Source organism: Tachypleus tridentatus, chromosome 9, assembly GCF_004210375.1.
Source record: "Tachypleus tridentatus isolate NWPU-2018 chromosome 9, ASM421037v1, whole genome shotgun sequence".
Lineage (NCBI taxonomy): Eukaryota > Metazoa > Arthropoda > Merostomata > Xiphosura > Limulidae > Tachypleus > Tachypleus tridentatus.
The window spans coordinates 103,626,514-103,687,461 of NC_134833.1; the positions used below are offsets into that span (position 1 = coordinate 103,626,514).

Below are 60,948 nucleotides of genomic sequence, written 5' to 3' on the forward strand. Positions count from 1 at the left end.
GTAAAAGTGAGGTATTCAAATTCTAAATCACGTAAAAATATACTACATCAAACAAAGTAAGAAAATAAATCTTAAAAGCAAAAATCAATGATAAAAAGTTTAAATGTTTTGTTTGTTGTTAAACGCTGCGCTCACGAAAAGGCTGAAACCTCAAATTTTAGTGTTATTCCTGAATCTTACCCAGCTGGGAGAGAAAATCAAATAGAATAACAAGTGAACGATTCATAACAATCAGAGATTGACTTTCTCGTGAGACAGAATAATAATGTTATTCAGAGTGCTCTAAATATAGCTGTTATATAAATTTAATTACTGTGTACTAACAACCTACCTAATAATTAACTGCTTAAATACTGATTACTATCCTGAAAGTATAATTTTCTTAAGTGTCTAAAATTTACAATTAAAACAAACTAGAACACTTAGTGTTATGATGGAACGCTTTCTGAAATACCTCTTGGTTCAAACTCAAAATAAATATTTTCCAGATCTATTAATTTTTATGAACGATTTGAGTAAGATAAAATGAATGGTTATTGTCAATGTGCAGAAAAGTATACGTTTTCTTTCTTCCAAAGAAAAAGTAAAGACATAATTGTTATTTCTTGATTCTGTAAATCACACGCAATTCGTTTTAATTTCGACTGTACGTCTTTTGAAACCTATAGTAGGCTCAGCACAGACAGCCCATTGTGTAACTATTTATAAATAAACAAATCTACTTTCGATGTCAGATATTTTTAAATTTTTGTTGAATTTCTCAAGCTGTGTCTAGATATGTTATACATTTTATGTTTGGTGTAGAAACACTGGGTTATTTTAAATGAAAATTAAGTTGGAAATCTTGTGTTTTTTTCCACGTTATTGTTATTTATTCTTTCACTGGTACATATTATTTATTTGTTCTTGTTTATATGCGGGGCCTAGTGACTATTTTAACAGACTGTGAATGCAACTGATTGGCTGCACGACTGCATGTAGCTACTACGTCCAGTTATGCTCTATCTGGCAGTCGCATATCTTGACAATGTTTCTACAACATAGTTTGTGTTGCAAAAAGCTACGTCGTAAGGCTCGTTATGTCTAAAACAACACATACACTGTTCCCTCCTTACTTTCCATAACTCATCTAATGGCGGATTTCCAGCGCCTGTTTCAACAGTCTGTTCGTCCATAAATCCCAGTATGTCTTTTCAGCAAGTAGTACGAATTTTCGTTCATTCTACATTTGCTTGAAATATTATAGTTAAGCATATATGTGGTTGAATATGAACAGGCGAGCTGTATCACTTTTCTAGATAGAGATCCTTTATTATATTATATCCTGTTGTCTGGGGAACATGAACGGTTGATCTTTGTGTCTGTGTATACGTTATAAAGCACCTCGCTCTTACCATGACTTGGGTAGAACATGTTACAGATTTCTGTCTGGATGGTCTTGATGTCCTAAGTTGATTCATATTCTCTGTTTTTGCTATGTCGCTAAGTACAAGGAACGTATCCTTATTGAAATCCCAAATAATCTATGTAAACATATCTTCATGATCTAAGTGTTTGAATATTCTACGTTGGAAAAGGCTGTTACGCATATTTTCCATAAACAATCAATTTTCGGTGACTTCACACTATGAACGCATTGTCAAATAGTATTAAAATGTGATATATATTGTTTACCGCGATTTGATATTGGTTGTGGTTGTTACGTGACTTACTAAATTGCATATTAAAAGTAACTTTAATACACCTTTCTCAACCTTTTGTATACAATGAAGAATGTTAGCATTAAATGAATATGTGAAATCTCAGTTGTCTTATATTAAGCGTTCTTGCTTTTCATGTAAAACAAAATTAACAATTTAAAACGACACCAATTCTGCCCCATGAGTGTACCTCATTTAAAAAAGCTGAAACTAATTGAATTCCTTGCTTGTACAAAAGCACGTTTAATTTCTGAACATGTGAGAATTAGTCCCATAAAAATAGATCACGGAGAAATATTTCCATGACACATTATGTTTTCTTATTCAAGAAACTTCATTCTAATTAGTTTGAAAAAAATGTTTTTTTGAGGTAATTGGTTTCATTTATTTCTAAAGTAATTTAGCATGTCTCGAAATGCATGAATAAATTTACTTAAAACATAAAATGTAACGATTCACATATAAACTTGGGAACACTAACCTATCCACGTGTATATATTATCTACTGTCCAAATACTGGTCACAATGAAAATAGTATCAATTCGTAACAGTCAATCTTCAATTGTTTCCCATGCAACTCTTGTGGTACTATAGTATCCTGTTACTTACTTGTTTGAAGATTTGATCTCATTTCAAAAGAGGTGGCGAGACAGCAATTCTCTTATTAACAAAGCTAAAAGGTTAAATTTTTATATACTGCTAACATGTTACTTTTTAGCTTCTTAAGATACCTAATTACCACACTCCTCTCTTCTCCCAAACAAAACGAGTTTAGCAAAACCAGAATATTTGGGGTTTTGCTTAGGGACAAAATGTTTTGGTGTGTTAAAAAATATGTACCTTTCAGAATTCGAACCAGAAGCCCAAAAGATTTCACTACAAGCGCTATTCAAGTCTTTAACCCCCTCCCCTTTCACTGAGGTGACGAAAATAAATTATCTTACCAACTGAAGTAAATATAACATTGTTTATCAATCCATATATCCGGTGTCCATTGTATAAGTCAAAGTGCCTTACCATGTTGAACATGAACTCTTTCTACCATAGCAAAGACGAATCTACTAGGTGCTGGTGGGTCTGTTCTGCTCTGTTATGTGCTGGTGTTCTATTACAAATTCATATCATGAACATCAACTCGATGGCAAGACCTCCTACTTTATTATGACAGGGCACTGTACATCTCAATAAAATCCACGGTGAATTTAGTAATCCAGATTGGATTCGGCTCTGTAAACTGTGTTTATTTAGATGAGAAAAGACTCAGGTAATAAAGGATAAATAATAAATGTTTATTAGGCTTCCTTTTCGCGTCTAAATAAAATCAAAATCGAACGCACCTGTAAGGAGAATCAATGAGGTGCATTATAAAATTAACTTTAAACTATTTTACTTCATATACTAAACGATAACGTGGGTGTTTAAGCCAATGGAGCTAGCATAATCCTCTCGCCCTTTAAAGGTTTTATAATATAATATATCATTGAAAATAAAATTATTGTTTAATAAAGTGAATTACTTTGAGAGAAACTTATAGGTTAAATGTAATACCTTTACTAAACATTTCCTAAATTTCAGTATTCTGAAGATTACTAGTTTTTAAAATATATGTCATTTTGTTATGCAAGTTTTAAGAACTTAGAAGACGTGTCTTAACGATAGACGGAACAATTATTTCACTCGGAATGCTAAAAGTATGATTAAATATAAGAATAATATTACGTGGAATCTAATATTCGATTTTTTACTTTAAACAATTCACTGAAATTAATACGTTAGTGCGTTCGAGCGGACAAACACAGAGGTAGTTTTTATGTAATTTTTGCACATAAATATATAAATACTACGTACTTGTAGCCGTTCCTAATTTTGGGCTGATTGGTTAGTGGGAGGACAGTTAGTCAACTGAAGCCAGAATGTTTGTTTGTTCGAAATTAAGCACAAAACTACACAATGTTCTATTTGTGTTCTGTCCACCACGGAGATCGAAATCCGGTTTGTTGTGTTGTAACTCCGCAGACATTACTGTGCCATTGGGGGGAGGAGTCTCAACCTAAAGAACTGGTTGAATTTTTTTTCCTGTCATCAGTTGGATTCAAATTTAAAGTTTCTAACATTCATTATTCTTAAGCAGTTTAACCTTCTTACTATGATAGACCACTTTATCGATCAATGCCACAGATTTTTCCTATGATGATGGTTTTAAATTACTGGATCCTTTTTAGTTATTATTTTAAAATTATGAATTTTTACCTCTTATCAAGTTTGTTCTTCGATGCGAAAGCGGTATGTCTTTGGATTTACAATGCTAAAATCAGGGGTTTGATTCTCCTCGGTGGACATAGCAGATAGCCTAATGTGGCTTTGCCAGATGAAAAACATGCTTTTGTCAAGCTAGCTTCAATTAATGTTTAATTGAACAACAACATATCATGTTTATTTGAAAATTATTGAAAGACATTATCTATACTTCCATTCTTGATGAAAATAAACATAATCTCTAAAAGGAAACAATTTTTCACTTTATAATCTCCGTAACTGCTCCTCCATCTTTTTTGTCTGAACACTCATCCAGCAAATATTCCAAGACCTTTACAAAGTTAGTTAAATTTTAATCCTTTTTTAACTACCTTGCTTTATCATGTGTTAATACAACAGAGGAAAGATTGTAAAATGTAGGTGTCGTTGTATTTTTCGTTTGCTTTACGTTCTGGACATTCATTTAGGTTTGTCTATATTTTAGTTTCCAATTGCACAAACTACAATTTTAGACTTACACTTCCATAAAGGAAATGTTTTAAGATTAATTTGAAGTAATTTTTAGCATTAGGGCTATGTGCAATTTTTCTATGAAAATCCGAAGCATATTCCTGGTAAATTAAATAGATTTATTCATTCAATTACTTTAGTAGCAAAGTTTAGCTATTTGGGGTGCAGATTGGCCAAACTCGAATGTGTGTGTTACCATGAAATATTCCTTCGCATTTTCAGCCTTGAGCGCTTTATAAGAGTGACAGTGGATAATGAAATGATGATGTGTTCTTTCCTCTGGTAAGTATTTCAAAACTAGGGGTGGCGGCAGATAGCTTTAGACCCTTGCCATAAATAAAAAAAAATACAAATGCAGAATACTTTAGCTGTGTTTCAAGTAGTGTAATTATTTGCACAATTTTTTGTTAATAAAGCTGGTTAACTCTGTTCACGCCTGCTTATAGAATGATAAAAGTCCTAGAAGTTAACTTTTAGCACTTTTCGTTTCTTTAATTTCCAACTATGACAAACGTGAATATACTTTGTTACTTTAAGGCGAATGGTACTTTATGAGACGAGTGGGAAAAATGTCTAGGTTTGTGACTAGTGATATTCAGACATATCCATCAGCCACTTTTAATTTATAACTCCTGACCAACATCTGTCTTTATGTGGCTACTGTTAAGTAAATAGTGGGACTGACTGTTAAAGTTATAACAACCAATTACAAATGAAATTACATTTGAAGGTGCGAAACGTATTCACTGGTATGTTATGACCCAAATCTTAGGCCTAGCGATTTGCAGTCTAGTGCATTAACTACTGCTAAAACCGACCCATTTTATTGGCTAAGAATTTCAAACCAGATAGATAATTAAATTTTGATAGTCTTTTGGTGTAAAGTCTCGCTACTATTTTGATTACGTTTTTTTTTTTTCCTTATTAGGTTATAAGCCTTGCTAATGTATTAAATCTCTACCATGTTTGCGCCCCCTCTCCCAGTGTGACAGTGGTATGTTTGCGGATTAATACTGCTAGAAAACGGGTTTCGATACTCGTGGTGGGCAGAGCACAGATAGACCTTTGTGTAGCTTTGTGCTTAATCATAAAATAAAATATATCCATCATGTTAAGTTTGAAGCTAACATTTTGATAGATAAAGTTTTGAATAAATGGCTGTTTAACCTTAGAATAACACTGATGGAGAAGATGACTATGTAACAATAATTGTTGACCACAGTGTTGACAATATTATAGAGAAATTATTAGTGTACAAAGCGTATAAAAGACCTACCTGTGTTTGCAAGACTAACGAGTGACTTATGTAGGTGCTTGTGAAACTCTTTGCATGGGACAGCTATCACTGCAAGTTTCTAATGCGCTTTTGAAAAGTATTTAGTGTAGAATCAAGCTTTTAATTATTTTGAGTTGAAATTTGTTACACATGTGATAAACTTAAGATATGTTACACGTGCTTCAAATTTCAGCCATGTTAAATAAGGTAGCAGAAATTAATGCATGCAAAATGCTTAGCGATCAAGCCCCAATCAGAAAAGTTACGTTTTATTAATGAATATACTTAGAATTTCTTCATTTGCAAGAAAAACAACATATTCTGAGATTTTTGAAAATATTTACATCTGATTTATATTCGGGTTTAAACTGAACATTGCTTTAAGTTTGCTTTGAATAGTTTTGACGACCCATGTAAGGGCAATACACTTTTAAATAGTACGAAGAATCATAGAAGCACAAATGGTTAAATATACAGCTCGTGACTTTTAACAATACATAACAACAAACCACAACAAGCCAAACGTGACCCTTGTTAGCAAACAACATCTTTAAGTTCGTGACCTTATTATCCGGAGGAGATCTACACTTTACAGAAACAACCAGATCTTTTAAAATATGTGATGGCAATTTTGTTGTTTAGAAAATATATTTAATGTAACAAATTTTGAGAAATACCTTTTAAAATTAGTGTTTTCAAAGTTTAGACACATGTTGTAATACTAAATATTAGAAATTGTAGGACATCTAAATGAAAGTTAAACGTGAAAAAAAACATTAGACTCAAGTGTTGTGTTTAAAAGATTTTTCAAGAGAAGTATTCCAGTTAGTTACAATGTTCAAAGTGTACTGCTATTAAATTACAATATTATGTAAGAAAAGAGGAAGGCTAGTACTAGGCTAACGAACCTTATATATTAGAAAACTTTCTGTGATCATCATAAATGTTGATATCAACAGTCATCGTTTAATTTTAATACGTTATGATTTTATAAACTAAAACAACTGACCAAGGTCCGGCATGGTCAAGCGTGTTAAGGCGTGCGACTCGTAATCCGAGGGTCGCGGGTTCGCATCCGAGTCGCGCCAAACATGCTTGCCCTTTCAGCCGTGGGGGCGTTATAATGTGACGGTCAATCCCACTATTCGTTGGGAAAAGAGTAGCCCAAGAGTTGGCGGTGGTTGGTAATGACTAGCTGCCTTCCCTCTAGTCTTACACTGCTAAATTAGGGACGGCTAGCACAGATAGCCCTCGAGAAGCTTTGTGCGAATTTCAAAAACAAACCAAACAAAACAACTGACCATGTGAATAAAATTAAAGTTTAAAAAATTTTTTTCTAAAATTTCACGCTAATTCCTCTGTAATCATCAACTGAGAAAGATATAATAAATATTTCTGAATGCAATCACTTATTTGAGAATAAACTTAGTATATTTGGATGTTACAAAGAAGAATCTAATAAAACTAACAAGAATAGCTTGTATTGAGCATTTGGTGATATATAACAAAATAATTGTGACACTGACACAAGTGTGAAAATAAACTGCGTTTAATCCCTGTCTTGAGATTACTTTCTATTTCAATTCGATTGAATATGTTGGACCTTTCAAAGGTTTCGTAGTATTAAACTGTTACCAACAGTTTCAATACACTTTTGCAGTAGTGTTCTATGATATCTTCACCTTATAAATAAAAAAAAAAGAAAAGAAAACCATCTTGGTTTTATTATAAATTCTTCATTGAATAGCACTTCATGAAAGAAATTTTTTATAACAAAAGGCTATTTCTGTATCTCCATCGTCTATGGTGCAGCTAACTTCTGTTCAAGCTCATTGAAGTGGTAATACTTCTGCATTTTATGTAAAAATTAAAGAGCTCTTACAACCTAGGGTGTATTTTGTTATTTATTCTATATTTATTACATTTGTAAGAGTCTGGTTATTTTGTTATTTACTCATCTCTTTCTCAGTTCATTAATTTTGCAGTTGTTTAAGCCACTTAAATTAAAATCTATTTTAGAAGATTCGTGATAGATGCATGAATTACTATTGTATGAGTGAGTCAAATCAGCAAAACGTAATACTGTAAATGATTACCGCAGTTTATTTGTTTGTCATCTGTACGACACCTTATGCACACACACACTGGGCTAAACGACCAGGTCAAAGACCCTCTATGATTCTGTCTGTCCGTATCGAACTGTGGATCACAAGGAAAGCAACAAGTCAGCGGCATCTAACGCCTGAAGCAGCCACTTTGATTAAATCGCAGAATTCGTTGTACCTTTATAACTCTCCTATAACATAAAGTGCAAAGCATTTTTTGTTAGCGCTACATCTCGAAATAGAGACATTATAATTCTCAGTCCAATGGTCACCATTAGGACACACTTGGACCACCATAGCTGGTAGCTTAACTAATTACAGGTTAATTCTACGTCTACACAAGAACTGATTTCTTCCATAACCATTAAGATACGCTTGGGCCACCATAGTTGGTAGCTTATCTTGTGTGTGTGGTTTTTTATAACAAAGCCACATCGGGCTATCTGCCATGTCCATCGAGGGGAATCGAACCATTGATCTTAGCGTTGTAAATCCGAAGACTTACTGCTATCCCAGCAGGGGACTTTTTTGACTTCTGCTTTACTTATGCTCTCTTATGAACTACTTTGATCATACATTAATAAAGTTCCATATAAGTAACCAGAAACATATTTACCTTAATTTCAGTGTTCTTCAAACAGCCTTTATGCTAATCAGAATATATATATCCAGTCATCATTAATCACGAGACATCACGATTTCCGCTCTAAACTACTTTGCTTTAGCATAAAGAAATAAATTTGAACAAGAGTTTATTTACCTCTAACAGTAAACCATTCATTTTACATCATTAATACTGTGTTGCTCTTCATGCCATTTTTCTGGCGCGTAATCTTTTCACTTCAATTACTTCTAGTGTTTTACGAGCGTTAAATCAGACCTTTATTTTCTATCTTTCAACCGCCTGACTCCTTCTCTGTGTGATATGTGCTTACACTTTGTCAGTTAACGGAAGCTGTGGAAGGATGTTCTTTATGTAATGAAATATAACAGATTGCATTTTTGCACAAATAATTAATTTTTTTTTCCTTTCTCGTAACAAATACTTTAGTATGCTTACAAGTATCTAGACAATGCTTAATTGTCTTTCATGAAGTGCTCTATTAAAAGAATTTAATAAAACTTACCTTATACAAAATAAATGAACTTATTATGAATGGAAGTTTATCACACTTACGAATATCAAAGCTTTCTTTATCAAAACTTTATTAACACATACACTCGCACATCGTGGAATCTTGTAACACATGTAAACCAACTTATTTTAAAGCTAAACCATCACTCACACAACAAAATCACTGATTATTATTTGTTAATAACCAACTTACTGTTGAAGTTAAGCAAACTAAATTATTTAAGGGAAAGCTAAAATTAACATTCTGGTGATATGTTCAAACTAAGAGAAAACTATTATCTCAAAATGGTAAGGAGAAACTATTTTAAAAGTTTCTGTTTCTATATTTTGAAAATTTAGAAAACTGAGAACATTTAAGAGACAAACTATATTATTATTTAAATGTATAGATATTCAAAATGTAAGTATTAGGTTGAAATAATGTTTCCATGCACACTAGAACTGGCTTGGTTTGTTTCGAATTTCGCACAAAGCTACATCAGGGCTATCTGCCCTAGCCGTTCCTAATTTAGTAGTGTAAGACTAGAAGAAAGGCAGGTATTCATTATCACCCGCCGCCAACTCTTGGGTTACTTTTTTACCAACGAACAGTGGGATTGACCGTAACATTATAACGTGTTCACGGTTGAAAGGGCGAGCATGTTTGGTGTGACGGAGATTCGAACCCGCGAACCTCGGAGTACGAGTCGAGTTCCTTAACTACCTGGCCATACCCGGCCCACTAGAACTGAACTTATGTTTTAAATCTTCGATTCATATAAAGTTTTAGCGTTCTTTTGTTACTTAACGTGTTATAATTGTTTTAGAATAAATGTGTCTTACTGCGAATTACCTGTGCTGGAGATTAACATATTCTCGTGAGTTAATCCTGTTAGCTCATCTTGTTGTAGCTGTCAAAGTTTTCATTGTAAAAGACAATGTTAAGTTTATATAAAAACTATTCGAACAGGGTAAAAAAATCTTCAGTTTAATCCAAGTATATGTCATATATTAGTTATTTGAAATTTTGTTCTCAACACCAAACAAATGATTAATGGGTGTAAAGTGCTGAACCAATATTGTGATTTATATAAAGATCATCTTCGTTTACCATCTGTACAACCAAGACATTAAACTACTATCATTATTAGCACTTAGGATGAAAAAAAATGTTACAGAAACTAGTCAGCTGTACTATCAATAAAGATCCTGACGGGATGATACAAAAAAATTGAATAATATTTTCAAAATCTGTGTAAGTGAATTATGTAAAAACTGTTATTAGAACCACACTATTTTCGAAATCTGTGTAGTTGAATTATGTAAAAACTGTTATTAGAGCCAAAACAGCTTTTATTATGTTCGAAGGCAAGTAATATTTGCAACAAAATACACAGTTTTTTACAGTGTTTCTTGTACTTCTTTCACAATCCGTGCAAATCTACTCGAAGGCTACGTGCTTTAGTCGCCTTTATTTTTAAAGTGTTAGACTAGAGAGAAGTCAGTTAGTCAAGATCACTGATCGCCACTTCTTGGACTGCTTTTCACCGGGCCCCCTCTGGTACAGCGATAACTCTATGGATTTACAAGTCTAAAATCAGGGATTCGATTCCCCTCTTGGACTCAGCAGATAGCTCGATTTGGATTTGCTATAAGGAAACACACACACTTTTTACCAACGAATAGTGAGATTGACTGTCACATTACAAAATCCTAGGGGTGAAAGGACGAGCATGGTCAGAGACGAGGTTTAATCCTAGAACCCGCAGATTGCGAGTAGAGTTACAAGATCACGAGAATAAACTTAGTAACTCTAGATATTACAAAGAAGAATAAGATAAAACTAACAAGAATAGTTTAGCTCATATAGAGTTTTCCCCCAAGCCCTTGCTGATGATTTTCAGTACTTTGGTAGGAAAATCTTCATTGATTCGAGACAAACAATTCATATTTTTTCTTCTTTCCCTTAGAGGAATGTATTACTTTTAGTATGACCACAGTATCTGCAGCAATAGTAAGTTTCAGAATTTCAATATTAACATATAGCACGTGCTATATCATTTTTCAACATAACACCAACCGTCTAATAGAAATCCTATGAAATACTATAATTTACGAAATAAGGCTTCATTACAAACGAAATGAATTACATTTTGAATGCTAAATTGCTTCCATGCTTTTAATAATGAAAATAATTATATATATCGTAGTAGTTTCTACAAGCAACTTGCCAGACTTAAACATACGGCCTACAATAATGACTGAAACACGAAACTCATACTACATCAAAATATCGACAACACAATTATATCAAACTAATACACTCCAAGCGAGCTACAGTAAAATAAAATGACAAAAATGCATTGATGAATTTATTTCCATGTTCAATTATGAATATGGAACTGCTTTCCGTCGCTAGTTTCTAACTACGGTTTTGAGAAAATAAAATGCCTGAAGTAAACACGAAAGATGATAGAGATTCTCTTGTGCAAAAAAAAAAGAAAAAAAAAGAACAAACAAACTATGTTTCAAGACATTCAGTAAAGAACCATAGAACCTGTATTTCTGACATGTGATGTTTTGTACTTCAATGTCACTCATTATTTCGCTTTTTCTTTTCATGACACGAAGCTATAGTGTAACGTTTTTATTTTTGAAGCTTTTGGAGTATTAGACATTTAATGAAAGGTTCTGTTAATCAGTTTTAAGTAAAACGTACATTTAGTAATGGTTTTTGTATCTTGGGTTCCTCCTCTTTGATTAAGAATAAAATCTAAAATTATAATGATTTTAGAACAAGTGAGTTGTTTGCCATTAGAGCAAAAGACACTTGCATTTTGTGAGATATCAGTTTTATGGAGTTCATTCGTTAACAATGAGATATGATATCGAATAATCAGTTAAAGCCTTTCAAAATACGACTATGGAAGCTTTAAGCGAGAACAGCAACAAAGCTTCGCATAATATAGAAATTACATTATTACATAGTATCTGTGCAGTAACATCTGGTGGGTCGTACGTATGGTTATCATAGCAATTTTCAATATATACTCTGGAAAAAACAATGTCACCCACACGTCTCTGTTGAACTGTATTTCCAGAAATATCACAAAATAAAATCTCTATCATTAATTTTATACAACACTCATATAAAAAACTGGATTTAAAACTGTCGATAACATTATGTTAAATTAGTCGTTCAAAAAGAAAAAAAAAAAGAATTAGTCCCGCCAAATATTTACAATTTTTTGTGGATCATGTCAGTGAAATTGGGGCTCATATTATATAATACACATTTTACACCATACATATTGCAATAGAAGCAAAAAAAAAAAAAAGACCAAGATTCGTATACTGATGGTGAAGCATGGCCAGTCGGTTAAGGCACTCGGCTCGTAATCCGAGGGTCGCAGGTTCGAATCCCATTTACACCAAACATGCTTGCCCTTTCAGCCGTGGAAATGTTATAATGTGACGGTCAATCCCACTATTCGTTGATAGAAGAGCAACCAAAGAGTTGGCGGAGGGTAGTGATGACTAACTGCCTTCCCTCTAGTCTTACACTGCTAAATTAGGGACGGCTAGCGCAGATAACCCTCGTGTAGCTTTGCGCGAAATTAAAAACAAACCAAACCGTATACTGAGGTCAGTCGCTTAATATGAAGGTGTTCCAGGTCCTGTATTGCCCTCGGAACAACTTTCTTCATCGTCGCATTGGACATTCGAACTTCACAGATTTCGTTGCGACAAGCTTCTGCTAAGGATAGTCAAACCAATTTTACGCCATAGGTCTTAATAAACTTTCCACATACCTTTACTGCATATCAGTATCACTTACCAAGACCACATTTAAGTAGACCATGTACACAGGCTTACATTGGACTTGCACTCAAAGGATTCACACTCATACTGTTAAATACGAAGAATGTTTAAAAGAAGAAAATTAAGTAACAATAATCCCATTCTAAAGAAAGCATTGTCTTGTGATAAGAAATCAGCCGATAAAATACCTGCTTACTACAGTCTGCCAAAAGTAATTCAAATAATTTAAAATCCTACCACAGATATCTTACAGCTCTGTGGTTCTTAGACAAAAGGTTAAATATTACTTGTTTTTAGCCGTCCTTGATTTTCACTATCATGAACTATATAGAACCAAATCAAAATGAAACCACGGATACAAAGTTCTTCCCGTCTGTCGTGAGCTGTTAGATCCAACAGATTATATATATATTTTTATAGCTCATCAGATTAGCCTTAGAACTAATAGTGTGGTCCATACGGACTCCATCGGTTTTTGAAACAATTTTTTCTGAAGTATTTATACACAAATTGCTTGTAGGTCCACTAATCTTGCAGTTAATCCAATTAGATTCTTTGTGTATTTTAAATAGAAAACGAATGATTCCATCCAATAATTTTTATGGGGCTCGGCATGACCAAGTGGTTAGGGCGATCGACTCGTAATCTAAGGGTTATGGGTTCGAATCTCCGCCGTACCAAACATGCCCTTTCAAACATGGGAGCGTTATAGTGTGACGGTCAGTTCAATTATTCGTTGGTAAAAGAGTAGTCTAAGAGTTGGTTGTGGGTGATTTCTAGCTGCCTTTCTTCTAGTCCGCCCGGCATGGCCAGGTAGGTTTAGGCGTTCGACTCGTAATGTGAGGGTTGCGAGTTCGAATCCCTGTCGCAACAAACATACTAGCCCTTTCAACCGTCGGGGTGTTATAGTGTGACTGTTAATCCCACTATTCGTTGGTGAAATAGTAGCCCAAGAGTTTCTGGTGGGTGGTGATGACTAGCTGCCTTCCCTCTAGTCTTACATTGCTAAATTTGAGACGTCTAGCGCATATAGCCGTCGTGTAGCTTTGAGTGAAATTGAAAAAAAAAAAAACAAAAACAATCCTTCTAGTCTTACACTGCTAAATTAGAAAAGGATAGCGCAAATAGTCCTTGTGCAGTTTTGGACGAACAAATAAAATCTTGTATTTAACACTTTAAATAAATATAAAACTTAAGTTGTTATTGTGTTTTTAAAAAAAATAAACCTTAAGCGATCTGCACTTTGGTTACCGCTGGAAATAAAAAGCCAGATTTTAGCATTGTATGTCCGTAAACGTATCTTTGACCACCCGGGGAATATATTAAGACTTAAATAACCTTTACAATACGTTAAATTAACTATACTATAACTAATAATACACTAGAGCCATAAATTGACTTTTGAACATAACGTATGACGTTTTCTCTTTCTCAAGATATTAATTTTGTTATTAAAAGGTTATTTTTATTTAACTTTTGAAAAAACAAAACTGAAAATCGCGCTTATTTATTTGTTGTCTTATATTTTTGGATTTCGCAATGAAGCGATTTAATTTTTTTGCTTTGATTTGTTTGTTTTGAATTTCACGCAAAGTTACTCGAGAGCTATCTGCGCTAGCCGTCCTTAATTTAGCTGTGTAAAATGAGAAGGAAGGCAGCTAGTCATCACCACCCACCACCCACTCTTGGGCTACTCTTTTACCAACGAATAGTGGGATCGACCGTAACTTTATAACGCCCCCAGGGCTGAAAGGGTGAGCATGTTTGGTGCGACTAGGATTCGAACACGCGACCCTCGAATTATGGGTCGAACGCCTTAACACGCTTGGCCATGCTTGCGCTTTGAAATTACATTCTTTTAATTGTGGTTTTGTGATACATTTGATGTGTTAAAACTTATTTTTTAAAGCGCTTTGCAACATATTACGTTCTTCTCTAATCATTTGCTACAAATCTGTTTTAAAATACACTTACGCACATACTCTTGTAAAGAAACGCACATTTGCTATTTCAGGATTTATTATATGTATATTTCATTTTATAAATCGCGTAGTGTTATTATTTTTTGAATTGCGTGAAAATTGGCTATTTTATGTTATTAACTCGGTTTTACGAGTGAAAATTACTTTCATTAATCAGTGTTTTATGATTTCTCGGAGAAAGAAAAACGGTAAAACTCACTCGCAGGTTTAATGTTATTTTTTATTTTGAAGCAAATCAGAGCATAATTTTGATACAATTAGAGTTCCGAAATGACTGCTATTAATAACTGCACGTGTAGCTAGTATATCCATCATATCTTTAAGGATAAAATTTGGCAGCGTTTTATAATGCTTCTACAACACTTTCTCGTATATAATTTCTAGGAAAAGAACTATTCATTATATATTGTTATTCTATCCCTTACAGGTACTATCGGATAGGCTCATAACACTTCTATCGTTTGAGACCCCTGACTATAATAATAAGAAAAATGATGATACATGAAAATAGAATAAGAATCATTAGTCTCCCCAAAAAGTAAAACATGATTTGAGTACTTTAATTTAACATATATTTATTAACATTACTTGGGATTTAATAAATGTTTTTCTAGCCTTTTTCTGAGCATAGAACAAGTCGTGAAACTTAACAAATGCAGTAAAAAATAACAAGTGCTTAATTTGAGGCCCACTTTAAACGTGAGGCTCAAACCAAATGACATTCTTGTTCTTTTCACTCTATTGTAATATTACCGCTTTCAACACTTTATGTTGTTGAGAATAAACTGGACTTGAACAAAAAAAATGAGAAAAAAATGAGTTTTCTAGAATTTTTGTACCCACATAAGGAAATGGCCTTCAGAAAGTCTTTTTTTTTCTATATGATTATTTGAGATAACCATTTTCAAATGAGCAACCTTGCAACCCTAAAACGAACTCTGAATTTCGGAATCGAAGTTGAAGTTTAATTGGTAAATAATTATTTGACTGATGAACTTCAGTTGATACAAAATTGTAAACATACTAATTGAAAGTGTGTGGCTGCAATTCCAAAATATTAAAGTTTTTAGACAAAACTAATTCCAAGCAGAAGAAAGAATATCAGTAATTTGTTTGGCTGAATGTGAACTTAGATAATTCTTTTCTTAGAATTACACGTTTTGAGATGTGGAGAGGGAAAAATTATAGTTAATAACATTCATTTTATTTACTACAAATGTTTATTTGGAGGTGCTGATGTTTATTTTTTTGGATTACTAATTAGATGTAAATTTCCATTTTTGTTTCGGATATTCGGGCAAAACATACACGAAAGCTGTCTACGTTACCCATCCTTAATTTTAAGCTGATAGGCTAGAGTGAAGAACAGTACTCACCGCCTTCTTTTCGGTTACTCTAAACGAAGTTTGAGATTTGACCATCATCATTATGAGGCATCCATCTCACTCGAAATGTCGATTACGATTTATTTCCGTAACTGGATGCGAACATATTCATAGTTCAGTATCTTCACCACCTGGCCACTCTCGTCGTCGTAAATTCTGTCCAGCAGAATTAAAAATAAATTTTAATTTACATAGATGTGCGGTTGTGTGTGTTTTTCTTATAGCAGAGCCACATCGGGCTTTCTGCTGAGCCCACCGAGGGGAAGCGAACACCTGATTTTTGCGTCGTAAATCCGTGGACATACCGCCGCTGTGGGCTATGTGCAGTTGTATAATGAGGTTGTGGTATTTCTAGAGAAGTATTTATTGGTTGAACTCATTATTAGCAGTAGATTCACTGAAGATGTAAGGATAATAATTCTGAATACGACAACTTTGAGTTTGTGAAATCAATATAATATTTACTATAAAGCAATAAATAACACACAACCTACATTCTTGCGCACGTGAAAACACAGTCGCTTCTATTCTAGTGTGTTTGGCTCCTCAACTTTCTATCTTTCAAAATCGACTTCCGTCGAAGCAAACACGAGGATCTGGGTGTATATCTTTATCCGACGTTCTACTTATAGAACTGATGTGAGATAATGCGTACCGTAAGAGGTACCGTACTTGCTGGTGTTATAAGACGATACATTTTACCCTTAAAACAATGCCCGATTTTACCCCTCGTCTTATACACAGATTTAAAGATGAAGTTCATGTAAGGACTTTCCAGTTAACAGCATGTTTAACTAAAACTGTTCATTTTACTTTTGTTTGCTTTTTTGAGTGAGTGCGTTGACATCGTGGCACCTACTGCGTTACAATAACATGTTTATAATTGTATTATTTGTCTTGATTATTTATAAATAAAAGTTATTTATCGTATATGGTAGTTACAATTAATAAGAACACTTTTGATTTGAATGTAGTAATCTTATCCATCATACTAAAATATTGCTAACGTTATACTTAAAACAGCTAGTTTCTGTAATGTACAGTAACATTGTAAACACATTTTTATAGTAGAGCACTATATGTTAAGGTTTAGTAGTTTTTGTAACAGAAAAGGAGCTCAACAGTGGTGAAAACTTTATAAAGTTGTTTATTACATATTTTTGACTTACGCTATGCTGCATTGAAGAGATAAAAACAACACTTGTGGTTGTGTTGATTACCCAAGAGCACAGTCTAAAAATAACTTCTAAGAATTTCCTTACAAATTAATATCCTAGACTTGTTTGACAATAGAGGTCTTCTATGCACCGAACTTCAAAGAATTGCACTTAATGTGTTCAAAAAATCCAGAGTCGTCGTATGTGTTGGTCTTATACATCGGTGAAAACAGTAAATTCGGTTTCTTTGTCCATCGACAGCGTCACTTTAGGATCTTTGTTTTCTTACCGCACTGGTCGATTGTACCATTTAAAACCACCAGTTCGGCCATCAAAATCTAAAATTACATATTCGCTAAATAAAATAATAAAGAGTTCTTATATCACTAAAGCATATAGGAAACATATGATATACCTGCAGAACACACCATTATACATTATAACAGTTTTACACAAATTATTGTTGTTTTTTTTTTTTACCTTCTGTACATTAGCACCTGAACGTAGAATTCGATCTATTCTATAATGTTTATAATAAACATTCCCCCAATGGCACAGCGGCATGTCTGCGGACTCTCAGTGCTATAAACTGGATTACGGTATGCATGGTTACTAGAGTATAAGTAGCCCATTGCGTAGCTTTGTGCTTAATTCTAAATAAACAATATTATAAACATAAGTTTAGGCATCTGGTTATTATTATTTAGATTACTATTTAAGTAAAAAATGTTTTTGTTTCAAGAGAAATATCGAAATTATGAAGAAGCTAAGACTCTGAAAAGAAACAACAAGAAAATAATTATTACTTGTGACCATAAGCGATGACGCCATGCTCTTTCATCTATGTGTTTCAATAATAAAGTAAGGCTGTTTGTTTTTGAATTTCGAGCAAAGATACACGAGAGCTATATGCGCTAGTCATCTCTAATTTAGCAGTGTAAGACTAGACACTAGAGGGAAGGCAGCTAGTCATCACCGCCCACCGCCAACTCTTGAATTACTCTTTTACCAACGAATAGTAGGATTAATTGTCACATTATAACGCCCCCACGGCTGAAAGGGCGAGCATGTTTGGTAGAATGGGATTCGAACCCGTGACCCTCAGATTACCAGTCGAATGCCTTAACCACCTCGCCATGATAAAGTAAGGAAATACGACACTACTAATAATGGCTTCCGTGATAATGGCATGTATAATAAATAGCAGCTAAAGCATTTTGTCCAAAAACCATTATTAATGGACACTTCCAACAATATACATTCATTTTGCGCAGATACCATTATTAACGGATACTTCCGACAAAAAATATTCATTTTGCGCAGAAACCATTATTAACGGATACTTCCAACAATATACATTTATTTTGCGCAGATACCATTATTAAAGGACACTTCCAACAATATACATTCATTTTGCGCAGATACCATTATTAACGGACACTTTCAACAATATACATTCTAAAATGACACAGTTCAACATTTGGATATAGTTTATTGCATTTCGTTAAAATTATGTTAAGTGTGATAATTTATGGGAGATGTTTTTGTTTGTTTCAAGTTAAGTAAAAAGCAACACAATGGGCTATCTATTATCTGCCCATCAAGGGTATTGAAACACGGATTCTAGGATTATAAGTCCGCAGACATACAGTTGTGCTACTGGAGAGGTCACCAACTTTTAACATTGTGGACTATTTCGTGGTAGTAACTGTCAAATGCAGCTATTCGATTAGGGCGTCCAACCAGTTGGCGGTGAGTGACGTTGGTTAATGGCTGTCATCTGATCTATTACTTCAGAATTAGATACGGCTCGCAACAATAATTCTCAAGTAATTTTGCTCGAAATTCAGCAAACAGCAACAACAACCAGGTCGTGACATCTTCATTATATAAAAACTTTGTAAAGCAAACCTTTCAATACCCTAGTTCGCAATGATTAATTAAGTTTGAATTCCGGAACGATTGTTTTGCAGTTATAAATGTTAGCGCAAGGCATAGATATTTGTTTATTAGTTCTTTCACAGACGATAAGTATTTACATTATATTCTACGCGCAATAAATTTAATTAATCAGAAATTAAAAGTAGAGGTATGCTGTAGTATACAGAATTAACTAAGTAATCCACCGAATACAAAAGGTAATTATTGTCAACTTTCCTGTGTGTCTAGAATAAAAATGAATAAGTTATAATATAAAGCGAACTTTCAGGGTATTTCACATAACTTTTAAATTCGCTTCTTCCCAGCCCACTTCAGAATTTTGTTTTTCTTTCTGCATAGTGTCGAGCTGATATACGCAAGCGCCGTTAACACCCATTAGCTACAGCTTAGACACGACACACAATAGTTTGTAGCACGATATATTGTCACTTCCAGCGAAAAAGTCTTAGTGGAGAAGCGTACACTTTAATGTTTAGTTGTACAAGAAACAGTGTATTGTACAACACCTTTCACTCTGGTTGTACAAATCTTCGGATTTAGTTCATCAGGAAGACATGCTCGGTTTTCGGATGTTTTAGGTGAGATGGTGCAAGTTCTTACTACAGCTATAGTCACTGTTATATACATGCTTAATATATACTACTGAACTTAACATCTATTTTATTATTTATAACATTCAAATAATTGCGTTCTAAATGAGCACATTGCTTGTGAAATTCGTCATTTGCGTAATATATAAAAGTTTTAAATCTATGAAAGCATTCTTTTCACTATAAACTGATAAATCAGTGAAATTAGTAAATTTGGATTATTTTTTTCTGTATACGCTATTCTGTAATTTATAATGTTTTCTAAGCTGTTTAAAAGCATATCAATATTTTGATGAATTTCTTTACGTTTATTGCATTTGCATTAAAAGTATTTATAATTCTAAAGTAGATATCGTTGAATTTTATTTAATATTTATGAAAAGTATCACATGTACTTAGTTGTATCTCTTACTGTTTTTCTAGTCTCTGATTTATGTTTGTTTTTATAATCACAGCTGGTTGTATGAACACATATATTGTAGTATTCTTGTATTTAAGTGATAGTTCAATACGTTACAACAATTAAGCGTGTTTGTTTCACCACTATGCATACCCATAGATAGACAGATGTATTAATCATTAGACTAATATTTATATTAATCTATGTGGGGACCCGGCATGGCCATGCGGTTAAGGTGCTCGACTCGTAATCTGAGGGTCGGGGAATCGAATCCCCGTCGCACCAAACATGCTCGCCATTTCAGTTGTGGGGTCGTTATAATGTGATGGTCAATCTCATTATTCGTTGGTAGAAGAGTAACCCAAGAGTTGGCGGTGGGTGGTGATAACTAGCTGCCTTCCCTCTAGCCTTACACGACTAAATTAGGGACGGGTAGCACAGATAGCCTTTGTGTAGCTTTGCGCGAAATTCAAACCAAACCATTTTATATAAGCTTAATAACTATAAATTAACGTTGCATTTTATACTAAAGTTTTACGATAGTGTTACTGTTTTGTTTTCATTGTATGAAATTTCTGTGCCATTTCACTCTCGACTATGATTGTTGCGCCAAGGTTGACCTTAACGTATGTTATTGCGCTACATAAGTGTCTCTCTGTCCCACTCTTTGTTGCGATGAGAGTAGCCCATGAGTTGGTGGTAAGTATTTTAGACGATCTGCCTTTCCTCTTCTCTATCGGTTTGGGACAGATAAATGCAGACAAGTTTTTATGCAACTTTAAACGAAGTTTATATAACAAATAACCAGGTAGATTTTAATTTGTTTGGAAAAACGTATTTATCGACTAATGACTACAGTGAGTAAAACAACCACAATTATTAATACGGGGGAGGTGTTAGGAAACTTAATGTTTACCTGTTTTTGCTCGTGTACTTTTCGGAGGTTTTCAGTCCTCTTCGTGAAAAGGCCTGAAATGTATCACAGTTTTGTTGCACTGACGTCAGTTTGACTTAAAATATAATAAAAACAGTTTGGAGATTCACCCAGCACTTCGGATCATTACACTTCTGGATACTGAGCTATGGGTTATGTTTCTGTAATCATTGATACGGGTTCAAACCATATTGTCCAATAAGCTTGCCCTTTCATCCTTGGGGACTTATTAATGTAACGATCAACCCATTATTCATCGGTACAGAGTGGCCCTAAGTTGGTGGTGGATGGTTTTGACAATTTTATTTCTTCTAGTCTATCACTTTAAAATTAGGAAATTCTAGAACCATCAAACTATCTTTGAGATAATGTGGATTCTTTTCTCATCAGCAAAGCTGTTAATATTTGGTAAAAAAAAATGTACTGGAAAACCCAGTCTATTATTTGATTCACCAGTTGTCATGGTGTAATCCTGTTTCTAGGATCTCCGTCGTCATCAGTGACCATTTTAATGATGAGATAAAAAAAAATATCATTTCAAAAATGTTCTCAAGGCATCGATTTTTATCATATTATGTAGAAGCTCAGTGAACTACACTGAAAAGATTTTGGAACCAATCACACCACGTCGTTACAGTCTTTGTCGCCACATTCAGTCATGTTCTGTCTGACGGTTGTGGTACTTTCCATTGCAAAAGCAAAACAAAAGAACAAACTTTGTTTAAACAGTAAAAAATCTTCTGAACAATTGCCACAAAAGTTTTTTATGTGTGAATATGGCTAATGATAATGTATACGTTCGCCACACTTGAAAAATAAAACATAACGATTATTTTTATTATTTGTAAACTTTGTTCTAACATTTAAAATACACATACTTTATTAAACAGATATTATGGAGGCAAGCATACAATATAAGAAATAAAGGAATTGTACAAATATACAATACAATCTGGATGTTTCTAAAACCACTAACATTTAATACTGAAAAAACTGACAAAACACCAGGAGTGTAACATAAAGAATGTTGAACTGGAAAAGCGAGATAGTATTTATTTATACAATATTATGTAATTAGTATAGCAGTACAAGAAATAAAGAAAAAGGTGTACTTGAGTATGTTTATGCTACACTTTGGCTGAAACCTCAAAAGTAGAGGGTGACCATTCTGAATCACTTTCTTCTAACGTGATTACTTTTAATCGAATAACGAGCCTGCGGTAACTTTTATAACGTAACAGAACTAAAATAACAGAATATGCTAAGCAACTTGCCGCGGGTTTCAAATATGTAGGCCAGTTTGTTAACTACTAAGTGTCGCTCAGCTGTAATAGTAATTATGTCATAAATTATGATTATTAATTTTGAAGAACCAAAGTGGCGACTGAAATGTAAGAAGAAAACCAATGTTCAATTTATATAGTTAAAATATAAATTAAAAAAAATTTTGATGTGTACATGATATTTTAGTGACTAGTTTTATGTCATGAAACTGTAGCATGATATTAACGGAAGGTTTGTTTTGTTTTTTTTAATTTCGCGCAAACCTACACCAGGACTATCTGCCCTAGTCGTCCCTAATTTAGCAGTGTAAGACTAGAGGGAAGGCAGATAGTCATCACCACCCACCGCCAACTCTTGGGCTAATCTTTTACCAACGAATAGTGGTATTGACCCTCACATTATAACGCTCCCAGGGCTGAAAGGTGTTTTCTTATAGGAAAGCCACATCGGGCTATGTGCTGAGCCCACCGAGGGGAAATCGAACTTTTGATTTTAGTGTTGTAAATCTGAAGACATACCACTGTACTATGGTGGGGGGGGGCTGAAAGGACGAGCATGTTTGGTGCGACGGGGATTCGAACCCGCGACCCTCAGATTACAAGTTGAACGTCTTAACCTATCTGGCCATGCCGGGTAACGACGGAAGGACAACAGTTGTCATTCTTCTCTTAGTGTGTGACCTATATAATTAAGTTTAATACAAATATTAAGTGTCCTCAGTTTAGTAAGTTTTAGAGAATGTAGCACAAAGTGGGTCAAGGTTGCATTGAAGATCAGTTTGTGTCCTTATAATAGCTGCAAACTGGAGTTCTTAGAAGCCACTCTGTCTACAAAGTATAACTTCGTTGTTAAGGTGTTTCGCTGCATTATTTTTGCAGAAAAACATTGCCCACGTAATAAGGCAGGATTATTCCGGGTGAAATATTAACTCCTGATATGATATTTTTGTAACTGCAGAAAGTACAGCATTATATCTGTATATTGCAACACAGCAGATCAAGTCCCTAGAAAAACCAAAATGTTTTATATAGCTATTTATGATGATGATGCCACCCGCCACACATTTGTTTGTATTTAACATTGTTTTCTTAACCGTGTTGCTAACTTCTAGCTCTTCAGACGTAAAATTTGCGATCATCAATAGAGACGTAAAACCTTGACTTGTGATGAACAGTGCCAGGTTCAATTGTTTCACAATTAATTCTTGTTGTCTCCACATACATTCAAACAACTTATTTTGGATCAAAAGCTGTTACTTTTACTGTTTATTGTTACTGTTTCATCAATGATAATCACTCCAGTGTCTATCACAAACATTGGTTTGAGTATACTTAAGGTTATCTTCTGAAAATAATGCTTATTGGCTGGTGTAGTTAATATTCACTGCGTGTCCACGCTGTCTGATGTACAGCCTAGTCATCTGAAATTATATCATCAACCTTCTCTTTAGGACCGTGGATTCATTAATACTAATGGTGGGCAGAGCACAGATTACTCTATAACATAGTTGTGCTTAACAAAAATAATACATGAAATAGGCATGGCCCGGCATGGCCAAGTGTGTTAAGGCGTTCGACTCGTAATCCGAGAGTCGCGGGTTCGAATTCCGGTCGCACCAAACATGCTCATTCTTTCAGCCGTGGGGGCGTTATAATGTTACGGTCAATCCCACTATTCGTTGGTAAAAGAGTAGCCCAAGATTTGGCGATGGGTGGTGATGACTAGCTGCCTTCCCTCTAGTCTTACACTGCTAAATTATGGACGGCTAACGCAGATAACCCTTGAGTAGCTTTGCGCGAAATTAAAAAAAACAAACATAAAATAGGCACATAACTAATGAAATGTTCACTTTTCAAACTGCATTGAGGAGTTACAGATATTATTAAATATTTGCCCGTTTAACTTTTCGATGTATTATATGCACATTTATATCTATTTTGTCAATTTTTTTTCATTTACACTACGTTTAACAAAATGGTTTCCTTGTGAGTTTATAAACGCATTACAGAAAAGCTGAAATTACAGTTGATTGTCTAAGCCTACCTAAGAACAAACATAATAATGCTCATATTCCAATAGGGAATACGATTAGAATTTTTACGCACTTTTTACACGAATGAGCAAAGTCTCCAGATCAAATTATCCTAAAGTTTAATTGTAGCTATCATTTATTTGTAAAGTTTCCCGTTTTAACTAACAGTTAATTTGTAAATTACATTTTTAGGCAGCACAATCGTTTTCCAACCATATTGCTCTGCAGTGTTTTATGAGTTGTAGCCATGGTTAATACAACGAACAGAAGTGGTGTAATGTTTTTTATGTTCAGTTACTTTTTTAGGAAGGCCTAACCTTTTAACTACATTAAGTAGTTTCGTTACAGTATTGTTTCTTAAGGGTATTTTCCACGTAATAAAGTTATATGGTTTCTACGTAAACATGATGTTATCTATTTTCTTTTCATTTTGTTACCATACGTGTGAAAATATTGTTCAATATACAAGCAAATATTACTTTTGACGTTAGTTATAAGTGGTACGTATAACCAATATCGTGTAATTAGCCTAATAACATTGTTAAGAAAACAGTCGGATTTTTATACATCAATTTGCTTGTGGGTCTTTGACTTATATTTTTTAGGGTTCTTAGAAATTGTCATATAAAAAGAATGTAAATAAAAATACAATTATAAATGCGAATAGTTTGACTAGTATACTGCTTTTTATATATTTTAACATAAAAACTGTAAAATTTAAATAGTAACAATATAATGGAATGTACGGTAATTTACACTGTTGAGGGAAAACGGGTGTTTTGTGTTGGGTGATCATTGAAATTCTTAAGACTTCATTTAATAAGTAATTCATAACCTGTGGTTTCGGAGTTGAGAATTTTAAAGTTTTCTAGAAGTATTGGGTGGTTGTTACTGCCAGTATTTAATCTGATACAAGGGTTGGGTAGATTGGTTAGCTTATATCTGCTTCTAGCTGAAATTTGCATGTGCTTGTGTACATGTATTTATAGGTGGCGTGTTGTTTTACCAATGCAGTTAGTTTTAAAGCTATCACAAGTGAATTTATGTACGATTCAAGAGCGCATAGGAATCGGTAAAGAGTCTTTGGTTTCAATTATATTTTTAATTCTAAATTTTGACGAAAATATTAAATGTAGCTTAATTTGTGGGTAATGCATTTTGATTATTTTTTAATTTGAATTTAAATTTTTGTTTGCAAATGAAAAGAGCGAGATCTGTTTTTAAATGAGCTGAAATCCTAATTTTAACACTTTTTTTAAATACCTCAAATTTTCATGACTTAATTTACATTTTCTCATAAAAAATGTGCACGTGTTGTAGTTTCTTAGGTCTTCTTATTTCAGTTAGCTTACAGAATGATCAAACTTGTTTCTCTGCAATTGTTAAAAGATATCTTAGAAATAAAAGAGTTGATGTTATGGAATGGCCAGGTCAGTCATCTGATATCAATCAGATTGAAAACTTAAGGAATGAATTATACCGACTAACGAAAGATCGCAAGCCAAACACGGAAGATGTACTTTTTGAAGAATCGAAAGAAGGATGGCAGTCAGTCACTCGGGAATGTCTGTACAAACTCATAGAAAGCATGCCACGTCTACGTGAAGCAGCACTGAAATCCAAGGGAATGCTGACTAAATATTAACGCGTGAAACTGTGTTATTTTGAGTTTCATTTTTAGGTTCGATTATTGCAGAGAAACTTGTTTGATCATTTTGTAGGTTGATTGGAACAATAAGACCGAAGAAACTACAGCACGTGCACAATGTTTTAAAGATGAAATGTAACTAAAATAATAAAATATTCAGGTATTTACGAAAGCCAATGGTAAAATTAGGATCATATTGAGATCATATATTTGAACTACTTTCGACAAGTGCGTTCTAAAAACATATAGTTTTACATACGTTTTTGTTATCTAATGAAAGATACAACAAATTAACAATATATTTTAGAGGAGACACTATTTTGTCCACCCTCTGCATATTTGAGCCTTTTTTATAACGATTTTTTCTTAACAATGTTATTTATTAAACATGTATACCGCATGTTTTATTGTGCATTCCATTAGCTTGTTACCGTTTAAATCTGTTCTTTCTACGATTAAATATGAAAACTCGCTCAATAGCTAATATTGTTTTTGAAGAATATTGTGAAGTACCTTCTTTCATGTCTGAACTCTGATGATGCAATTTGAAAAAAGTTCAGAAACGTCAGTAATTATGATATAAACGTATTTTCAATATTTATTATTAAACTTCATTTCCCACCTGATGAAGGGTGAGGAGAATTGCTATATACATACATTATACTGATTTCTACAAGTGTTGGAACGCTTATGAGGCTAGATTGGCATTCGATAAATACCTTTTGGTTTGTGACAACTAAACATTTCATAAAATCATGATTAGCTGCTTTCTGTTACCTTAAATTAACATATAAATTTCAATTAAGGAAATTTCATTTTTGACGTTATACATTTTTAGAATTTTCTTTAGCTTCAACGTTGTTTTTTTTTCTGTCGATATGGAAAATATTTGTATCGTTTATTGTCGTATTTCTTGTGTTATAAAGCAAGTCTCGGTATATAACAGCTATAAATCTCTACTCCTATCTCAGCTACTGAGGACTTATTTTACACTTTACAGGTTTTGTTTCACTCGATAAATAATGTCACTCTTCGAGACATTTTCAACTTTTTTATGGTTCTTCATTTCTTTTTATTATAAAAGTTTGAAACCGTGTTCGTAAAACGACAGAAACTAGATTCCAGGTGGTGCTGGCAGAACTTGGTTTTCTATTTCATCACTTGAAGGAATTTTTTTTGGATTTTTTCCTTCAGTCGTTAAACAATGTTTTATTTCTTGTACTCAGTTTTTCAAAGTAGTCGTCTCTTTGGTTGGTAAGGTTAACAGAATATATATTTTATACATGGATTTTGGTTTCGGTTTGCCATAGCTTTTCTTATCATATTTTAAATGACATATGTGCCGAGTTTCATTTCACTTCGGCTGTTTATTCAGTTATACAAGGTATTGTGTTTTTTCATATTCTAGATTATCTTCTCTTTAGTCAATCTTTCAGTGAATATTGTGTGGTTAGTTTTAGCTCTTTTATATGGCGGCTTTGCTTTTGTCTCGATTAATTTAATCTAATAAGATTTTACTCAGTTTTGTTTTATTTGAATTTATATAAGTACATGGTCGGAGAACATCAATAGCATACCTTTTGGCTTGGCTCATTTATCTGTCTTCTTGTATAGAATGTAGGCACATATGTAAAATGTACTAAACACAGGTTAAGATCTTTCTTAGAATACTTTGCAGGAATATATAAAACATTTATTTACTTACAACGTACTACACTTATGCTAAGATAATTTTCACAACTAAAGGTAGAAAGGCGTAACAATAGCAGCTCTTTAGTTTACATAGTGTTTTAATGAAACTTTTCACACATGAAGTTAAAAACATATCAGTTTCTCACGTAAAAATAGACAATAAATATAAAATATATCACAATGTGAATAAAACTTTGTAGAACGAACGACAACTTCCTGTTGTGGAGACACAAGTGTAGTGGACGACGTTTCGAAAGTCTTCCGCCTTTCGTCTTCAAGATAATGTGGCATATTTTGAGATGTAAGCAACCAGTTCATAATTTTAAAATAATTTACAATAAATAAATAAATGCATTAAACAGAAAAACAAAATTTGAAATGCATAATTTTATTAAGCCAGGCAAATTATTTTGAATGCAGCACTGGTGATAAGTTGTGGTGAACTTAGAAAACAGACTGTGAATGTCCATTGTTTGCAATCCGTTACAGCAGAAGGAATTTCAATCCACATTTTGGTTGTTATAAGTATTATTATCAAAGTTTACTAGGCAATTAGATAACTTTGAAGCTGATGGAAAGCACTATTAACTATGTGTTTTCCGTCTAGTTTATTAGGTTAAAATTTGAGACTGCAGACGCAGATAATCCTTGTGTGGGTTTATGAGATTATCCAAACCAGATACAAATTTCGTGATTGCTTGGGAAATTGTAAATATTTAATACTAAGGAAGTTAAAAATACATATCATGAACACTACTTACTATTAAATTATTGATATTAATGCTTTAATCCAAGATGCTTAACAGTTTACCATACTTTGTGAAAATATTAATTTGTTTGGCCTTTGATCTAAATTGCTATGAAGTTTTTAACTATATGTAAAATTTAAACCTGGAAGAAGCTGGTCAGAATCTATAATACTTCCTTGAATTTCCTTCTTAGATCCTGCCTATACACTGAGTAAAGGTACGTTATAGTTTAAGTTAAATGACAGAGGTCATGTTTTGTTAACTTAATTTTTTTTCATTGTTTTCCTTACAGATTCTGCGACAAGAAGAAAACATTGAATAAAACCCGAAGGATACAGATCGGAGGAGAACTAAAACACAACTCATTCAGTATCGTTGTACTAAAACTTAGAACGTTCAAAACTGCCATAACTTCGGTACCAGCATTTTAACAGAAACATAATGAATCCAGAATTCCACTTGTTAACGACAAACTCGTCGAAAGTTGTGAACGATAATGACTCTCAAAATGATTCAAACAAACTTTCGTTCGTGGGTATTGAAGAGAAAATTTGTTTAATATTCCTTTACTGCATCATTTTTTTGTTGGCTGTTCTAGGAAATATGCTGGTTATCATCACTCTTGCCATCAATAAGAGAATGAGAACAGTAACCAATGTCTTCCTGATGAACCTGGCCATCAGTGACATGCTTCTAGGAGTTTTCTGTATGCCTTTTACCTTAGCAGGAGCATTGCTACGAGAGTTCGTTTTTGGAGAAGTCATGTGCCGTATGATTCCTTACTTCCAAGGTACAGTATAAACATGAATATTGAAAATTAAATTATAGCTTAATTTATTCGTTTTTCTACTTTTTACAACCATTTCGTTTTTAATTGCAATGTATTATGCTTTTTATTGTTGAAATACAATCCCTTTTTGCAACTAATTAAGATATCATATCACATTTCTCAGCATTTTGACTTTCATAGAATTAAATTCACATAAGTACAGAACAATGTTCATTCACAGTAACAATTTGAAGAATCAGTCTATAAACTCAATGTTTATACATAGAACAGCAGTACACTCTATTAATTTGCTCTTTCGCAAAGGAAGCATCTTCAAAGAAAGAAAAACAAGTTTCATAGACAAAACTTTCCTAAAGAGAAGTTGGTAAAAGAGTAGCCCAAGTGTTGGCGGTGGGTGGTGCTGACTATCTGCCTTCCCTCTAGTCTTATACTGCTAAAATAGGGACGGCTAGCGCAGATAATCTTCTTCTAGCTTTGTGCAAAATCCAGAACAAATCAAACTTTAAGACAAATTAAAAACAAACATCATGTAGTCTATTGTAAAAGTAATTATAGCTAATCATGAGCATGTTTTAACGTCTAACGTTCTGTTACTTTGTTCATTACTTCCCAACTTGTTTTTTTATAAGACTAATAATCGGCTTTACAACATAATTAATTCATAATTGAAAACCGGAATAACAGGTTTTCTTCATACAACATAAAATATAACTTCTTTTAAATAATATCATAAATGTCAGTATAAAATCTGTTAATTTTCGTAGCAAACATCGTAACTGAATTGGTATTCAAAGTAAAACGGTGAAAGATTTTTGTGATTTTTATTACAATGAGAACAGTTCCGTAACGCCATACTTATAAGTACTGCATTATGTGAGATTTGATAACTTCTAGTGTTCTAGAGTATAGAAAGAAGCCCTTCCTGAGCCTCGCTAACGTAGAAACAAATTCGACTATTTGGAAAGATATAACTGACTACTCCAGGTGATAAAAACAGTTTTTAAATATAATCCCAATTAATTTCATTACTAAAAATATTGTTTAATTTGTCTACAACTTATGAAGTTATTCGAAATGTTATGAACACTTCATTAACGATATAACTGATTAAGGGAGATGTTTAAAATATTGTTGGAAAAATAGCACTAGCTAAGGCAATTATTGGAATCATTTGCAAATATTTCTGTGAGTTGTGGATTCGAATCTCGTCACCGAGCATTTTCTTCCTTTCGGCAGTAGAGGTAGAGGGTGGTGTTACAATGTGATGAATTTCTGTGTGATCGCACTGTTGAAACTTGCAAAGGGAAATCTTTGTCCTCTTAAGGTAGATTGATTATGGAAAGACTACAGGAAGGAGGTGTGTGCTACGGACGTGACAGCCCTTTGCAATGGGTACTACAGTGTATTGTTATTGTCCGTATGCCCTGTCGCCAAACAGAGCATGCATGACGAGACATAATGTCATAGCCTGTAACGACGAGTTGAGTCTTCAAATAACGTCCTCAAACGTTATGTTTCAATGTAGTTTATAAACACCAGTTTCCTATTACATAATGATTCATGTAATAAAGTAGAAACTTGTCTATTTTTGTGTGTTTTCTAATATTGATCAACTTCTGTTAATATGATTTTACATAATAGTAGGAAGACCTTTATGTATTTTTAGTGTCGAAATAAGCAAATTTCTATGTTTTGTGTACAATCTAATCCTAAACATTATAACAGCTGCAGATAATTGTACATCCAAGTCTGGAATATAATATTAATGGATAAAAGAAGAGAAGAAAACAATATTTGACATAAACAAGATTTTAAGGAACAGTTGCATTTATTTTAGATTCTTAGGCTTAATTAATTCGCGCAATAAATTCTCGAAATTTGATATTTTTTGTTCGAGACAAATCGGTTAACACGAATGAAAAGAAAATGTCCCATAAATATTCCGGAATACTGGAATAAGTAAGCCCTAATTTATCAGTATTTTATAAATATTCTGGAATATTAAAATAAGTAGGTCCTAATTTATCAGTATTTTATAAATATTTTAGAATGCTAGAATAAGTAAGCCATAATTTATCAGCATTTTATAAATATTCTGAAATGCTAGAATAAATAGCCTTAATTTATTAGTATTTTACAAATATTATGGAATGTTAAAAGTAGGCCCTAATTTATCAATATTTTATAAATGTTCCGGAACGCTAGAGATAAGTAATTTGTCAGTATTTTATAAATATTCTGGAATGTTAGAAGAAATAAACCCTAATTTACCAGTATTTTATAAATATTCTGTAATGTTAAAAGAAGTAGGCTCTAATTAATTAGTATTTTATAAATATTCCGGAATGCTGGAATATGTAAGCCCTAATTTATCAGTATTTTGTGAAGTTTAAACGGATTGAAAGTGAGCTTCAGCTTCTTTTCAAGACAACGACTATTTCATTAGGTGTTTGATTTCAGTCCCTTTATAGGTTACTTTTCGTTTCGTTTCTGAGGGAGAATACATAAAGCAAATGTAAAAAAAAAAAAAAAAAAAACTCTTTCGAGCTACATTTTCTTGGAAATACAGATTTTCTTTCTTCGAAACTGATTAGTGAAGCTATCATTAAAGTTCTCGTACAAATAAACGCAGTTTATTTTTTTTTTGTTGTTTTGCAATATGAGGAAGCAAGAAATATTGACATGGAACAGGAAGGACTCGATTACAAAAAAAATACACAACGATCAGGGATACTTATTTAGAGAGTGGAACTGTATATAAATTAAAATAAAGAAACCTTGACGTCCAACCTAGGAGTGAAAATGTCTCTGCAAGAAAACAAATAAAACAAAACATTTAATCTTGGTGATGAAGATCTCGCAGAAACTAAAGGTTTGGAGACGGGTTGAGTGGGTAATAAAATGTTTATTGTAAATGTGCAACAATTGGACAACATTACTTCATCATCTTGTCAAAACATTGCACCTTTATAATTACCCGTTCATGTTGTTTGTAGACTTTTAAATCCTTTAATCGTTTCTCGATTTTTATGGCATTTAATCACGTTGTGAATTGCGTAGGAAATACATTGTAGATTAAATTTTATATTAAAACAGTTTTATTACTGTTGCTGTGAAAGGGGATATTTTAACTTCTGTATGACTGAGTGAACAGAATAACTCATTTGGTTTGTATTTAATTTTCTACAAAGGTTGAGTGCCTTTCCTCCTTCAAGGACTAGTTGAGTAAATTTTGATAAATACACGTAAAGGGTAGTTAAGGTTGCACAAAAGTCATCAAAAATCTTAAAAGAATTATTTGATTTTTGATCAACTTTTGTAGAATGGATGAGTGTTACGCAAAGACAATTAAGTAAATCTTGAATATAACACAAAAATCAAGGTCTCACTGAACGTCAGCCTTTTTTATTATAATGGTAACAAACTGGGGTTTTCAAAAATGATCGAAAATCTAAAACTAGTTAAAATACAAATAGGTTTTGGCAGCTAAACTTACTTTTTGAGAAGAAAAATGTTTTGGTTATAAAATATTTTAGGTTGATAGTTACAAAAGTCATGACGAACTTTCTTTGAAGGCTGTAAGAAAGAATACTTCCCTATCTCCAAATGTACTTTCGCAGAGTCCCTGAAAGTGTTCTGTTTCGAGAGTATATGAAACTAAAATTAATAGTATCAACTATTTTTATTTCTTGATTTTTGTTTTTGAAGTTCATGCTATGTTGTAGCCCACAGAGTGCATAATTTTTCTTATGACTTTTGGCATGCACACGTTTAACAGACGTCACGACAGTGCAAATTGCAGCGTTAAGCGTCCCTTATGTGATGTCATTGTAATATGTACTGGCTGATTGACAGACAACACACTACTGTGTGGAGGTGCAAGTGATTAAAACAAGTGGTTCCACCAGACGGCCTTCGGCCCCCCTTTCAGGTAAATTACTATTGGAATGTTACCACATTTAAACTTCGTGAATCACTGAACTAAATCTATCCTTCAAAGAGAGACATTACTACAACTTAGTAACATTTTTTCTAATAAACAAGCAAACATTCATATTTCTACTTTAGGACTATAAACATATGCATATATTCTAAAGAGTTTATAAGGATTATAGAGGTTTTTAGAAGGCACAAAACGTTTTCAAGAATACATTATTGCAATGATGGTTTCTAAAATAAAGTATTTAAACATCTTGGCATACAAAATTCACGTATCTAAGTACGATTGTATAGACAGTAATTCCTATATATATGTATGTCTTGAACCTACGTTTTTGGTTAAACCTACTATTTCACAGGACACTTGTCCATAAATCACAAAAGATCATTTACATTTTTTGGAAAGAATAACTAAGCTCGACATACTAATGCTAACGATCATATTTTCCTTTGTTATTGTGAAAAAGCCGATTCCTTCTGCTTCTAAACGATGACCCTGCAAACTCTTTTCACGTTATATAATTTCTTTGGAGAACTTTTCTAACAACGTTGTCCGACTTGTTTTTTTCAGTTTTATATGCGCAGGCTACTTATTGTCTTAGATTTTCAACTTCCAAACGCAAACTTGAACAAACGAAGGTAAAAGAAGTTTTTTAGAGATACTCAGGAATAGGGGGATTGATGGACGAATAGTCGAATGGAATTGCTGTGATGACAGCTTATACGGCCATCTTTCTCATGTAAATAAGTTGTTTGTTATTTGTTTATATTCTGTTAATTATATCATGATATGTGTTCAGCTTCGTTAATCGTGTCTTTTGGGTTGAAGAGTTCTCTACAGTAACTATAGCTTTGAGCTTGCGGATGGTGGCGTTTGTCGTTGTTCATGAGGAATGTGGTTTTGGTGTATGTCATTGACCTCAATGCCATTTTGTGTGAGTGTTTTCACTTGCTTGGAGAACACTGAATATCCTTTCTTCGATGTGTCATATGTGATAATCCTATGACTATGCATTGTTTCAGAAGCCAATATTTCTCTCCACCACTGATCAAGTTTCAGCGTTATTTTAAAAACTTTTGAGAGGAACTTGTTTTAACAAGATACAAATATCCATTTACCAGATGACCGTATTTCTAAAAACCGTATCAATACTCGCAGGAAAAACTGTTAATTAAAGCTTTTCAGTGATCTGTATACAAATTCATGCCTAACTATAAAATTTAAAATTAAGTACCTTCGTATCTATTAAAATCTGCTAAATGCAAACTTTTTTTATATGATGTTTAAGTTATAGCAACGTAAACAGTTTTTTTCCCCAGATACTTGAACATAATAACAAAATGCTAACACCAAAATCACATTACTTACTTTTGTAAGTCAGAATTCAGAAATACGAGAACACTCATGTTTACGTTTTCGACCGATCTCTAGCTCTGTTTATACTGTTACCTTAGCAACCGATAACTGCCCATCTTTGTGAAATATACCTCTGAAAAGCAATTCTGATATTTGTAATTTGATGAGCTACGCGCTTTTCTTATGCCATAGAATATTATTAGAGATCCATGTACGTATAACCTAGAGATCCATGTACGTATAAACATGTACAAGTCAAAGTATGTCTCGAAACGAAATGCTACTGTAACAGTAGTTGTCAAAAGAGGTCACTGCATAAAAAGCCTAAACTGTTGTTTTCTAGATACAAACAAGATGAACACAAAATACAATACGAATCATGAACCATTTCAGCATGTAAAAGATATAAGTTGCGTACAAAAATCTAAAGAAACGTAAATGCAATTCATTAATTGCTGCTGATGTCTGTTATATATTTTACACAGAAAAAATATATATTTTACGCGGTTTTCGCCAGGTGTTCAAGTTCACACTGAGTTACGTAACAGGTAAACACACAAAGAACTGAACATGATGGATCACTCTCCATTGCTAGAGAACTGTATGAAAATAAGATAGTAATTTTAGGGGAGAAATATTTCTAGTTTTGAGTGGTAGGTGTAACCACTCTTTATCGCAGATTGAAAAGTTACATAATTATTAAATTGTAAATAGTTGAAAGGTGCCAGCTATGATCATTTAAAATATGATTTGTGTATTTATGGTATTTGATTTTTCAAACCGTATATAATTTATATTCATTAGGATGCATCAATGATACCTAACATTAATGTTACCAATATGTTTTTCCGAGCTATTCAGTAAACAATCTCTTTTAATCAAATGTTATTTTTATCCTTCGAAGTAACATGAGTAAGTATATAGCTTCAACATTAATCTCACACAATATATCAAATTCTATGATTTATGGGAGTTATAAACAATAAGAAAAAATATCAGTTTAAAGAAAATATCGTTTAATCACGATAAAAGGAAGTAAACATATATTTTGGAATGTAGAATGTTTTTAGTAAAATCTGTCTTTAAAACTAATTTTTTAACAAACAAATTAACATCACAGTTTGTCAAACGATGAATTATGTGTTTTAATATAAAAAGTCCATGTTAATCAATGGAAAGGCAAGACAGAACCAATTTTTCCTTACATTAAAGACGCCTTAACTCAAATGTATTTAGATTAAGGAAGTATTTCAAGATCATTCAGCCTTGGTTCAGTTTCTTTGATTCTGTAGCTTGTGGTTAGTTTCATAAGTAGGAAAGATTAGACTACAGTTTTCTAGTTTGGTTATAATTCAAAATTTCTAATTTATTTGGCATTTCATCTGGATCTTCCATGGTTATTAAACAAAACATTACCTAATAAAAGTGTCAATTTTCTTTCACTGCTTCAGCTAGGTAACATGGGTATTTTTCTTAGAATTTTTACTGTAAATAAAGCTGTTTTCTTCAGTCTGTCATTACACCGTAATCCGAAAATGTTAATTTCTTTATAATTGAGTTACTATGTGTTTTATATGTATTACCTCTTACAACTTTATATTTCATTGAGTTATCAACCCACATAATGTAGTTCAGCGGCAAGTCAACAGGCTTACAACGCTGAAAATCGGGTCTGATACCCATGGTGAGCAGAACACGTGCAACATATTTTATAGCTATGACTTATCAGTACCCAAATCATATTCCACTTGAAAAATCTTGCCAGTATATGCATATTTCTCAATTTTGAACAAGTATCGATATTTAGAGGTGAATAAGAATAAACTTAAATTACTCGGTATTTTCCAGACTTTCTAACAAATAACAACACAAATACTGAAACCTGATACTAGGCCTTGTCTGTGTTTCGTATGTTAGTACCTCAACACTGGATAGAGTGATTCATTTTTGGATACACAGTGTCGTATACACTTCATAAAACAATTCAAATATTTTGTGTAAGTAATGAGCTCATTATGAGATATAGTGTTTTCCACTGTGTGTGTTTACTGACATGATATATGTCTTTGTCTCTCTAATGTGTAGTGTTACAGCTCATACATTCTCTAAGTATAAAAGGATAGAGTTTACAACATCTCTAACTACATCACTTTCTGGCTATACCAGAGTCAAGCACTCTATAGCTACAGAACAAAAGTGCTTACACCTCTCAATAATTACATAATTTTCTGACGACACTAGAATAATTTTTACATCACCATCTCTGTAGCTACAGAACAAAAGTGTTTACACCTCTCTATAATTATATCATTCTCTGACTGCACGAGAATAGTTTTTACATCACTATCTCTGTAGCTACAGATCAATAAGGTTTATACTCTTTCTAACTACATGAGATTAGTGTTAAGTGTTTACACCACCCTCGAAATATATATTGCTGGGGATAAAATTCAATGTATTATCAACACGATGTAGAAGTAGGTACACATAAGCTTGTTTATGCACTAGGGGATCGAGCTCGTGCAAGTTTGAAGAATGACAGATTACCAACAACTTACAAATAAATCTTAGTAAAGACATGGGCCGTATTAGAACTAGAGGTAACATAACATAAAAGACTTGTATTATTTCATTGTTCAATCTGTTTTAATAATTAAGTTAATCAACAGGAGTCTCAGATTTTCTACAACTAAAGACTGTTTCATTAAAAACAGAGGCATTGTGTTAATCATGAGTAGACTATTTTTATAACGGGCGATCGTTTCTTCTGGGAAGAATAAGCGACTCTCATAAGATGTGTCACTGAAACGGATGTTATGTTGGCCGTGCAGTGGTGGGCACTCATATCTAAGTTCTTAGTGCTGTTTAATATAATTATGCCCGTCACTTGAGCGTGAAGAATTCAGTTTCACTTTTCATTTTTTTTTCATTTTTCAATAAACTTATTATCCACTTTGTGGAAGTTGATAATTATTTTCCACTTCACAGACAATGGATAAGGAACAGGTTTATGCTTAAAATATTGTAAAAGGCTGGACTTTTGTACCAGGCACTTAGTGTTGCTTAAAACATTGTATTCTTAATGAGACACTGATTGATTCAGTCTTTTCCCTAATGTTTGAATAAAACTGTTATCAAGTGTGGAAATTAATAATTTATCTCATCATTTTTACACCTTCAAAACTTAAAAGTATAGTGGTGTGTGTCTGTTTTATATCACAGTAAAAAACAACAACAAAAACACATGATAAAACCCTAGCATTTTCAATAGGCTAAATTATAAGTAAAAATAGGAACTGGAGCTTTCCTTAGCTTTCAGCTAGTTTTTTGAATAAGAAATCAACGCAAATTCGTAATTTTTACACATTTCGAATTTAAATACTACACGTGTGTCTAATTTATGAGAATTAGAAATTCGTCCAACTTTACAGTTACTTAAAGTATACATATATATAAAATTTAACAACCCTGCCATAATTTCGCCACTAAGCTCATTATACTTTTCAAAAGCGCTAGAATAGTGCTGTTTGTTTGTTTTGTAAAGTGTTTTGACAACCATTTTTATTCTACGTGGTTTTTAGTATCAGGAAAATCAGTTTTATTAATGCCACACTCAAGTGCTTTAAACTGTCCAAGTTCTAAGAAGAGAGTAGGAATATATTCTCCCTACTTCAAACTCTTCAAATTGGTATAAATATGCAAATGTTTAGACTCTCGATGTGTTAAGAAAGAAGTAGCAATATATTTCGCCTACTTCAACTTTTCAGTCTAGTTTAATTCTACAAGTGTTTTAAACAATGGATTAAATATACACGTTATTTGCCCTCGTGAATGTAAGTATCGTGGTCTTTCTTTTCGGTATGAATTTTATAAATGCAAAATATGTCAACATTTACATAAATAACCTTCCAAGTGCTTACTCTTATAGTTACATGTATAAACACTGTGAATAAAATACTGAAATATTAGATACTTTTCTGTTATTGTTATTACTAATAAGCAGTTATTATTATGGTTTATTTTTTAATTTCTTCTGCGGAAATAATAGAGCATAGTTTGGCTTCTTCTATACAAACACTTATTTATTAGGAATAAGAACACAATTCTGTTTAAACCTAATGTGTAATGTTTTGTTGATTATAAAAAACGGCTTAGGGCGTACACATTGCTGATTAACACGATGTTTCTCTCTATGTTTCTTTTTTGTTATTTTGATAATCTATTAAGACAAGATCATGAACATTTTAGAAATTTCATACATTTTGTAACATCTACAGTACTTTTTTGTACTAGTTTTGTATCAATCCCTTTAGTGTGTGTTTGTGTTTTTCTTATAGCAAAGCCACATCGAGCTATCTGCTGAGCCCACCGAGGGGAATCGAACCCCTGATTTAAGCGTTGAAAATCCGTAGACATTACGCTGTACTAGCGGGGAGCGCCGATCCCCTTAGACGACAGTATAGCGTACATGAGCAACAAATTTTGTATCAAAATATAAGGTATACGTTTGTTCAGAGTCAGTTTCTGTTCAAGATTCTCTATACAATAACCCAAAGCGAAGCGAATTATTTCAATTTCAAATAGATCAACTGATGTGACAAGTGTTTGAATATATAGAAAATTACATCTGCCTTTTCATTTTATCCAAGAAAAAATTTTTTGTTTAGTGCTACGTTCTATTCTGTCAGACAATAGACTAATTGTTGACTATATTCTGCAACAAATTTAATTTAGAAATATATATATATAGGTATTTTACGTTCATCACTTAAAAATTTACTCATTAATTAATCTAAGATATTACGAATGTTTTTGTTGTAGTTAAACGTATAATTAATTGTTCAGTGTTTTGTTGAGAGTAATTTCAATATTCTACCTTATAAAGTAAAGATAATTACATTATTTAGATAATATGTTTTGCAGTATTGATTTGGACATAAAACAATAAGACACTGTTGTATGATTTATGTCTAAATCAGTCATACCAAAAATATGTAGTTTAATCACAAAATAACCATCGTTTTATCTCGATCAGTCCGAAAAGAAGAACAAAAAAGTGAAAAATACGAGGTTAGTAAAATACAAAATTCATTGATTAATTAGAAAGTTATACTTTTATTTTCGATTTAGCTTGATTTTTTTCCTGCTGTTGTCATTTGAAGTCTTGATTAAAGTGGTTGGAAACTGGGTAAAGTACTGGTGACATTTTTATGTCTGTTGTAAGACATATAAAATATGATGATGTATTTATATTCTCATAACAAGAAGTGTAATAGGAGCTCGTGCAAAAAGCAATTCGTAGGTTAAGGATTAGTCTTTCTTATGGTTACCGTATCAACCATTTCTGATTAGCTGACCAAAACGTGACCAATATTTATAACACTAAAAAACAAACTTATTTCTGATCAAGAGCACCGTAGAGTCTTCATCAACCATATTAGTTTTTCATCCTCATTAAAGAAAACAGTTAAAGTTGTAGCAACTGAACTATAAAGAGCAACAAATAATGAGTTGTTACTAGTCAGGAAATGCAAATTTAAATAATTATACAGCATAATTACACGACAATTTTAATAAATTTGGGTAAATACCTGTAGAAATAGCTTGCAAAATCACAAATATTTAAATTTTTATAGAGTTTTGAAACTTATCAAAGGACTGTTTTTTTCTCTTCGGACAAATATCACTATAGTGTTAGTTTTCTACTATGCATGGGTAGAAATGGTAACATAGCAGGCTTGATAAGTTTGTAAAATCAAGAAACAGAGTTCAAGACTTTTGCGATAACGCTCATTAATTAAGTGAAGTTTATTAATGTGGAAAGATAGGAAGACCCGAACAAAGATTATATGTTTGTTGTTAAACATAAAATTACCCAATGAGCTAGTGTGCTGTGTCCATCGCGAAATCGAGCTCAAAGATATGCAATAGAAAAATGAAGGAGATATGAAACTCGATAGGAAAGTACTGGCGAACAAGTGAACCATTAAACAAACTTTAACCGTAAGACTTGACAGAATAAAATAAAAAGAAATTTACACAAAACACTCTTTCCTTACGAAACTAATAAAACATTTAGTAATATAACTGTACTGTCTGTTTCACGCATCACATGTGAGTGTAATTTTTCCCAACATATAATCTGAGGGTCGCCTTCCAAACTTTGGCCCGGCATGGTCAAACGTGTTAAGGCGTGCGACTCGTAATCTGAGGGTCGCGGGTTCGCATCCCAGTCGCGCCAAACATACTCGCCCTTTCAGCCGTGGGGGCGTTATAATGTTACGGTCAATTCCACTATTCGTTGGAAAAAGAGCAGCCTCAGAGTTGGTGGTGGGTGGTGATGATTAGCTGCCTTCCCTCTAGTCTTACACTGTTAAATTAGAGACGACTAGTGCAGATAGCCCTCGTGTAGTTTTGCGCGAAATTCAGAAACCAAACCAAACCCACTCAAAATGAATATGTATCTCGGAACGACTGGTATGGGTATTAACACATTTATTGATAAGCAGAGAAAAACATTTCGACCTTGCTAGGTCATCTTCAGGTTAACAAAGAGGTTAACTGTATTTTAGTGTTTGTTAACTTACAGCTAACCTTATGAGGGACACATAACTTAAGAAGTTGGTCGTTGTGAAGAAGGATGCTGAGGCATTACACTTCATTTTTCGTATAAATCAAGTATTTGATATATCACGTTTTAAACATGTGCGTAGCACCTTCTTGACAGTCATGGTGAAAGATCACTCATAATTTCTGTTGCTTTTTCAACTATTAATCAACTTGATTCATTTTTCAAAGACCGTTTCCAATATTTAGAATAGGACAATGTTAACAATAGCTCGATTTTCCGAGGAATTATTATATGGACAAAATAACATTCATTTATCATTAAAAAATTCTCATATTTCGTCTCTAAAGAAGTTGTAAACAAAACTTGGCTATGTTACATTTTCATTGTCATATTGCTAGAATATTTCTTGCCTTTGCTTTTACGTAGACAAAACATGATATTTAGGGGTAAAAACCAACTATACTGAGTCATTCACACACAGCTTTTGTAACTTATCTTCTTTTTAAATTATAAATATTATATCATTAAAAGAAATAGGAATGGTACTAAAAAGCTCATCCATTCTTACATTTACGGTTTTATATGTAAATTGTTACTCAAAAAGAAGAAACATACATAACCGTTTGAGGTATTTTTTGTTTCAAAGAAACATCCAGAAATATCTTATGTCTCAAAAACGTTACCTAACAATACATAATTCAAAAAAGCATAATTAAATAACAAATAATTTAAGAGATTTAGCTTTATTAATTTTAGCATAGTTTACCTTTTTTTCTCTGATGAATTTAATAGTCGTATCTTTAAAACATTTTTAGAGACTTAATCGATAAAAAGGTAACTTGAAAATGTTTCTTAGAGAAATGAAACGAAAAAGAGTTAAAAAACAAATGTTATTGTTTTATTAATTAAAATTTATTTAAACTAAAGCGTTCAAACACCAGAGCACTGCTTTGTATTAGATGTAACATTTCGATGAAGTGCTTAAGATTTCTTGCATTTTATGAGAACTAAGTCTAAGTTCTACGATGTCCTTTGAACTTGAAAACCTTCCAATGTCACTGCACTATTTTTAATGATAATAATTAGGCACTATTACCTAATACTGGAATGACTGTTACAAGAATTTCCATTGTAATAATTACAGTTCACTTATTTAATCTAGTCCACACCATAACAGTCCATAAAAGTTGATGGTGTAAAATAGCATTTAGATCATTGTTATAATTGTGGTATATAAACCGGCCTGGGAAACACTAGTTCTAGTGTCTAGGCCTTTTAGACACTCTATATGGCAAATGTAGTGTGGTTAACATATTGTTACACATTATTGTTTGCTTCCATTCACCTTTTCCTATAACTGAAAATTCCTTTCCTGTAATTGTTGTCTCTTGGCATCACACTGTTTAACATCTCGCTATACAATTATCATTCTTTGAAAATAGCTGCGGTATATCTCTACAGCTAATAGTTTCTTCTGTTGGCATTTCACTGATGGATAGTCGGGTTTTTTTCTATTAATATTATTCTAATTGAAACTTTATACAGTAAATATTTCTAATCATTAATAGGGTTACTTATTTTCCACAGCTGTTTCAGTTAGTGTTAGTGCTTGGACGTTGGTGGTCATATCAGTTGAACGTTATTATGCTATTTGTCACCCACTAAAGTCACGAGAATGGCAGACCCTGTCCCACGCCAACAGGATTATTATAGTGGTTTGGGTGGGTTCTCTGGTGTGTATGTTACCAGTGGCGATTTTGAGCGAATTGCAACCCGTCAGACACAGTGGTAAGTTTTTTTTTAACTTCTTAATTAGTTTGTATTTTAAAAAATCTGATTTTTGTGTATAAATCTGCTCAATGGGCGTTTTTTTTTTATCTTGTATTTTCAACGGTAACCAGACTCTGTATCTAACAATTTAATTATCAGAAAACTTTATCAGATTCTTCCCGTCCCGCTTTATGGCAGCAATTTATTTTAGAAACATCTATTTTGTTCGCGTTATCTGCGTTCAACTTATAATTAATTTTCCACCAATTTTCTTATTAATCTAGATTTAAAATTAAGTAAATCTTTCCTTCTGACAATTTTATTTTACAGTTCATTTAAGGGCTTTCCAATTTGTTATGTATTGTAGTACAGCCCTATTTAAGGCTATGCATAGTCTTTATAGTTTCACAATATTTATTAAGAATTTATGTTATACTACAATAACTTTTTAGATTTTAGTCTTTACAGTTTCTTTCAATAATTTTTTATCGCTTTTATCGCTGTAGCCTTTTCCTTGGTCATCCTGAGTTTATTTTGTCCACTAAACCTGAAGATATGTCTCACAACAACAAGTCAACTAAAACACATGTATTGTTCGTGCCGTCATCTCTTCCACTCTCTCCCCCACCCCTAAATATACAATAGCTGTCTAATTTCTTTATGACAATTTGCTGATTTTAACATATTCTGACATCTTTTTGTAAATCCTGAGTTCACAGCATTTTTCCTGCACCAAGATGTATCTTGAATCACATCTGAACGATCTGGCTCTTTGATGAAATTTGTCAAAGCGATTCTAATTTCTTCAGTTTTTTCTGAGAGATTGACGAAGATTCATTTCCAATTTTTTTAAGTTTACAGCTGAGAAACGTTACTTCAAGTAAAGTTAAAGAAAAACAACCCATAACAAAACACAGTTTAACATCCAGACTAGCATGCTTTTCACAACCATTTGTTTAGTTCAGAAAAATTATCCCATTCAATTTTCTTTATTGTAGCATCTAATTGCAGTAATTAGATTAATGGTTTTTCTACTGCTTTAACTTCCCGAATCATCGTCCTTTACAATAAATAGGTTAATTCTATGATAGAAACACACTTATGTTTTTAAAGCAAATCACAATGTGTAATATATACACAATCATTATTTGTATGTTTTTATTGGTTTTCTAAGAAATAGGGATAAAATCGATAAGTACACATTTAACATAGGTGGTATTCGCTTTGTTTCTTCTTTGTGGGTATTTTAGGTATGTTGAATATTAGATACCTATGAGGGTCAGGTGCACAAGTCCTCTTCCTCCATCCCTAACTTTCATGTCGGCTACAACTATGCTGTTGTTATAGTGCTTTTGGGCCAGAGTAACCCACAGTACTCCGGTCCTTTTCAGGATAATGTCCATTTATTGTCTTGGTTTGCTCTTTTTCATTTATGTTTTATTATTATTACTTTTATTATTATCATTGTTATTTTACTTTATATGTATATATATTTAATGGAAAAAGAGAAAAAAAACATTAATAATAATAACACACACATAAAAAAAGTATGAATATTATACCAGTTCTAAGCGTCTAGTGCGTGTTGGCCAGCTTGATTTATATTTCTTAAATACATATTCATTAAAGTAGGGTACTTAGGACTACGCTCATCATGTATGCAGTATCTGTCGTAATGTAGGTAGCAAAATGTTTAGTTTTAATTTCGCGCAAAGCTACACGAAGGCTATCTGCGCTAGCCCACCCTAATTTAGCAGTGTAAGACTAGAGGGAAGGCAGCTAATCATCACCACACACAGCCAACTCTTGGGCTACTCTTTTACCGACAAATAGTGGGATTGTCTGTCATATTCTAACGCCCCACAGCTGAAAGGGCGAGCATGTTTGGTGTCACGAGGATTCGAACCCGCAACTCTCCCAGGCTCCTTGAGTTTACTTACCGATTAAATATATTTTATTAAAGTTTAGAGTTTTTGTAGTAAGTACCAGTGATCGTAACGTCCTACCTGTTCTAAAGACAAATCATACTTACTATTAAAAGATATAGTTATGTACAATATTTAAAACACTTTTATCACAATAACAGATACTTAATATGACGGCAGGGCTTTGCTATTTAGCATAATTTTTTATTTTATGAAACTGGATAAACGTCAGATGTTTTACTATAGCTAAAGAAAAGTCAAATATTCATTAATATTTTCATTATTCTTTTAGACAAATATAAATGCAGAGAAAGCTGGCCCAGTATTACTGCGGAACGTCTGTTCAATATATCACTAGATGTGCTCCTTTTAATGGTGCCTCTGTGTATTATGGTGGTTACTTATTCCCTCATCACAGCCACGTTGTGGAGAGCCATGCAACCCCAGGTTTCAATCGAACAAGGTCAGTGAACACCACGGCTCGTATTGATACGTCATGTAAACCTTTAAACTACCGATTAAAATATAGAAACTGAGCAGTTATTACTGATAAACGTACTTCTCTTTGTTTTGACAAAAAAATGCCAAAATTACTCTGTGTATTTTTTATTAGGTAATGAAGAACAAACTACAGTCGGAAGTCCAAATCCTTCAAATCGAAAGGTTTTACGAAACATCTTTGTCAGAGTCAATCCTAACTCATCCTCCAGCTGCGTCCTGGCCACTGATCATAGGGCTACTCGGGAAACGGACCTCAGATCTGTGCAGACGGCCACTAATCTCGATAGATCACTCTCACAAAAGGAACGTGTCATTAAAATGTTGTTTGTGGTTGTCTTGGAATTTTTTTTATGTTGGTCACCAATATATGCCCTTAATACAATTACTCTCTTTGATCCTGCCGCCGTCTACCAGGAACTCGGCTACTATGGTATTTCTTTCTTTCATCTACTTGCTTACACGTCATCCTGTTGTAACCCTATCACTTATTGTTTCATGAACTCTAAATTCCGTGAAAACTTCAAAACTTTATTTGGCTGCAAGAAGAACAAATGGGAATCACGTACCGACGGTAGTCTTTCTGTAACATTCAAATCCGCTGCCAAATTTAGAAGACGAGAAAGTCGCCCCTTTAAACACAGCGGATGCGAAACTACCCAATGTATTTGAGGTGCTTTGGTCCATTAATTTTGGCGTGTTTTTTGCCGACTTGAAAAAAAAAGAAACTTACGAGTCTATATAGTTTATAGTTTTAAAAAATAGTTTTACTTTAAATTTGTTATATAAACAAGATGGCGTCATAATAAGATAACTTTCATATTCCTCAACAGTTACTTTAACAACTTATGTATTTTTTATTTTATAGATAAATCAACAGAAAGTAATAATACATCAAAACCTTCTTGTTAATAAGGTTTTCCTTCGGCGCAGTGTGTTACATCACAAAAGTAACAAAGGTTTCATAAAAATGATCTTATTTAATTATCTGGTAAAAATCTCAGAAATACGGTTGAGGAAACGTTTTTTCCTTCCCGTTCTAGCAGGATATTTTCAAAAATTATATACATATATCATAGCTAATTTCATTCAGCAGATATTAAGTTATTTAATTACACTTAATATTTTCTGAATGTATTTTACTTAGAAACTGACCTCTACAAAATTCAGTGTGTGTCACGTCACATCATCCTTGATTTCTCGAAATAGAAAAAAAAAGTCATAAAAGTCTAAATCCTTTTACCCAGCTAGAATAGTTTTATTTCTGTCTGCCCATTAAGATTTTAGTGACGGGAGTAAAAGGGTGCCATGGAACCTTGTAAGTTCTTTGGATGTTGGAATTATAAGCCAAAAGTAGCATTACCTAGCCAAAAGACAAGTACATAAAATTTAGTCCCCTGCTGGAATAGCGGTACGTTTGCGGATTTACAATGCTAAAATCAGGGGTTCGAGTCTTTTCGGTAGACACAGAAGATAGCCCGATGTCGCTTTGCTATAAGAAAACCTACACACACGAATAAAATTTATCATTAAAGTAAAAATATCGATTCAATTTTAAACTTAAATTGTTTCAAAATTAAGCTATTTTTATTATATCATCAACTTTTTAATAATAAACAAGCCTCTTTAATCAACGAAGACTTTAAATTAAGAAATCAATAAATATTTTTCCAGTTTTTCTTATCTAGACAAAAACAATATTCCATTATACTTTCGTTGCTAAGCAATATTACTTAAAAACTGCTGTTGAAACTTAGTGTTACCAAAACGTACTGCCTTTTCTAAATATTCGATGTTTTTAATTGTTAATCTAATTGATTTTTACAAATAATTATCCTATGAATACACCACAAATTTATTTCATGGTTTGGTTTTTGGAATTTCGCACAAAGCTACTCGAGGGCTACCTATGCTAGCCGTCCCTAATTTAGCAGTGTAAGACTAGAGGGAAGGCAGCTAGTCATCACCACCTACCGCCAACTCTTGAGCTACTTTTTTAGCAACAAATAGTGAGATTGGCCGTCACATTATAACGCCCCCACGGCTGGGAGGGCGAGCATGTTTGGCGCGACGCGGGCGCGAACCCGCGCCCCTTGGATTACGAGTCGCACGCCTTACGCGCTTGGCCATGCTTTATTTCATGAGTGGTCTTAATTTTGTTTGGACTTTTCTGTTTGTTTGGTAATCAAGCATGATTTCGCAAAATTTACTTACTTCGGTTAGCTATGAAATTTGAGGTCAGGTATTACTTGCTCCGTCATTTTTGACGGGCTATATAGCAGTAATCTTATATATAAATAACTGACAAGTGTTAACAGCATGATATAAATTCATATCACGAAGGAAATAAGTATTATAAAATAATAATGTAATAAGCGCCTTGAGGGGACTATGTATCCTTGGTACTGTTTAAAAATATTTGCATTTCTAAGGGCTAAAAAATATAATTCTTTACATTTCTTAATGAATATTTCTGAAGGGTGTTGCACCTTTCTGTATCCTGAACCTGTAGGTGTAACCTCAGGAGAGAAAATAAAATGATTAGACCATATGTCATTCAGTGGCTAAATGAAAGCTGTGAGACATAAAAAAACCTATATAAAGATCGCACAGTTTTAGACATTTACGAACAACTAATCTATTTTGATATACACTGAGTTTCTGCCTGATCAACTGAATCTCTTACGTCCTTATTCTCAGATAATAAAAGAAGACTTCACTAACATCGAACCATAAACTTGTTCTGCTAATATAAATCATTCTGACTAAAAGTATCTTTATTTGGTACTTTGTCTTATGTTTCAGTTTAAGTTCTTCCTCTAGAAGTAGGCGTAGGAGGGCGGCGTATGTAAATGAGTTTTGAAACTCATCTGTTTATTTAGTTTTAGTACAATTATTTTATTTTCGAAGTTTGACATAAACAGACACTCAATGTTTTCTCTTTTCTCTTTACTGTCATTAACAGAAGTGTATCTGATATACCTTTCATAATTATAAGAATCAGATATATTGACAAATATCATTTTCAATACTTTATCATTACTGGCACATAATCCTACAGCAGTTAAGCTTCTCTTTGCCATTATCACATGTTTTTATAACGAATAGTCTTCAGTTTGCCATGATCATACAAACATATAAACATTAGTCTTCCTTTAACGACTGGTCTGCTCTTTATCTTTGACATACATATACAGTTAGTAATCCTTTCCTTGTTATTGTCACGGAAATCTATAATTAACAGTTTTCTTCTTGTCATTGGCACACATATCTATAGTAACTAGTCTTCTCCGAACAGCCAGCAGAGAAACATATCTTGCTACTGATAAACGAATACTTTCAGTGGTTTACGTGTTGTTGTTGTTTTTTCTGACACAAACGCACAAATTGACAAACATTACCATGGTAATTAGATCTATGGTTCCCAATTTTCCATTTTCATCAATACACAAGTAATCAAAGCTAATACCTCTTTCTACTTTACCACAGAAACCTTCATTGATTATATTTTATTTAGTATCGATTAGGACATACATGCATATTGACCAACATTGATCACACAGATATATATGCACGATCAACGCCTGTTTCACCACTGACACAGAAACAAACCATGAACCATCTTCATCTTGCCATTGGCAAAAATGCATATATCATTTTGCATATACGCTTTACGCAAGTTACTTTTCCATATATTTTGACATTCAAATGTGTCAAAGCTCCACTGTTTGGTTTAGTAAAACATTTTACATAAAAGGAGAGTCATTTCATCATTAAACGGATTATTAGATAACACATATATAAGCACATTTAAAAGCTGATATTTTTTCACAAGTGTTAACGGATGGTGAAAACAAATCTGTATACACAAACAACTTGATGGTAATATTCCAGAATAAATGTTATTCTTTATCATAAATGTTATTTAAAAAAGCTTTGACCAACAATAAACTTCAAACAGAAATGGATGAGTCTTCAAGATGTTGGAATATTCCTCATCTTGAACCGGAAAGCATGAAGAAATAACAACAACAACAAAGAGTCAGAAGAAAACAGAAGTCGTTGGAAAAGAAATCAGTTAATGTTTATGTATCAGTTTCAATTAGCAAATAAAAAACACATAATTTCAGTTTTAAACTTCTTTAATTTTTTGAATCACTTGTTTCTTTACCAACTTTAATTGGTAAGGTATTTTGTGCATTAAATGCCACATAAACTTAGAAATCAGCGAAATGCGCTTTAATAACCACCGAGTGTTTAATTTTAAGGTATATTAAAGGATAATTTAATTAGACAATGACATTATATATTTTAATATTAAATTAATTCAGATAAATTAAACTATTCTAATTCTTAAAATACACAGTAATTAAATGTTTATTATTTCATTTTTATACAATATTTGCTGAAAATAGAAGGATGAATACGAATAGTAGCCTAAAATGACTTATTTGTGACTTAAATCGTAAGTTAATTTAATAATGTAATGGATTTGAGAAATCATTAATGACATGCATATCGTCATTGTTTTATGGTTCCCAAGATGCTCAAAATACTGCACCTGCTTCTTACTTATATTCAACATTTGTAGTTCAATCTTTGCAGATTCCAATATTTTCTCGTTAGTTTTTTTTTCTATGTATCTAATATTCATCATTCGTCTATAACACATATTACAAATACCCCCACCTTTTGTTTTGTTTCAACAGCCGAGGTTTACATTTTCGACTATTAGTGTAGGACTCACTTTCTGTAACATTTTAGTACTTTATTCACCAGGTTTAGTGATCACCTCTCATGAACAAGTATTTGAGACTGAAGGATGATTTTTTTTATCATTCGCTCGATCTCTTTTCCACACTGGCCATTATTAATCACGTTCCTCCTTAAATAAGTAAACTAATTCTACCTGTTCTAAATCATTACTTTCTACTTTGGTGGATAAATTGAGAGCTAACTCTGATCGAGAAATTAACACTGTAGTAATGGATAAATTGAGAGCTAACTCTGATTGAGAAATTGACACTGTAGTAATTTTATTGACATTTATTTTGAACGTATATACCTCCCTTTTATCAAGAAGTCTGTCGGCCCGGCCTGGCCAGGTTCTCGACTCGTAAAAGGAGGGTTGCGGGTTAGACTCCTCGTCGCATCAAACATGCTCGCCCTTTCAGTCTGGGGGACGTTATAAGGTGACGGTCAATCTAACTATTCGTTAGTAAAAGAGTAGCTCAAGTACTGGCTGTGGGTCGTGATGATTAACTGCCTTCCCTCTTGTCTTACACTGCTGAATTAGAGATGGCTATCGCAAATAGCCCACGTGTCGCTTTGCGCGAAATTAAAAAACAACAACAGAAAGTCTCTCAAATGACCGTTATATCTCTTTCTCAGATTCATGCATAATTGTTATATTATAAACATGTCTATTATTACAGGTTGTATGTCTATTAAACTTTTGTATAACTAATTAACTCTCTTTCGTTAATTTTATAATGCCGGGGACAACACATATCTTTGTCGTATGCCTTTGTTAACCTCCAACTAAAAGTATATTTCTCTGTCACTTCAAACTTCTGTTTCTCGTCTCAGATATACATTCTTCAGAATTCGGATATTTACTTCATTAACCCCAAACTCTTGAAGGATCCCCATTAAGTTCTAATGGTTAATGTTATCTAAAGGATTTCGAAGCGTACATAACATTTTTTTGCCTTTCTATGATTATTTTTTACCCTAAATCCTAAGGCCAAAAATATTATATTTCGTGTCCCGACCGTTTCAAATAGCTCATTCTCAATCTTGTATTTAATTCTTTGTATTAGTAATAGTTTTGAAGATTGAATAATCAAACTTATTGTCTTATAGTTACCGCACTTTATAACTTTGGTTTCTCGGGGTTTTGTGCAAGGACAGACCTTTTAAATCTATTTCATAGGCTCTCATTCTTTATTTTATAATGTAGCTTTGTGTTTCTTGGAAGAGAGTCTATTTTGCAACCAATTTAGCTCAACGTTTAATGAAGCCAAACTTCGAACTCCAAATAGTAAAGTTCAGGAGTTCGTTTGGATTACACTGAATATATACATATTATCTTTTAAAGAAGTCTTAGATTATATTAATTACAATTTGGAATGTTTTACAATTTAATTTTTCTCTGTAATTTAGTTACATTTTTCTTCATTTAATGTTAGTAAATTTATTCATCAATTGATAAAATAATATAGTTTGTGCACGTTTTATAATGTGCAACACAGATTTACTGCGTGTCCCCAACTTTTATAGCTACAAAGATTGTGTAGTACCTTTAGCATTTTTAAGGTTTATCCTAATCATTAGTTCAAATGGTTTTATAGAATTAAATTATTAGTAGGTTTCCGGCTGGTGCACCGTCTTTTAGAAGCGAGTTCCGTTCCGGTCGGAGATCCGGCTTTTAGTACATCCCGTTACACGCTCGTTTGTTTCTCGTTACCCGAGATAACATGTCTTTACTACTTTTAGTGTTAAACCCGACTGTTGCGGGTATAAGTTTTGTGTTTGCTCTAAGATTAGGTATTTCATCACATTTTTTTAAGCACGATTCCTATTATTATACAGCAGTAAGTTATTGATATGGTTCCGATTATGGTGGCATTACATGTTTAAGCTTGTTAGATTATGAAAGTAGTTCTTAGAAGGAATGAAGAAGTCGTGCAATACAGCAGAAGTTGTACGGAGTCGTACAACACTGAAAAACTAATTTCTCCTGTTCAACATTTTCCTAGATCTCGTTTGATTCGTGCAGTATGTTCTGTGCAAGCTTGGTCAGTGATCATCTTCATATATTGCACTATGATTTAAAAATATTTACTGAGAGATTATATCAATTAACTCGATATTTCGGGTTGAAATGTGACGTTTCTCGTGTTTTTACATCACAGTACTTCAAAGTATGTAAATTAACCTTTCGAACTTGGTTTAGAAATCTCAAAAGAAGTTTCAGTGAAATATATATTTTTAATTGTTAATTTTAAAAATGTATTTATATAATTTCAGCATTAATAACGTTTCTGAAACAATCACTTTGAATCCTGTCTGTGCAGTTTTAACTTGTTATATTCAGAAACTTTAAAGATGAATGAAACTTAAAGAACCAGTTGATAAGGGGTGATACGATAAGGGGTTAAAACATGTTTAACCTCGAATACAACTATTAAGCATCATTGAGCCTGACAACAAGTACTGGAGAAACCTGCAAGAATATACACCAGTTTTTATCTTTAAGTATTTTATACCCTTTATATCTTGAACGATGTGTTATAATTGTGTAAACGTAAAATTCATGAAAACATTCAAGATATATAGCTTAATGATTTATCAATAGAAACATTTTATAATTAATCAGTGTTATTCGCATAATAAAAATATTTTTTTTTGCTTTTCATCTCACTTTATTAAAAATGATTAAGAGTTCTGTATAAGAACTGGTGTTAGAGCCTAGTTAGAGGTTAGCTTCCGATAGACTGGAGTAAAGTATTACCATTCTTACCTACTTGTGTCATTTGAGCCAGAGTTCAGAATATGATGGAGTTAACGTAACACACGCTTTCATTGAGTTATATGATTCTATATTTCATAGGTAATTTTATGAAGTATGACAGGGGGAAATAGCATCGTATAGAATATATAATGTTTAATATTTTTATATAGAAATGATAAATAGGAATAATTATTTTATATCAAATGTAAAGTACTAAATTGTATTTGTAAATTTTTATGCGTTTACCTGAAACCCTACCATTGTTGTGACAACAGGTATACGTAAATCATATATTTTATTGAAAATACAATAAAACTAGCAAAACACGTTGAGAAGAAGCGAAAGCTCCAGGTTATATTGGTTAAGTTACATTTTAAAATACTCCCAAATATTTAGTTGCTGCTTCTTCTCAGATACTAAAGCTAACACAATATTTCAGTTTGGGGTTGTGTGTTTTCTTATTGCAAAGTCACACGGGATATGAGTATATCCACCGAGGAGAATCAAACCTTTAATTTTAACATGGTGAATTAGAATACTTACTTTTTTTTTCACCCGGAAACATTGTAGTAAATACATTAACTGTACAAATATGTGCTTTGTGATGGTCAATGAATTGATATGTTTTGTTTATCTATAAAAGCTAAAGTACGGAACTCAACTCCCCGTGGTGAACAAAGTGCAAATATATTACTATGCAACTTTGAGCAACTAAAACAACGAATAAACAACAACTTAGTGATGTAGCGCACATATAACTTCGTACACTATATATGCATTTGAGATAAAAAACGATGGCTTATCCATAGGAATAAATTTTTAAAAAGGAATATGCTACTTATTTCCAAACGTGATTTAAAACATATCTAAGTTATATCTGTGCATACTCTCATTCTAAGATGGAAACTAAGCTATCTGTTATAATTTCTCCAAAAGGGGTTTGAAGGCTGCACGGAGGAGTTTCCTATATTAACTGTTCGTACCGCTTTCCAGTAATGTGTTGTCTGTTAGTAAGTCAGCAAAAACTAAAATAATATCACATGAGATACACTTATCATTGCAATTTGTATTGTCGTGAGGTCAGTAAAGCTTGCGTATTCCATTAATCACGGGTCCACATGGCCAAGCGTGTTAAGGCGTGCGACTCGTAATCTGAGGGTCGCGGGTTCGCATCCCAGTCGCGCCAAACATACTCGCCCTTTCAGCCGTGGGGGCGTTATAATGTGACGGTCATTATTCGTTGGTAAAAGAGTAGCCCAAGAGTTGGCGGTGGGTGGTGATGACTAGCTGCCTTCCCTCTAGTCTTACACTGCTAAATTAGGGACGGCCAGCACAGATAGCCCTCGAGTAGCTTTGTGCGAAATTCAAAACAAACAAACAAACAAACCATTAATCACGCGATGGATTATGCATTCTTAAGGCTACAACACAGCATGACATATGAACTTAAGGCTCCGCAGTGGCACAGCGATATGTCTTCAGAGTTATATCGTTATAAAACGAGTTTCGATACTTCTGGTGGGCAGAGCACTAATAGTTCTTTGTGTAGCTTTGTGCTTAATAAGAAACAACAACAAAAATTTGAAAGCGAGAAGCAAAAATATTTGTTACTCTTAATTTTGATTCTGTTTGATCTTGAAACAGAAGATTTTCGGGGAACGTGCGGAAGTATATTTAGCGATGCTTAATTTTTCAATCCTGAAAATGCACACACACACACCAATCTAAATGCGCACTACATATTAACAGATGTACACAACTATTAAAATTTTATAAAAGCTGTTATAGAGGTTTAATGCTACGTCATACAATGTCATTATTAAGTGTATTTATTGATAGTATGGTATGGTGAAGTTTAGCGTTAAGTAAACAAAAATGTTTGTTTTGGTTTTCTGAATTTCGTGCAAAGCTACACGAGGGCTATCTGCGCTAGCCGCCCCTAATTTAGCAGTGTAAAACTAGAGGGAAGGCAACTAGTCATCACCACCCACCGCCAACTCTTGAGCTACTCTTTAACCAGCGAATAATGGGATTGACCGTCACTTTATAACGCCCCCATGGCTGAAAGGGCGAGAATGTTTGGTGTGACGGAGATTTAAACCCGCGTCCCTCAGAATACGAGTCGAACGCCTTAACCCACCTGGTCATGCCGGGCCTTAAAAACAAAAAGAGTACAAGAGTCACAGTGTTCATTTATCTCTTTATCAAATACAGAATATACATAAGTGAAGCCCAACTAATTTTAGGCCTAAGACAAGTGAACTTATAGATTTAAATAGCTGCCATTAAAATTATTTTTATTACTCTAACTATCCGGTATTTAAAGAATTACTATTACAATAAAGATGCTACTTTGACGGTAAATGTTTTGCGAGCCTCTGCTTGTTTTAGTATATATTACGATTGTTATTCTACGCAGGCAAAATTAGTGTAACTGTTTTTCTTTATAGCATATTTACCTTTAACAGTTGAGAAGAAGTCAAATTATTCATTTTTTTCATTTCCATCATTATCAGTGAAATAACTATTAAATGTATCGAATTTTAACCATTTTTTATTCTATTTATTTCTTTTGACAAAAAAATCTGTTGTTTTTTTTTTGCAAAATTCTCTGAATTAACCCGCCAATACTGATGGTTAGATCGCGATTTCAAACCCCCTTACACAATACTCACCTTTCAAGCCGTGGGGGCATTATAACGTGACAGTCAATACTACTATTCGTTGGAGAAAAGTAGTCCAAGCGTTGGCACCGGCTGGTATCGACTAGCTGCCTTTCCTTTAATCTATCACTGCTAAATTAAGGACGGTTAAACTATTAACTTTAAAAGCAAAAAGAACAAAACAAATAAACATGTGGATTATACTATGCATTGACTACCTTCCAGGTATAATCAGCAATCGGTAGATCATTACAAGAATAGCAATAAAAACGCGATATGAATTTGAACTGAATTTCTGAGTCAAACTAGGTTCATCCCCCGGTAATACAGGGGAAAATCTTCAGATTTACAACGCTAAAATCAGGGGTTCGAATTCTCTCGGTATATACTGCAGATAGCCTAATGTGTCTTTCCTATAGGAAAAAAAACAACATACTCGGTTCAAGCATGACTTAAGACAATTTAAAAATAAAGCGGAAAATGATATTTATTAGAATTAAACTTAGACAAGTTTACAACATTCACACCCTGTGCTTTCCTATAACTTTTGAGAGCTGTAAATATCGGACGTAAATTTGGAAGTGAGCTAAATAAGTCTGTATAGCAGTGAGAGAAGTAACAAATACGCATAGAAAACGATGGTGTTGTATCTCCAGAATGCATACGATACCTACGTCACTCCTTGTATTGAGAAAAATAAGGAGTTTTTTTTTTTCCTCAAGGTGTCTGAAATGCTTCATACAATTGAGATCATAAGATAAATTACATAGCTCTGCGTCAACCTGTCCCGTGAGAGATTTAGTAGCATCGAAAGAACACGATCTACAGCAATGAATAGTTAGGTGAACTACAAGTTAACCACGTCCCATAACTAATCCATGCTGTTAATTCTATACTTCTCATAAAAGTGCGACCATTTAGAAGAACAAGAAATTTTCTCTTAAACCTGGTATGCTACAAGCACAGCACTTATAGACGTCATTGTAATACTTTCTAATGTATCTAAGAAAGTTAATATATAATGATGTTCATACGCGTTGTTTATAATTCGTTGTTTATTATACAAAGTCTGCAATAATTCAGTGACATAATTTTGTAATTGATAAATAGCAAGCCTATAACAATTAACTTTGAATTGTCTGTGAAAGGAGGTGTCAAATCAACTGGACATTTTTCCGCAAGTTGTTTTCCATAACAACTTGAACACAAATTACTCACAGTAACACAAACCTGCGAATTTAAACTTCATGAAAGTTGTTTTGGTTGTGATGACGGATTTTCCATGATTTAACTACACGGGTCTCGAAAATATTTTTTTCTATCAGATAAAGATTTTTTTTTTTTTTTTTTACAAATCGGGAAGAATAAATTCTTACTTAGATCACAAATATAACAGAATATATTTGGGTCATTTACACAACCTTCTGTTACCATAGCGGCAAAGAAATAATATTGAAAAGTAAAATAATGTTAAGGTGCCTGCACAAACAAACAATACCCAGAAATGACATATGATGCAGCCTATTAATTGTTTATATGCTAGCGGTGTGCTTTTCGTAGGTTCTAGTATAATCGATAAGACTCTCACGTCGCGATAGGTTTAGAGAAATATATAGCCAGTGGTTGTCAGCATTTTAAGCATAACAAAGTCTGACTCAATTTAATTGAAAATGATTAATTTATGTAAAAGTACATATGATATTATGTAAACAAATGTGTACATTTTGGAGAAAAAATGTACATCATTTTCGGATTCAGGGTTTATGAATTGTTGTAGAACAGGTAAAACATGTAAAACTTTCAAGACAGTAAAACCATTGCAGGTTTGTGTAATCACAAATTTAATCTCATAATGATCTGCTCCCCCAGTAGCACAACTTACAACGCTAAAAATGGGGTATCGATACCCGTGATGGGCAGAGCACAGATAACCCATTATGTAACTTTGTGCTTAATTTCAAACAAATAAACAGATCCAATAAGCGTATAATCTCATCATTACTGAAATTATTGCAATGTAATTTTTATTGGCAAAATTAAAAAAAGCATGTGCTTAGATACCTCGTTCGATAAGTATGAATGAGAAAAATGTGAGGGAGTACTCATGTTGATAGTTTATTACATCTTGAGTACAGAGATTCGGCATCAAGGTTGGCTGCTTTACATTGTAACAAAAATTTAAGCCTTGTAATTACTAATAGCTGAAGTTATAGTTATTTATTACTCGTATAGTTTCGAAGGGAATACATTTGATGTGAGAGGCTTTATATAAGGTCAGATTGAATAGGTCAGTAAGGAATCAAACTAGCGACCATGCAGGGCAAGTTGTTTTACGATATTTTGAAAAACAATGGGCAGAGTAATGTACAGTTGTTTCCAAATCGTTTCTTAGGGTTAATATATTAAAAACAAACTCACTATTTTTAAGGGAGTTTTAGGACATTTAATTAAACAGTAAAAATCTAAATATAACTTGACTATGACCTTAAATCTTGATTGTTCCTTTTAGATACGTTAGTACATAATCAGCCAAATATATTTTTTTAAATTAATGTATATCATAAGCCAACTATTTTCAGGGTTGTATGTTTATATTAATATGTTGGCTTCTGTTGCTCGTAAAGTAAATTTGGTGAAAAGTTTAGTGAATTGTACTTAACGGGATTTTTAGCTACTCTCTATTGCGTAAAGAAATGAGTCGTGTTAAGGATTATTTAAAATGTGGTGCATTTAATATTTATTAACAATAGCTATATTAAGGAAATGCTAAATAGACTGTCTATTTCTAAAGTCTAAAAATAGGATTTGCCTGAAAAATTAATAACACTACTTCTAAAGAGGTGACATTATATGTATAATGATATCAGTTTGTATTATACGTAGCTTGTAGAACTCGTTTTTTAATAATAATTAAATGTCCGTTTGGCATTTGAAGTTCAAGTCCCTTGTTTGAATAAAGAAGATTGGGTTCATCACGATGTGCGTGTCTATTCTTTAAAAAACACATTCCTAGAAAACACGGCTGACAATCGTTCAGCATGTAATGTCAGAATCACTAGTTAAACCTATAAAGCCAGTAGAAAAGATGGACATCAACTAAAGAATGAACAAAATCTTGTTCCCTCAACTGTAGAGCAAATAAACCTTCCGATTATTCTCATATCTCATTTATTGAACAACTTTGAGTTGCTATATATATACTGAAAATGATAATTATTTTAATCAAATTCGCATTAGTAACATTTATTTAGCTCTTATGATAGGCCCTTTACATGACTCCTCACATTACATTTCGAAAATTCGTTTGAGGATCAAGGTTGCCACAAGAGCCATGTTTCTAGTACAACCTGAAGGCTATTTATAGGAACAAGATTAAAGGTAAACTTTTCAAAGAAAATAATGCTATGCCTTTTGTTGAATATTTTAAACACAACTGTGTTTATAATAGTAAATAGGACTAACCTTAAGACTGACATGAAGGATATAACTTACGAAATTAAGTGTTCTTTAAGTTTACTTGTTATTTATATCACAATATATATATCAGTATCAACTCCTTGGTTTCAAAATGTACCAAAACTTTACAGAAAATGGTATTTAGGTTCAGTCGTCCCTAATTACAAACTGTTGTACTAGAAAGAGGACAACTAACCAACAGTAACTATCATCAGCTCTTAGACTACTCTAACCTAACGAATAGATGAGTTCCTAGATGAGTTGTTTGCATTTGCATAAACGAGATACAAACAATTAATTCTCGGATTCACAGCCTGGATGCGCTATCCGCTAAACCACGCCCTTCAAAAAATGACAGTGTTAAGTATGCTGAGCAATAAGAATCGTAGCGAACACGACAAAGTTATGGTGTGTAGTTATATACTAGTTGAAACAAAACACAATAAAATGCGCACTAGGTCTTTATAATATGAAACATTCCTTGCAAAATACATTGGATATATATAAACACTGTCAAGTAGAAAGAGACATTACGTCTGATTATCAGATAATTCCGAACATTGAAATTCTTAATTTTCGTGGCTTTAAAAGTTCGAAATACCTATAGAGAAAATTCAACGTGTTACTACATATAGCAACTTAGTCCGTTTATGAATGTCGATCATGAAATATTAAAAATGTGTGATATAAATAGATATATTTTTCTATTTGTATTTATGACAAAGACTTTTTAATTTTTAATTACGGTTCACAGGAAAAGCCATTAGTCAGCAGGACTCTAACACTTATACTGAGGGGATGACTGTCACTTCTATGACAATCCACATTTTAAAGTGTGAGGAACATGTTTTGGTATCACAATGAATGGAATCTTGAACGCCAGCTTTAAAACCCAGAACACAGGACGAGTTTGGGTCTAAGTAAGAATTTAAAACAGGAAGTGTCGTATTTTCATTTAGTACACAATGTTTATTAATAAATCGTGAGATATTTTACCATACATACACATATATAATATAATTATAGATATAAACTTAAATGTGAGATAAAATTATACTCAATACACTATATTCACCAATTCCATCATAGACACACGTAATATATATAATGTAATATAAATATAGATACATCAGCAAGTCATGCATACTGCACACAAACACACATAAAACATTTAATTATGTATCGTATTGTTTTCCCGCTGTTACAGAAGTAAATCTACGGATTTACAACCCTAAAATTAGCAATTTGGTTCTCCTCGGTGGACTCAGCAGGCAGCCTAATGTGGCCTTGCTATAAGAAAATACACACATATATTGGGTTGAAGAATAATTCGTGAGCGTTTTTTCAAGTTAAACAAATATATTCATAAATGAAACGCTTTTGCAAATTATTTCATGTCATTTGGTAGATAATTTTTTGCTCTAATAGATGGTGTGTTTGATTTTCATATGTCTTTAATTTTTGCTTTCATTTTCAGCTCATTAAATGGAATGTCAAGTGGACAAAATCGAGCGTTTTCGACACCATCTACTTTTCGCATTTAATTTCTTGCAATTTCGTTTAAAACAATGCATACTATATACCTAGGTATTACATGAAATAAAGTATCATAATAAATGTTTTGGGTGTAATGTGTTCATGCATTGAAGTATAGTATAGTCTTGCATGTAATGCTTGAATGAAATTATTTAAAAACACTCACGAATTATTCCTCAACCTAATATACTGTATTACCTCCAATTACCTCCCCTCCGGTATTTTTATAAAGCCTACTTTGTGTGACAGCAATAGTAATCCAACACACAATTCATTTTTATTACTGTAATTTTGATTTTAAAAAAAGAAGAAGAAAAACACACACACACACATACATACATTTACTAGCA

The 60,948-nt window shown here is 32.9% G+C and overlaps 1 protein-coding gene across 2 annotated transcripts; it reads left to right on the forward strand.

Moving 5' to 3' along the window:
* The first annotated feature begins 19,618 nt into the window (after nt 1–19,618).
* On the forward strand, nt 19,619–49,564 carry LOC143225941 (cholecystokinin receptor-like). Of its 2 annotated transcripts, XM_076456195.1 has the most exons (6): nt 19,642–19,826; nt 28,029–28,129; nt 28,870–29,367; nt 42,822–43,022; nt 45,222–45,392; nt 45,543–49,564. In XM_076456195.1, the coding sequence occupies exons 3-6, from the start codon at nt 29,019–29,021 to the stop codon at nt 46,097–46,099; spliced, it is 1,278 nt and encodes a 425-aa protein (XP_076312310.1). In that variant the 5' UTR covers nt 19,642–19,826; nt 28,029–28,129; nt 28,870–29,018; the 3' UTR covers nt 46,100–49,564. The 2 variants fall into 2 exon arrangements, with proteins under 2 accessions (XP_076312309.1, XP_076312310.1); XM_076456194.1 differs by lacking the exon at nt 28,029–28,129 and having other exon boundaries at nt 19,619–19,826.
* Nucleotides 49,565–60,948: the final 11,384 nt, after the last annotated feature.

Excerpts from the sequence above, each read along its gene's own strand:
- LOC143225941 (XM_076456194.1), top strand. The coding sequence starts at position 29,019 with ATGAATCCAGAATTCCACTTGTTAACGACAAACTCGTCGAAAGTTGTG. Across the intron at positions 43,023-45,221 it reads GCAACCCGTCAGACACAGTG|ACAAATATAAATGCAGAGAA; the intron begins GTAAGTTTTTTT and ends TTATTCTTTTAG. Across the intron at positions 45,393-45,542 it reads CCAGGTTTCAATCGAACAAG|GTAATGAAGAACAAACTACA; the intron begins GTCAGTGAACAC and ends ATTTTTTATTAG.